At 41.9% G+C, this 70,803-nt stretch overlaps 4 protein-coding genes across 9 annotated transcripts; 2 read left to right on the plus strand and 2 right to left on the minus strand.

The window, feature by feature from the left end:
• Positions 1 to 921: 921 nt before the first annotated feature.
• On the minus strand, positions 922 to 11,944 carry gbp4.S (guanylate binding protein 4 S homeolog). Of its 2 annotated transcripts, XM_041577634.1 has the most exons (14): positions 11,622 to 11,944; positions 10,639 to 10,682; positions 10,325 to 10,523; positions 9,847 to 9,977; positions 9,656 to 9,765; positions 7,793 to 7,977; positions 7,078 to 7,326; positions 6,007 to 6,284; positions 4,634 to 4,846; positions 3,967 to 4,051; positions 3,539 to 3,874; positions 2,953 to 3,070; positions 2,791 to 2,864; positions 922 to 1,762 (listed from the first exon to the last, which is right to left on the minus strand). In XM_041577634.1, the coding sequence occupies exons 3-14, from the start codon at positions 10,515 to 10,517 to the stop codon at positions 1,500 to 1,502; spliced, it is 2,235 nt and encodes a 744-aa protein (XP_041433568.1). In that variant the 5' UTR covers positions 10,518 to 10,523; positions 10,639 to 10,682; positions 11,622 to 11,944; the 3' UTR covers positions 922 to 1,499.
• A 3,848-nt stretch (positions 11,945 to 15,792) lies between these two features.
• LOC108703278 lies at positions 15,793 to 26,629 on the plus strand. The gene is made up of 7 exons (XM_041578531.1): positions 15,793 to 15,944; positions 20,464 to 20,733; positions 21,829 to 22,044; positions 22,826 to 22,848; positions 23,209 to 23,256; positions 24,256 to 24,291; positions 24,849 to 26,629. Exons 2-7 carry the CDS (start codon positions 20,469 to 20,471, stop codon positions 25,446 to 25,448), a joined length of 1,188 nt encoding a protein of 395 aa, XP_041434465.1. The 5' UTR covers positions 15,793 to 15,944; positions 20,464 to 20,468; the 3' UTR covers positions 25,449 to 26,629.
• A 4,222-nt stretch (positions 26,630 to 30,851) lies between these two features.
• Positions 30,852 to 42,535, plus strand: LOC121398976. Of its 2 annotated transcripts, XM_041578687.1 has the most exons (6): positions 30,852 to 30,985; positions 36,138 to 36,419; positions 37,004 to 37,240; positions 39,248 to 39,267; positions 40,476 to 40,565; positions 42,167 to 42,535. In XM_041578687.1, the coding sequence occupies exons 2-6, from the start codon at positions 36,149 to 36,151 to the stop codon at positions 42,281 to 42,283; spliced, it is 735 nt and encodes a 244-aa protein (XP_041434621.1). In that variant the 5' UTR covers positions 30,852 to 30,985; positions 36,138 to 36,148; the 3' UTR covers positions 42,284 to 42,535. The 2 variants fall into 2 exon arrangements, with proteins under 2 accessions (XP_041434621.1, XP_041434622.1); XM_041578688.1 differs by lacking the exon at positions 40,476 to 40,565.
• A 5,034-nt stretch (positions 42,536 to 47,569) lies between these two features.
• LOC121399008 lies at positions 47,570 to 57,803 on the minus strand. 4 transcript variants are annotated; one of them, XM_041578753.1, is made up of 7 exons: positions 57,638 to 57,803; positions 53,157 to 54,330; positions 52,336 to 52,572; positions 50,110 to 50,132; positions 48,825 to 48,917; positions 48,470 to 48,592; positions 47,570 to 47,946 (listed from the first exon to the last, which is right to left on the minus strand). In XM_041578753.1, the coding sequence occupies exons 2-7, from the start codon at positions 53,425 to 53,427 to the stop codon at positions 47,818 to 47,820; spliced, it is 876 nt and encodes a 291-aa protein (XP_041434687.1). In that variant the 5' UTR covers positions 53,428 to 54,330; positions 57,638 to 57,803; the 3' UTR covers positions 47,570 to 47,817. The 4 variants fall into 4 exon arrangements, with proteins under 4 accessions (XP_041434687.1, XP_041434685.1, XP_041434688.1 ...); XM_041578751.1 differs by having other exon boundaries at positions 53,157 to 53,438; positions 57,638 to 57,801; XM_041578754.1 differs by lacking the exon at positions 48,470 to 48,592 and having other exon boundaries at positions 48,882 to 48,917; positions 53,157 to 53,438; positions 57,638 to 57,742.
• Positions 57,804 to 70,803: the final 13,000 nt, after the last annotated feature.

The following is a 70,803-nucleotide window of genomic DNA, read 5'->3' on the forward strand; positions in this document are numbered from 1 at the left end:
CAAGTGCCTTTTGGCCAAAGTCCCCCTGTAAATAAACCCAGTCTTTTGAGTTTATCTAATATTTACATGATTTTCAAGTAGACGTAACATTTTGGAACAATCCATTATCCGGAAATTCCCTGGTCCCTAGCATACTGGATATTAGATCCCATACTTTCCGATTCTGTAGGCTCAGGGGAGTACTCCCAGGCTTTCCTGTGTATTGATGAGTTACTGTCTATATATAGGTTTTCCTGGAATATTTTTGTTTAAAAAAATACTTTATAAGACTGGCCTTCTCCTGAGGACACATTCACTAGGAGACCACTGAGTGACATCTGTGCCCTTGTTAATTAACCTCAGAGATATACCCAAATTCCCTGGCAAGGACTAAGCTGTGAGGTAGGCTCCAAGAAACTTGACAAACTATGGCTAGATTCCTTATTTCTACACCAAGTGCATTTTGGCCAAAGTCCCCCTGTATAACTTTTATCTGCTGGGGGATCTCTGCTAGCTTATCTGAGCATTCTCATATTCCTGCACTACACCATGTGGGTGGCACCAAACCTAAATACAAATGTGACAGTGTATTTGGGCATTAAAGGTGTAGAACACAGACTGAGGATGAATCCAGAATAAGTGGAAACATTACATTTGGGGATTTAGGAGTCCTTTAATTCCAGCAGACCTGCAGCAGGTTTTGCAGCTTTTATAAAATGATTCTCTTGCAAACAAATGCAAAGCAAGAAGCTCTTGTCTTGACTTCAAGGAAATGGAAACTATCACCACATTTGCCACTAACAGCAGATACACAGGAAAAACATGTAAATCAAGAACTGCCGGTGTCAATTTTCACGGTTTTTGTTTTGCAAACGGGAGAAATTCGCCCATCACTGGCCAGCGGCAGTAAAGCTTCATTTAAGAAAAAATCTGACTTTGCTCTTCCATTAAATGGGTAACTCTTGTTTATTAAACCAAATGATCAATTTCTTTATTTATTCATAACCCTATTAACAGTCAAGAGAAGTAAATGAGTAATAGAAGGTGGCTCTGCTGCTGTGTCACTAGAAAACTTGAACAGCCATAGGAGTTTATTTACTGTGGTGCTGCAAAGTGTCAGTGCAAATCACCATGGTTTCTACCCTCAATGGAGTGTGCTCATGTACATGGTGTGTGGTGCCCCTAAACATTTCAAGACAGAGTGTGTGCCCCCAGCATTTAATAACAGAGTGTGTTCCCCCCAGCATTTAATAACAGAGTGTGTGCCCCCAGCATTTAATAACTGAGTGTGTGCCCCCAGCATTTAATAATAGGCAGAATATGTAGTCCCCCGGTACTTCAGAGTGTGTGCCCCCCAATATTTCATGACAGGAAAAATGCATGGCCCCCAGCATTTTGGCACAGATACAGCATGTGGCCCCCAGCATTTTGGCACAGACACAGTATGTGGCCCCAGCATTTCATGACAATTTTTAAATTTTTAAATTCAGTGTCCTGTTAAATGGAAAACATTCATAGTTCTATGTCATATTTTTAATAAGGAACGTCTTCCTCTTAAGTTGTTGCTCTTCAAAATTTACTGAGCGCCTATAAATATAATCAACCCAGTCTAAAACGTCCTTGAGAAAGGTCAGGAATGGCATGTGATTCCCTCGTGTGGCCATCTTATTGGTCAGAATGTAGTTTTCCAGACGGTAGATCTGCTCCATCCCCATCTGCTTGAATGTCTCTGTCTGGTCTTTGCCAGAGTTCTTCTTTGTTAAAATGATGAAGGGCAGTATCTCTAAGAATACAAGAAGGCACAGTCTAGTCCAGGTTTTATTTATGGCAATAATCCCCTTTTATGGTATAGTTGGGTCATCAGGCCTGGACTGGCAATCTGTGAGTTCTGGCAAATGCCAGAGGGGCTGCTGTAAGATGCCACAGACAATATTTAATGGGCTGGTGGGGGGCTGTTTGGGCCTCTGTCTACTAGAAATGCCAGGTCTTATTTGGAATCACAGTCTAGGCCTGTGGGTCATCACTTGAGGTTTAATCTAGTGGACGGAAATCACTACCTGTTTAACTAAAATGGAGGTCAGACTCTACCACCAGCCAACTCAAGCCATTGTCCACTCTACTACCAAGGGGTATAAAGCATTATTCATTACCCTAGGCAGATCAAAGCATTTCCCACTCTACTAGAAGGTGTCTCAATGAAATAATCATTATAACCCACGTTACCCCAGAAAATTGAAGGATAATTAAACCTTTAAAATTAGTAAGTGTAAAATTGATGAGGGTGCTATTCTAAGAACTTTTGTCATTTACATTCATAATTTATTTATTTTTTATTCCAAGATATTAAGGGATACATGTGCTGTTAATATGAAAGAATTTTGTTACAACAGCACCACCTGCTGGTCAGTTTCCCACCAGTCTGACCACCAAGTAGTCAAGGAAGTTGTCAGGAGAACATAGCCATAGCCCCCTCATCAATTTTACATTCACGTATCCTTTAAACACTTTTCCCACTTCACTGTCAGAGGAGGTAAAGGCATTACTTTCAACCAAGACTCTATTGCCCTCTCTACAGCTAGACCAAAAGCATCACTTATTCTGTTATTGTGTATGTACAACATTACCCACTGTACTCAATGAGCACCCAAAACATTTCCCAAAGCATGCGAGCCCCTTGCTCTTTTGACCTAAATTATAGGACTGACTCCACTCTTCCAAAATGTGTACATGTATTTAACTGTATGGGGCATAATCATAGTGGCCTGTGGGTTGTGTAAATTCATAGAAATGACGTTCCTCGGTTCCACCTACCTGTTAAAAATTGAGCGTTTTTTAGGAATGTTTTGATTAGTTCCGAATTTGCCTTATCACAAGAATAACTGGAGCTGAAAAATAAAAAGATTGAGTTGGTATGAGGTCTGAGAATAGATTTATCCAATCCAAATTCCTTCTCTTTCAATCGAAATGATCTACCTGCATACGAACACAGGCACAATAAGGTCAGGTGCAGACACAGCTTGGATTAACTGCTGCATCTTTTCTGTAGAAGATGTATTCCACACTACAATCTGGTTCAGCGGCACAATGTTACCTTAAAATCAAACAAAAATCTGTTATAAGCAGAAAAAATGCACTTCAAGAACTATCTCAATAAAGGTAAATTAGAAGGGCTAGTGGTTAGGAGAAGGCTGGGCTTGAAAAATATACCTCCATTGCGTGTTACAATAAAAATATATCCGTTTTTGGGTTCATCATACAAGGTTACCCAAAATGGAACTAAAAATGGAGACCTGATTTTAAAGAAAGATTAGGTAGTAATGGTGTGTCTGCTAAAGCTAATGAAGTCCTCTATTATATTAAAAAGGCCACTGACTCAAGGGATTTTACCTCTTTAGAGGCCACTCATAAGACCTCGAATATGCAGTGCAGTTTGAATTTGTCTTTTTGCAACCAACGTAAACTATGTAATGTATGATAAAAGCTGAAATGAATATGCACTGCATATTCAAGGTCTTTTACCTTTTTAAAGGTAAAAAGGATCTTCAAGGTAAGAACTCACAAAGCTGAGCATAAATGTGCCACGCCTCCGAGCTGTCCATCTTTCCAAAACCTCGATTGTCCACTATTGTAATGCAGTCTGTTAGTTTGTGTCCAATTCTGTCTGTGGTCTTTGCTCCATAAGAGGAACCTTCACCAGCAACGTCATTAAAATGTCCACCTCCTAACGCAAACATACAGGAGTTTACAAATGAGGACTTTCCATGCCCGGCAAAGCCAAAGAGCTGAATGAGTATACGGTGGTAGGGTTGATACTTCAGTTTGTAACCCTTGATGTAATTGGTGAGTTGTGTAGGATCAGAGGGATCATGAACTTTCAGGGGAGGCTGTATCTTCTCTGAGAACAAATAATAAGAACATATCAGAGAATAAAAAATTCTTATTCAAAAATTCTATTCTTATGCCAAATAAAAATGATGATTTCCTCACCTGATAAGTTATTGTCAGTCTGGCAAATTATTGTCTCCATTGGTTCTAAATTCTTTTTTAAAAAATCTTGTAGAACAGATTCCGCCTTCATATTAGTAACAAGAAAAGAAGGAAAAGTGTTGGGGTTATTCCAAAGATTTGCTAGTACTTAGACTACAAATAAAAGCAGCTGGAAAGGGACAGCCAGGAGGAAAATCTAACCAACAGTGGCAGCAAATATTAACGGGCAGTTGCAAATAACTAACTGCCTGCTGCCTTTAAACAAACTGAAAACTGTTGTCTGAAGAGGAGCCTTCAGTGAGATCATCAACTATGAATTGTCTGAGCAACTTGATGGACATGTCCCTCTTTTCGACCTCAATATTTACATAGCTGAACTCCCACCCATAAGATACTGAGTAATTGTGACTTTGATTCATGTTAATCTATGTTCTATGTCACCTGTAACGGTGGAATAACCAGTTTGGGTGATCTTTTCCCAAGAACTATGAACCTGTTAGGAAAAATGGTTGGCCTATTTATCAACCTAGTTACCAATGACTGTGATGTAATAAAAGTCATATGTGTGGAACCATCAAACGTATGGTCCACTTGCACCAGATTGAATTTTGTGTTGCCCCCCATTTGCAATGCCCCCCAACCCTAGTATGATATCTGATGTTTCAACCTTAACACCTTTGCCAGGTTCCACATGAAATTTCTTCACTATTTCATCTCTGGCCTTAACAAATATGTTATGCCCTCCAGCAACGTGGTATTTGTTTTGCTCCTGAGCTTTAATTATTGGCTCAAAGAGGCGGTCGAGGATTTTTCTGCATTTCTTCTCAGAGGAAACTTCTAATGTTTTCCAAACTTCCTCTTTTTGTTTCTCTATAGTCTCCTGTAATGTAAAAATGACAAAATGTTTATTAAGCGTATCCTCTACACCGTGGGCAAGATTTCCTGTTCTAAATTACGGGACCTTTTTTAAGATAATGACATATTAGTAGAATGTGCTTTCTGATATTATTGTGCATTAGTGACACTATAGCCTAATATTTTTGAGCTGAAATGTACTTATTACAGGGGAATATCTATGCAGGAATAGTTGTATGGTATATCTTTGTATAGCCTAGAAGAAAACTAAGTGTGTTGTTCCAGCAGAGTTGTGCTTAGTACAGGAGAAAGCCTATGCTGGCATAATTTTATGGAATCTTTCTACTGTCTATGACAGTGATCCCCAACCAGTAGCTCGTGAGCAACATGTTGCTCCCCAGCCCCTTGGATGTTGCTCTCAGTGGCCTCAAAGCAGGAGTTTATTTTTGAATTCCAGGCTTGGAGGCAAGTTTTGGTTGTATAAAAATCAGTTGTACTGCCAAACAGAGACTACTGTATACTGTCAGTCCGCATAGGGACTACCAATAGCCAATCACAACCCTTATTTGGCACCACCCAGGAACATTTCTGATGCTTGTTTTGCTCCCCAACTCTTTTTACATCTGAATGTTGCTCACGGGTGGAAAAGGTTAGGGACCCCTGGTCTATGAGAAGACCTAAAATGGAGGAGGATAAACTGCATTTATAAACTGCACTGCTTGGGCCTTTTTGGTTTTATTTGGCGGTTTGTGTCTGATGTGATGCCGATTGGTGATCAGCGCTTGGATGATCGCCATGCCATTCACTTAAATGTCCTGTCCGAATTTCCTAATTTGGAAATCTGGACAGGCACTTTTCACCCGTGCAGCCCTTCCAAAAACCGGGCTGTCTGGGTGAAATCCGGACAGGTGGCAGCCCTACCTCAATCTGTTCCACAACTACACTTTCTGTTTCCCTATCCCTTCTGTATAAGTTCCCTTATCTGCCCAGAACTCTCTTTGGTCCTCTCACTTTAGGAACTTGTCCTTTCGCTTAGGGTTTCTCCCAAAGTGGGTATATGCAGAAGAGTGAGCCATGACCGCGAGCTTGTTGTTAGTTCTGGGTTTGGAATACCATATGTTACATTTGGCCTGCCTCATTTCTATTTACTTATATAATAAACGGTGAAGAAAAACAATGTCCTACCATAAGTTGATGTTCAGACTGATCTTGAACAGTTCTGTACTTAAAATACTTCTCTTTAAAATGCGTGAGAGCTTCATTTAGACAAGATTCGTGGAACGTCTGGAATTCCTGTAATGTGTCAAAGCTCCTGGACATAATTTTCCCTTTATAGAGCTCAGTGGAAGATTTTATTATAGAATTATTCTCATCCAAAAAGATCTTAGTGATGGAATGCTCCAAAGAAGCTATACATTTTGTGGTCACCGCTTTGATGTAAGAGTTGGCCAACTGCCCAAGAACTAAAAGACAACATGTAAAATTTATGTGGAATGACACCAGAACACCAGGCCACCATGTAACATTTGTATTAATAAATACTAAACACAACTACAACCAGCCTGCTTCTGTGGTTATTGGTGACTGTGGCCCGGCCTAGAGAAGTACAGTTTGATGTGCAATGGCCACGTTGCCTTATCTACTAGATTCTGTAGTCCAGCTAAGCTACTACATAATAATCATAATTTATGTGCAAATAAAAAAAGCAGGCTAAATTTACCCTTATTTTGCACAATGCCTGGGAATATTAAATGGCCCATAGTGTCTTTCTTGGGACATTGTAGAATAAACATGGGACCTGCATAGTCTCAACAAACTATTTTCCATGGGTAGCCTCTGTAGTAGTAGTAGTAGTGTAGTAGTAGTGTAGCTTACTGAATTCTTGTGACTTTGGTGTGATGCTCATGACTAGAAGACATCTTCATAACCTGCTCTGTAGTAAAATCTTAATCTTAAAATATGATAACACATACCGAGTAACAGAGGTGTCCCCATGACCCTTGACTCCTTCCTGATTATGCATGTTACACTATTGGCCACTATATCAAAATATGTGTGGCACCTCAGGTGATATCCCTTTTTCCACCCTTTACTATAAGGAGCCCAATGATCATGAAGCAACAAGACATATACACTGTTAAGTATGGTATGTTGTGTTTTCTATGATTTCATGTAGGCATCGTGTAGTTTAAGGTCAAACTTCATTCAAGGTTGACTCATAGTGTTGGTACAGCAATACATTGAAAAATGACTTACTGCATCCAGTGACCACTTGACCTCCTTCTAGCATCTTGGCCTCAGCTTTCTTGTAGATATACTGACAAAACGTTTCCATCATCTCCACAAATTCCGGAGATAACTGCTTCTCAGGGACATTTTCCAGATTACAAATTTTATCATTGTCTGTAGAAGGAACTTCAAAAGTGAAACATTTACGGACAGGGAACCTTGTCCTGAGGGTTGTCCTGAAAAAGTTTCTTCTTTCTGCTACTGGGGTCGTTACAGCTACAACATGAATATAAAGTCCATAAGTTGTGGTTATGATTAGAAAATGCAATATTAGCAACCTAAATGCTTGGCATGGGTTTGAGGCAGAAGTCAAACAGTGTTCTTGGCAGCCAATTAAACCTTTTATGATTCTGGGGGGATTTATACATGTTTTGTGAGCTCATGGATTATGTCAATGCTCATTCTGTGATATCATGGTCTACATTGTCATGTTCCTTCACCACAGCCAACATTCCCTTTATTTATGTGCCCAAAATATATTGTGTGTGCAAAACAATGGGCTGCTCTGAACAAACATTTCATACAAACTTCACTTTGTGTGTGTATGCTGGTGTTGGGCCTTTTTTTTTTGCCTGTGTGCTTAGAGAGAACTTTGGTTAAGACTGCAATGTTAATATGTAGTTTGCCTCCACATTTCCGATATATCTCTCTAATAAATACAGGTTATTTTGGTTGTACTTACAGGAGATCTCTTTAAGGCTGTTTTCCAAGTACTCATCTGCAGTGGCTGCCCGACCTTCCAGCACCATCTTGAGACTGAAATTTCTCACAGCCCAAACAAAAAGGGGTGTAAATGGAGAATCCACCAAGTCCCCCTCTTCAAATGAAGATCTACTCATGATACACTCACTTAGTTCAGATGTGTCACTGTGAATTCATGTAAGGATGAGACTGCACAATGAAATCTTAAGATGGGGCATCATTAAAACATTTACCCCTGGACCCTCATGTGGTTCTTAAAAACTTACATCTGACCATCTGTTGTAGACAGTGTAAAAGGGCATGGATGGAACCGAAGGAATTCCACCATATTGGAATGCATGGAATTTCTTCCCCTTCCTAAATTGTCTAGTGACCAAGGGGCAAATTCACTAAGAATCGAAGTTGCGCCAGGCGCAACTTCGCCGCTCTTCGCCGCACTCGCCAGGCGAATTTTCGCCAGCGCTCCGCAAATTCACTAAAATGCAAAGTTGCGCACAGGGGTAGTGTAAGTTTGCTAAGTTGCGCTAGCGTTGTTTCGCTAAATAAAGCAAAGTTGCGCTAGCGAAGGCTAATTTGCATACGGCGCGAAATTCAAATTTCAATGGAGGAACACGTATCTGCACTACAAATGCCTAGAAAACCTTCAAATCTGCCAATAAAAATTTTATTTTGCCCTACACATGTGCCCACTGTCTATGTAAGTTGCCATGAGTCAGGAAAAGTAGGGGGGAGGAAGGGGAGCCCCAAAAAATTTTCGATCTTTTTCAGCCTACCAGCCATCATGTAGAAAACACGCCAGCGTTTTTTGGGACTTAGAAAAATTTTTGACTTTTATCTACTCTATTGTGCTTCGCCAGGTCTTAGGTGGCGAAGGAAGTCTAGCGTAAAACGTAGCGTTCGCTACACTGCGCAAGTTAGTGAATTTGCGTAGTTTCGTCGCTAGCGAAAATTCGCCTGGCGTAAGGTTGCGAAGTAACACTAGCGAAACTACGCCAGCGTTCGTTAGTGAATTTGCGCAGTAGCGAAAATGGCCAACGCTAGCGAAAAAACGCTAGCGTTCGGCGCTTCGCGCTTTAGTAAATTTGCCCCCATGAGTTTTTCCTGTGTTATGGTAACACTCAAGTCATCCTGGTAAAGAAATGACTTAAAGGAGAAGGAAGGAACACAGGGGAGGGGGGGAGGGTTTTTGCACCCAGGGGGTTTCCTTCTCCTTTAAGACAAAGAGTGCTGGAGAAGGTGAACTAAACTGGAGGGCACCCGCAGTGAAATGCATGTATTGGTATTGTAGTTGTTAAATGTGGGCAGGGTGCTAGCTTACTTACCTTGCAGGTCTAATAGAGTTCATTTATTAAAGTGCATGAAGCTATGTTTTTTTGCCTTCAATGCCCTTTTACCTATCCCTAGTAATGTATGACACTCTTAGGCCCAGAATATAGTGTAAAGAGTTCATCATCATCTGTATGGAGCACTGCCTACACCTGCCAGTTACAGTTTGGGTGGCACTTAGACAGGACGTGGACATTACCTGACATAGTCCTATTTAAGTGCCCATAGTAACTGAGCCCTGATTTCTCTAACAGCCCTGCCTCTCCTTTCAGGTTTTAGCCATTCACTTGATTTCACTTTTGGACAAGACTTCCATATTACTGGATAGACAGCAGGTAGGGGGTTGTGGGTAAGATAGCAAGTCTAAGACAGTAGAACTCAAGGTCTACCATATCATTTGAAATGTGCACAATTATGATGACTGCATTAACATAGTTTATAAAATCAAGTCCACTGCTCATGTATTGGAGGACTGGTAAAGTGAAATAGCAAAGAATCAATTAATAGAAAAGGATACTACAATGTTTTCACAGCATCTTCATCTATGGTTCCTATGCTGTTATACACAAGCGCACTGCTCAGCAGCAATGTGAGTGAGAGGATAGCACTGTCGTTCCTTTTATCACCCTATAAAACCATATATACATATAAATGTCACTAGAGAGGTCTCCATAAACATCTAAACTAATATGTAGAACTTGGAATTACCTTGTGGACATCCCCAAGTCCTTCTGTGTCCAATAAAACCAAGGTGCGTGCTGATTTATCAGGGTGAGGGACACACCACATCCAGATGCCCTTTGTTTTAGCCTGGACCGTGTGTCCCAAAGGGAAACCACCTAACAAGGAAAGACATTCCATATGGTCTCATCAGCTTTGGCCATGTGATCTTGTACATGTTCCCTGAAAACCTCAAATAATTTCACCTTGGCAAAGATGAGATACCTACAGTTTTACACTGATCTTAGTATAGAGGGTACATAGGTCAGTAATTCACAAAAAAATAAATCTATGATAGGTAAAGTCCTGAGCCTAGGTCTTCCAGGTCCTTGGGTCGAAGCTCTCTGAAAAGCATAGAGCTGCAGCTCCATCCAACCAATTATTGACCGTCAACTGCAGCTCCCAACAGATGGAGGAGCACATGTTGCAGACAACTTTCTATTCTGAGGACTTCTCTGATACTTACCTGTTTTCACTCCGGCCAACTTATTCATCAGATAAGACTTCCCTGAGCGATATGGTCCAACAATAGACACCACTACCAATGGCTGAGAGATCTTCTCCAGGATTTGCTTGGCTTCTTGATTCAAACAAATCTTTTTGCCTGGTTCATTCTCAATTAGACAGATGGGTTGGTTCAGCTTTGGGATAGGGGCCATGTTTATCTAGATATCAGACAGATATTAGAAGAGACAGATAATGTGAATTTGTGTGTCTTTGTCTAGTTAAGAATTCAGCAGGCTGCTTGCCCATTATTATGACCAGGAGGTCTAAACTGACCTTGTCAATGATGTCACAGAAGGGGAGGGGTCATAGGGATTGAGCTAAGGGGGGAAAGATTTGCATTGTAAGAAGATTTTTTTAAACATTTATACAGCAGCCAGTAATGATACGTAGGTCAAAAAAAATGCAACACCGTACCCGACCCATAACCCGCTCTGTACTTCTGTTTATAGGCCCTGAAAGGGGATGGGGCAGGCTGCCTATAAATAGGTGCTGCCAGTACAAGACTCCCACAAAAGAAGTAAAAGGGCAGGTAGAGTGGAAGGAAGAGTTCAACCCAAATCCACGACTTGCAGACAGTATGCAGAAGTTGCCACAAACTTGACCCACCTGCGGGTAAACCTGTACACAGGTATCCTGTGCTTGAATGGCTGCCCCCATGGCTACACAGCAGCTTGTTTATATAAACTATAGTAGTACTTATCTGTTATCTACTGTGTATCCTGTGCTTGAATGGCTGCCCCCATGGCTACACAGCAGCTTGTTTATATAAACTTTAGTAGAACTTATCTGTTATCTACTGTGTATCCTGTGCTTGAATGGCTGCCCCCATGGCTACACAGCACCTTGTTTATATAAACTATAGTAGTACTTATCTGTTATCTACTGTGTATCCTGTGCTTGAATGGCTACTCCCATGGCTACACAGCAGCTTGTTTATATAAACTATAGTAAAGTTTCTGAATCAAACACACCAGTTGTACCAGTGCAGGGCAACAGGACATAAGTTTGTTGTTCCTTTCAAAGACTTTCACTTTTTGGTGTTACTGTGCCTTTCATTGCAATCCTTGTATTGAGCCTCGTACTGGTCTTTTTCACAGTAACGCGGACATAACTCTCTATGGCTTTTATAAAGCAAACCTTCATATCCCTTAATCCATATAGATCAGTAAAGGGAACATCTGCTTTTTATGAACAGTGAAATCGCAGCCGGCACAGACTCAGTCCCGTCACATTGTCGAGTTTTGTGGGCCACTTACCTTGACTTGAATGTTTTGTGTTGACTTAAATGTTCTGAATTTACTTTCTCTTCGTTATTCGTTGTGCTGGTGAATGAATCTTTACAGACTCGGCTTGAATTCTTTTACTTCTCTAGTCTTGTTCTATCCGGTTGTCCATCCAGTGGTCTCTCTCTCACCAGGCTCCCCAACTCTCTCTCGTACTTCTCTCTTTAAGTCTTCCACCGACTTCTCCCTCCTGTATAATACTCGTTATCTCCCAGGGCTTGAACTACATTAAACTGAGTCAAATGGAAAGTGAAAGTGACAAGCTCTGACTTGTGCTCAAAGGGGACATTACTCCCTTACGTAAAGTTCTATTTTCTTTTAAAAGATCGTCCCATATCTCACTGGGGGGTCGGCCTCACCCGTCAGATAAAGGAAGAGCCGGCGACTTCCATACACGTCTCAAAAGAGAAAGTAGAGATAAATGGTGCTCATTCACCACGCTGGATATCTTTATTACTAATTCATTTTATTGAAGATAAAATATGGGATCACATTACACAAGTGCAAAAATGTCAGACGTGGTTTTTCAGTGGTTGCTGAGGTATAAACCTATATATAAATATAAATATAAAGTTCACATTCGCATTGCGCTCCAGTAGACAGTCAATTCATGCCAGGGTGCTGTCCCATAGACAAGCATTGCATAAAAGAGACGCACTCCTGGATTTCATAATGCAGTGAAAAAAGTGAAACCTTTATTGTCAACGTTTCGGTCCCTATTTGGAATTTTTTTCATGTTAAGGGATAAGTAAACCTTTAAAATAAGTGAATGTAAAATTAATGAGGGGGCTTTTCTAAGCACTTTTGTCATTTACATTCATTATTTATTTATTTTTTATTCCAAGATATTAAGGGATACATGTGCTGTTAATATGAATGAATTTTGTTACAACAGCGCCACCTGCTGGTCAGTTTCTGATCAGTCTGACCACCAAGTAGTCAAGGAAGTTGTCAGGAGAAAGAAAGAGGCTGCTCTGATGTTCTTCTGCTTAGGAATAAAATTCCAAACCTTTCTCACATCTTTCCTAAGCAGAAGAACATCAGAGCAGCCTCTTTCTTTCTCCTGACAACTTCCTTGACTACTTGCTGGTCAGACTGGTGGGAAACTGACCAGCAGGTGGCGCTGTTGTAACAAAATTCATTCATATTAACAGTACATGTATCCCTTAATATCTTGGAATAAAAACAAAATATATAATGAATGTAAACGACAGAAGGGCTTAGAATAGCCCCCTCATCAATTTTACATTCACTGTTTTTATAGGTTTACTTATCCTTTAACGTGAAAAAAGGGACCAAAACGTTGACAATACATTTTTAATTTTTTTCCACTGCATTATGAAGTCTAGAAGTGCGTCTCTTATTTGCATACATATTTAAATATAGGTTTATACCTCAGCAACCGTTGAAATATATTATCTTCAATATTTTATCTTCAAGGAAATGAATTTGTAATAAAGATATCCAGTGTGGTGAATGAGCACCATTCATCTCTACTTTCTCTTTTGAGACGTGTATGGAAGTCGCCGGCTCTTCTTTAATCTGACGGGTGAGGTCGATCCCCCAGTGAGATATGGGACGATCATTTAAAAGAAAATAGAGTTGAACTTTACATATGGGAGCAATGTCCCCTTTGAGCAAAAGTCAGAGCTCGTCACTTTCACTTTCCATTTGACTCAAGCCGACAGTTTAATGTGCTTCAAGTCTTGAAAAAGGTCCCAATAGGGATAGAAACTTTGATAATACCGTTTTTTTTTTTTTTGCAATGCCTATATATATATATATATATATATATATGTGTGTGTTTGTACAGGGGTACCAAAGAAGGGTCACAAAGGTTAAGCCACTATGTATAGGAGGAGGTGCAGGTGTATTGTGTTATTACAGTTTTGCTAATGAAGGTGAATTGCCCTTTAAAATGTGAGTCTTACTTCTCCCAAGAGACCTGCTTATCTAAAACTTTTTACAAAAGTATCTACGTATCTATTCTCGGCTCTCTGCCAAAAGCCAATTAAGTTAGAAACATTGTGTATTTTTTCTGGCTCTTCAGTGCAGGAGATCAAATAAAAAGGTTGGGACATTTAAGTACAAATGTGGAACTGCTGGTTGAGCTGTCAAAAGCGGGACTGTCCCGCTCAAAACAGGACAGTTGGATGGTATGGCCATTTCCTTCATATAATCCGATCGTCTGGCCCTAGGGCTAAAAGTTCGGATTAACTCGATATTGCCCTGCCGTTGGTGGGCACATTGGAGAAAGATCCTCTCGTTTGGCGACCTTGCCAATTGAACGGATTTTCTAGTGTTTGGCCACCTTTAGAGAAATGTGTGAAATTTTATTCTGTATTTATGAAATAGCCTTACACGTTTCGTATCTCCAAGGACACTTAATCAGAGGCTGCTCAAGTACTGAATAAAATGACATATTTCTCTTACACGTCTGTGTGGAGGACTGGTGCTTGAGTGCCCAACTGCATGTATGGCTGTGTATTGGTGCAATCAACACTGGACTGGGGGATCTGGGGCCCATGGGGCTGTGACCTCAGGGGCCCCCCTCCTCCCCGCCTTAGTCATGATGTTTTCCACTAACACCACAACACCCCCCACTGTACCTATTCTTCATTGTGGCTGTGATCAGTAGGGGAGGTCAGGGGAAGTAGTCATGGTTTCAGGCAGGTCTGGGTCATTGAGGCCCATTGGATTTTTAATGGTTTCCCACCCTGGTTGAAATAACAGCAGCGTTTGTGGATTTCACCCCAAAAATACAGACTTGAGCCTCTTCAGCCTGAAATCTACCCATGCCATATGCATAGGGAGAGCAGGAAGTCCTTAAAAAATTAGAAACCTCTCTGAAATCTTTCCTAAGCAGAAGAACATCAGAGCAGCCTCTTTCTTTCTCCTGACAACTTCCTTGACTACTTGGTGGTCAGACTGGTGGGAAACTGACCAGCAGGTGGCGCTGTTGTAACAGTTCCTCTTGACAGCTCAACCCACAGTCTGAACCTGCACTGAACAGCACTAAACAGCCAGAAAAAGAAACAAAGTTTCTAACTTAATTGGCTTTTGGCAGAGAGCCCAGAACAGCCACAGCAGCAGATAAGATACTTTTGTGACAATTTCGAGATAAGCAAATAAGTAATTGTAACAATATAAGATAACAGGTCTCTACGGAAAAGTTAGACTCACAGCTTAAAGGGCAATTCACCTTCATTAGCAAAACTGTAATAACTGAAAAAAAACACAGACATATGTTCAAACTTTAAAATTTTGTATAATTAACATGGTAATTAGGGGGTGTGGCAACACAAATAGGCGTGGTCACAAAAATTCACCGTGCTACGCGCAGCAACTTTTTTGCCCCTCTTTTTATTTCCAAAATGTTGGGAGGAATGATGCCATGTTGTACCCCTTTAGTCCTGCAAGAACTGGCAGTTGCAAATTAGACCTGCTTTGTCCTAAATCAACTGCCATTCCCAAGGAAATGACTCTAGAGCCCTATTGAAAGTGATCATTATTGTCATCATGAATAGGAATAAAATATTGTGCAATAGTTGGGTGTATACGTGGAGTATAGTGATGTGCGGGTCAGGCTTTTGCCGACCCGCAACCGGCCGCCACCCTCCCTCCCAACACCCGCGCCCACCTGAGTCCAACTTCCGGGTTTCTTTTATAGACCCGCGCCGATCCGCCCCGCTGATGAAGTTACAAAAGGGGCGAGACGAGAGTCTTGCGTCTATAAACGCTCAACCCGGAATTCGGAAGCCAGAAAGGAGCATGCAAGGTCGGCCCGAACCCGCCCGACCCCTGGATTCCGCGGGTATTGGGCCGGCCCAACATCACTACTGGAATACAAAAATACAACTGATTACAACATCTGCCACAAGAGGTAAATAGAGCCATGGTCCCTAGAGCTTACAATCTATTGCTGTACATCCCAGTAAATAAACTTGCACCCCCATTTTGCCTGCGCTGTTTTGCTGTAACACGTTTGTTATGTTTGTGCTCAGAGGAGCCGCTATGGAATATTCTGCCTGGAGATATAGGAAAGTTTGGTTCCAAAGCAGCTGGAATGCCAAATGCAGCCTCTCCCTGCTCCAAACATGAGTCATTAGAGAGTTTCCTAGTGAGGAGGAGGGAGCGGGGCTGGGATATACTTGGGGCTGGGATATACTTGGGGCTGGGATATACTCAGGGCTGGTCCGTTATTTCAAGTTAGAATCCCCTTATTGCTTCAAAGGGCTTCACTCCGATTGGGCAGCACCTTCTCCCTCCAGACAAAGGACCTTCTGCGACTCCCAGGTACCGTATTGGGGGGGAAACTCTATCCAGGCAGTGGGAATTGTCCCTTTAAAGGGTTTCAGAATAAGTTTTAAACTCCTTGTAGCTCTCACCTGAGATCGTGGGAATTGTCGTTTTAAAGTGACAAACTGCACAGAAGTCAGCAATTATAGAGCAAAGTCAATATAGAGAATAATTAGTGTTTGTGATCAGCTTTACTAAACAGCCGTTCGACTACAACTCCCAGCATCCACTTCACTTTCCAGTTCTGACTCTACTATTTAAAAAATACTTATTTTAAGATTGGGTGATAATTATTATTATTATTGTTGTAGCTGCATTTTCCAGGGTGTAGGGGGTGATGGGAGTTGTAGGCTGCAGGGTGACAAGCCTGTTATGGTTATACCTGGTGCAACTGAGATCACTGTGCCAATTGCCTGGGTGTCCAGATGTTGCAGTACTACAAATCCCAGAATGCTTCAATAGATAATCCAATGCCAAAGCATGCTGGGACTTGTAGTCCGACTGCACAATGAAAGCCAGGCATGGGCTGTATGGTGGGCGTAGCACATGTTTTTGGAAGGAGGCTGGAGTGAGTCAGAGGCCAGTTTGTGCCCATGGAAAGTTTGGCTCAGATTTGTTTCTGTAACTAACAACACTTGGGGGTGGGTGGAATGTACAAGAGAGGGGAGAGTGGAAAAGCTCAGTGCTCCCAGATTTAGCCTCAAATCTCACTGGCGGCTGAGCAACTGTCAGTTTCACATGGGAAGGGGGAGTGGAGATTGGGGATGTACAGACACCAGTGCAGTCTGCACCGTCTTGTCCTGCACGGGTAAAACTAGTGTGTTTGCTTCAAGCAGACTACTATAGTTTATATAAACAAGCTGCTGTGTAGCCATGGGGGCAGCCATTCAAGCACAGGATACACAGTAGATAACAGATAAGTACTACTATAGTTTATATAAACAAGCTGCTGTGTAGCCATGGGGGCAGCCATTCAAGCACAGGATACACAGTAGATAACAGATAAGTACTACTATAGTTTATATAAACAAGCTGCTGTGTAGCCATGGGGGCAGCCATTCAAGCACAGGATACACAGTAGATAACAGATAAGTACTACTATAGTTTATATAAACAAGCTGCTGTGTAGCCATGGGGGCAGCCATTCAAGCACAGGATACACAGTAGATAACAGATAAGTACTACTATAGTTTATATAAACAAGTTGCTGTGTAGCCAGGGGGCAGCCATTCAAGCACAGGATACACAGTAGATAACAGATAATTACTACTATAGTTTATATAAACAAGCTGCTGTGAAGCCATGGGGGCAGCCATTCAAGCACAGGATACACAGTAGATAACAGATAAGTACTACTATAGTTTATATAAACAAGCTGCTGTGTAGCCATGGGGGCAGCCATTCAAGCACAGGATACACAGTAGATAACAGATAAGTACTACTATAGTTTATATAAACAAGCTGCTGTGTAGCCAGGGGGCAGCCATTTTACGCACAGGATACACAGTAGATAACAGATAAGTACTACTATAGTTTATATAAACAAGTTGCTGTGTAGCCAGGGGGCAGCCATTCAAGCACAGGATACACAGTAGATAACAGATAATTACTACTATAGTTTATATAAACAAGCTGCTGTGAAGCCATGGGGGCAGCCATTCAAGCACAGGATACACAGTAGATAACAGATAAGTACTACTATAGTTTATATAAACAAGCTGCTGTGTAGCCATGGGGGCAGCCATTCAAGCACAGGATACACAGTAGATAACAGATAAGTACTACTATAGTTTATATAAAACAAACTGTTGTGCAGCCATGGGGGCAGCCATTCAAGCACAGGATTCATAACTGATGACATCACTAGTCACTGTTTATAAGGACATCATTCATAAGATATTCATAGCTTTTGTGTATTATATACAGTGTATATATAGATATATTGGGAAATGGCTTAGAATTGTCCTTCTTTGGGCATAAGGTCAGTTTCTGGGTGGAGATCACATTTAGGCATCAAACAGGGAGTTAAAGGAGAGAGTTTTGTGCAAACAACAAGTAGTGAAGAGCAGGGCAGGGCCGTTGGAATGTGGGCAGAACTCTGCATTGTGGCACCTCTGGAAATACAGGGGGGAGTGCAAATACCTTGGCTCTGTGCCCGTTGTACTGGCTGCTCTTCTCATCTGCATTTATGTACAAGCCTGTGCTTATTTGGTATAGAACCAGCCTGCGCCCACAATCTACACACAATAGGGACACTGTGCCATTGCCAAGCCTTCATTAGTGTAGCCATAGACTTTCTTATATGGTTTTGCAGCCCTCCATCTGCCCTGCGACTACAACTCCCAGCATCCCTCTGACAGCACCAGGCTGAAAACAAGCAGTAACACATAATACAATACAGTTAAATAAAAAATAGGGCCCTTAGTGACCTCTCCCAATAATCACAGGGCTCCTTAAAAAAAAGACAGCAGAACTGCAGTTGCACAAAAATGGAGACATCTTGCATTGATCCCATTCATATCAACAGCGAGACAGAAATGATGCAATTGACAAACGCCCACAAATGCATTCATTTACATACATCAGACAGAGTTCTGGCAAACGCAATACGGCATTCGGCCTAAAGGATGCTGGAATGATGCATTGTGGGTAGGAAAAATGGCAAATAGCTCCCAAAATTGCACTTTGCACATCATGGTCATAAATAAGCCCTCATATGTGCATTAAAAACAAGGAAAAAAACATCAACATCAAAATAAATAATGGAGAGAATATTCCGCAGGGTCCCGCAGATGGGTGTATATTATTCATGCAAATCAATAATGCTTGACAAAGGGGGTTTCTTCCCTGAAAACGTTGCATCTCGCAATAAATCAGCAAGGGCCGCATTACCTTCCTGTGCCAGTGAATTGCTTTGTTCATGCAAATCTCCAAAAATTTTTTTTGTTTTGCTGGAGCCCCATGGCCATGAACGTATACCCCTGAGCCTATGAATATTAATCCTAAATATGAAACCTGGGAACAAAGAGCTGTGGCTATTTTATAATCCCTGGCTTTGTGTCCAGTTGGGAGGCTGGAAGATACTGTATATTTAGGAGCTGATGCCGGGGGAGTGACACATTTAGCACTGTGGTGGGAATTGTTCTGGATATATTAGAAGTACAGTAAATATAGAATGTGCCTCCTTAAAACAAAAAAAAAATGCATATGACTCCTGTTACAGACATAGCACTGCCTTAATACTAGAAATGAGAAGCTTTAAACCTCATAACCCAAGGAATTATGTGGGTGAAGAGCTATGGTATGGTCCACACTTCCACTAGTATGACTTCTGCTTAGAGGACTAACACTCCCATAACCACAGTTTCTTATGAAATATCAACTTGGCAAATTCCTTCCCCATAACTCTTACCAAACCCGCTCCAAAGACATCTCATCTTCTTGTACATCCAAGGAGCAGACCAGGGACCACTTTTACCATGATGTGCAAGCAAAGAGGTAGGCACCAGATATCACAAACTCAGGACCAGGAAATGTGATGCAGTTGGTTGTTCGGAAGCTATATATTGATGTACATTTAACTCAAAACCAAGTCTCTAAAAAGTATCCTCTTGTGAGGAACATCATCCTGGTAATACAATGGTTTGGGCAATGTGTTTTTGTTTCTTGTGTCTTCATTTGCCCATATCCCTAGATAGCATCAAGAAAAAGCCATGTAGGGGAAAAAGTATTGATTTTATCAGTTGAATTAAACCAAAAACTCAGAGCAGTGGGTTTGAGGTCTTTGAAGTCCAACTGTTGGTCAAAGTCTTCCTATCTTATAACAAGTGTTAATAGGTATATCAAAAGACTGTGGAGTATCTTGAAGGAGTTCTCCCTTGAGCTTTCCCTTGAGAGCAATGGGATTGGCTCTGAATCTTTCTTCTTATACATGAAATTCACCTTGGGATGGAGCAATCTTTATTTAGACATCTGGTGCACACTGTGCCACCAAACAATAGAGCAAGGCGCCACATGAACTAGATTAGCATATAAAACTAGGCTCCATCTGTAGCTCAGTCCATATGCTGTATCATGAGTCTTCTATATTATATTGCTATCCTGTTCAAGAGGCCTCTTCACATAGTTGGGGTTGATTTAGAGATTGAGAGACTCTGGAAACTCCACCTCCCATCTGAATATCTGAAATACCTGCCATTGGTGTAAATGAAATGAACGTAATACAGTGTGCAAAACACAAATACAGACATGGGATCTAGTAATTAAAATCAGCAATAGTATTCCACAGGGCAGTAAAGTATGACCCCCAACAACCAGTCAGCATTTAGCGTTGATCAGTTTGCTGTAGGTAGAAAGATCAAATCTCTGATTGGTTCAAAAGGTTAAAGGTCACCACCATACATGGGCATATCTAGTTGCTGCTCTACAAATTATCTTGTAGGCTAATTCATATCACTTTTGAGACCACAAGATTTTTGAAACCTCACAATGTCTAATTGTAGGGTTTTTCCTCCAGAAAACATGGCATCGAAAAGAGGGATTGCAATTGTATCGCGGGAAAATCCAGAATCCTACGACTGGCTGATCCATTTTCTCCTGTCTATTCCTGGACTGGATGTCCGACCCATCTATGTTACCAATTCCAACTCCAGGAACCTTATACAGATGGTCTCCAAGTGCACATTTGCCATCCTGTACCACTCCAAGAAGAGAGGAAGAATTAATGTAACAGATGTACCAGACTCATTATATGACCAGGAACTCAATGAATTGTCTAAGCACTTTGGTAAGAGACGTTAGTTGGTTCAGTGTTATGTTAATGTTAACAAGTTTTGCCAAGGTAATGAAATATATAGTGGGGCACCACTATCCTTTTTTGGTTTAACATCAGACCAAAGCACCTTCTCTGTCAACATTTTTACAGATATATGAAATATCTGTAACCAGGGGGTACACAGGGTACAAATAAGCACTTGCCCCAAATCTCCCCTAACTGGCCTTCAGGCTGGGCCCCCTTAGCTCATAACAAGGTTACAGATATAGAAACATTGGGGTAACAGTCACTCTGCTATAGTTTCAGGGGTACCCAGGATACAAATAAACACTCACCCCAAATCTCCCTCTAAATGGCCTTCAGACTTGGCCCCTTAGCTCATAACAAGGTTACAGATATATAGAAACATTGGGGTAACAGTCACCCTGCTATAGTTCCAGGGGTACCCAGGGCACAAAAAAGCATCACCCCAAATCTCCCCCTAACTGACCTTCAGACTGGGCCCCCTTAGCTCATAACAAGGTTACAGATATATAGAAACATTGGGGTGACACCCTGCTATAGTTCCAGGGGTACCCAGGGCACAAATAAATACTCACCCCAAATCTCCCCCTAACTGGCCTTCATGCTGGGCCCCCTTAACTCATAACAGTCACCCTGCCATAGTTTCAGAGCTGCCCAGGGCAGCAAATGAAGGAGTTCAAGTGAGTTCAGTTAGGAAATAGCCAATAGTCCATGTGAAACCCATGTTTCCACCACTAATGTATCTACAATTATTAACAGAATGAATTAGCAGAGAGCAGAGAAATTAAAGAATAGCAAGTAAAGAAAACTCCTAATAAATAGTACATCCAGCACTAATTATAGATGTGCAAAATTGAAACAGAAATATTTAGAAACTTTGAATCGTTTGGAACTTGAAGAGAAATATTTAGAAACGCTGTGACTACAGTAACCAGTTTATGTGTAGGAAATCAGTCAGACAAAATTAAGGCCAGCATGGCCAATGTGTGTGGTGTCTCTAGAATATAATAGTGGGTACTGAAGTACTGAATAAGGTAAAATGATTATATTAATATTGTTGTGACACGAATTGTGGCTATACAGGGAGAGAGAAAGTCATGGTGGTGATTGATGACCTGACGGACAGCAGCTTGGAGGAGAAGAGACGTCTCCTGGAGAAACAGCCGAGCATTGAGACATTGGCCCAGGAGCTCTTCCTCTTCACCAATCAGGATAAGGCTAATATTGGGCAAAATCCAAATACTGGGTCAGCGGCATCCAAGAAGCTCAGGAGGATGAAAAACATAATTGAGGCAAGAGGTAAGCAAAGAGCTAATGCAATTTAGAGCTTCAAGGTGATATTAACCAGATACTTGTGAGGACCAGGAAGGCTCATGATGATTTATTTTTCACCCTGCAACCAAATGCTCATTGTATGTAATACTTAGACTACCAGCCACATTTAGGTGGAAGGCTTCTCAAGCAACAGCAAGAAGTTCCACTCAGCAGTGCTGACAAATGGGTGGCTTTGTATTATAAATCCAATGCCGTTCCTGCATCAGATCAGCTTGCTCTCTACATGCTCACATATCTACTTGTCCTCTCTTAGCTTCTTTTCTCTCCATGCACATGTCTCTACTTGCTATCTACAGTCCTACAGTCCTCTCCATGCTCACATATATCTACTTGCCATCTCTTTCCCTCTTCTCTCTCCATGCACATATCTCTACTTGCTATCTATTGTCCTACAGGCCTCTCCATGCTCATATATGTACTTGCCATCTCTTTCCCTCTTCTCTCTCCATACACATATCTCTACTTGCTATCTATTGTCCTATAGGTCTCCATGCTCACATATATCTACTTGTCATCTCTTTCCCTCTTCTCTCTCCATGCACATATCTCTACTTGCTATCTATTGTCCTACAGGCCTCTCCATGCTCACATATGTACTTGGCATCTGATGTCCTCTGGACTCTCCATGGACATATGTCTAATCATACTGCCCTTTAGCTGTAACAGAATCACTGGCTGTATGTGGCTCATTCTTCTCATTGTGACCCTCAGTTAATAATACAGTATGTTCTGTTTTCTACAACAGATCGCACTAAGAAGATTGTGCCAGTAAGTACATGTTATATTTTATTCATTTATAAGTAGATGTAATGATATGATAATGATGTGTAGAGAGTTACTTGATGAGGGCAATTGTGCCAGTATTACTCTGCTAGAAAGGTCAATGAATGGAGATAAAAATGGTCATATTTTATGGAAATTCCTGCTCGTTTACAAAGGACATGGGCACTTGCAACCCACTGACTGAATTGCCAGATGGTTTCTGGGTTTCTGCAGAGGCTCAACTGACAATGATTAGTGGTAGCAGAGGCGATGGCTTGTCCTTGTCCTTGAGTCACAACATAGAGAGATCAGTCATCAATCACTTGCAGGTATCTACCTTATTCTGACCTGTGTCATCTTTTTTAGGTACAAAAGGAGTCTCCCCGCAAAGGGAGTGACTTTCAAATGACAATCGTAAGTCACACTTCTTTTAATACAGCCCTCCAATCCCAACACAAGAATATTCATTACAACACCATAGAACCCCCCAAATCAGTAAACCATTTCAGCTAGGCTAGCCTGCATCATTCATCCATCCAACCTCAAGGGGTTTCTAATGCTACACTTGAATGTCCCTTCATGCAGCACTTTCAATGAACCTGTCTCTACAAAGTGTCATATTCTCTGTACTGAGTGAGACTGATGTTATTCTTTGTATGCTAATGATGGACACATTATTTCCTTCATCACATCCTTCCAGCTGGAACTGATCTACAACCCCACTAGCAACCTCTGAGAGTTATATTTTAGCCCCCTTTAAAAGAGGGCCAAAGATATCTGGGGGCAAGAAAATATGAATCATGCAGTTACGCTACTTAGAATATAAGAGACCCCATCCTACCATCCTGTCTCATCCTGTCTCAGACTGACTCTTGAGTCCCTCTCTTTCTGCACCATATTCTATCTTGCTGTCTCTGAAACACTGGAAAATAAACACGGGATCTGTTCTCTATCAACACATACAGCTCATGCCTATTCATTCCCATTTGTATTCATGTAACATTCTTATTACTGTTGTAATTATTGTAAGTGTGTGCCATGGGCCTGAGAAGTAAGTCTTGCCTTATATTTCATCTTGACTCTCCCTACTTCTCCCTACCCTACTTTTATCTATATTGTGCCTCTCACATACCTCCTGCCTCCCACACTCTTGAACATTTATCTCTTGCTGCTCTTTATCTCAGGAATTTCCTTCAAGCCCACAATTGCCGGCCTGGTACCATCTCTATTTATATAGCAAGTAACATTATATCCACTGCTCTAATATCCAATATTTCCACCTTATGAATCTGGCTCTTCCTAGATATACCATATGTTCCTCAAAACATATCATTCCTACTGCAGATGTTGTTTAACTCTTCTATAAATGCAACTTTTTCATTAAATGCAATTTCTCTCCTTTTGTTGAATCAGGATAACCCTGGCTCGGAAAAGGTGAGCTGCTGGAAGGTAAGTGACTCGTTGCTGCCTATATGGCTTCAGTTTGCAGAAACCCTGATTAATATAAACACCATGTCCAAGTGTAAAGATAAACAAACTGTTCTAGAGAGCAGGACCAGATGAAGGGTGGGGGGTAGCTACAGAATGATGGTGTACGCTCACCCTGTATCTGTTTATAATGTTCAGAGTGAAAGCAGTGTTCTAAGTGGGACTGTAAATCTTTAAATGACTTTTTTGTATGTTATAGATGAAGCCATTGTTAGCAAGTTTTCAGATGGTCTTTAGTACTATAAGCCTTTCTTTTCTAAAAAAAAAAAAAAAAAAAAAATTGATTTTCAGGACTACTGACCATGGTAATGAAAATGTAATAGATTCATTGTGAGGCTTCAATTTTATTGTTGTTTCTCATCCTGCTCTTCTGTCTGAATTCCACACCTTTGTGCCCTAAGCCTCATTTTGCTCAACTTACTTCATTGACTTAGATTTGCAATCAACATACAATATATGACATTTATTGTGTGTCTAACCAGTTCCTCATTCAGTAACCAACCTTCTTTCTCTTTCAGAGGTACGCCATATGGATAGTTTTCTTTGCGCTCATCGTTTTGATCCTCGTGATTTGCGTGGCCACACAGTACAGACACAAGCCGGAGGCAATAAGTTCTCCACTGAACGCTACTACTGACGAGTGGACCACCGTTTTTAGCTCGATCAAGCCTACCACATTTCCATCTCCAGAAAACTTTACCTTGAGCCTGGAAAATGCCACCACAATTGCAGAAAATGTTACCCTGTATACAGAAAATGCCACCACCGTTCCAGAAAACTTTACCCTGTATACAGAGAATGCCACCACTGTTGCAGAAAATTTTACTGAAAATGCCACCACAGTTCCACAAAACTTTACGCTTTACACAGTAAATGCCACCACCCTTCCTGAAAACATTACCACTGCTGCCACCACAATACCAGTCAACCTTACCACCATTCCAGTGACGTCCACCACACCTGTAGAAACTTTTACCCCTACTACAGTAATAACCACAACCAGTCCAGGAACTACACCTTCTAGACCAGAACGTGTCACCCTAATCCCACTACCAGACACAGTCAAGGAAAAACTGAAACAGATTCAAGATCTGATAGCTTCACTCCTAAATCCCTAGATTTCTTCCCTCTTGCCTGAGGGTCTTCTTGCTGTTACAGCCTAAGAATATTATATACAGGAGTCTTCTTGTACCATTCACAATGCCTAACTGCCTCCATGTGCAACTGAACGGATACAAGTTTGGAAATGCAGTAAGACTACACCATGTTCTGTTCCAATCATTCTCATTATGAAGACCATTCTACAAAAATGCTTACTGATGCTCCTCCTGCTTCATATATAAAGTAGCACCACGCTGGCCCTCTTCATGGCCAACCCTGCGTCAAGGACCACTGCTTATTAACACAGAATTACATACCACATAAATTACTGACAACTGTTCCAGGCATGTTAGATCTCCAGGGCATGGGAAGAAACAATGGGTTTCAGTTGGTAGGAAGGTTAGGATGAGATGGGTGAAAATATTAGAACACAAGGCATCTCCTCTGAATATAAAGAGATAAGGGATATAGGGGCAGTGAAATGATATAAGAATCTTGGGAATCATTGGAATGGAAAGCAATTGATGCTTGAGTGGGTTGGGTGTCTTTGGGGGACAGGTTGGGTTGTGAGTTGATGGTGAGCAGTAAGTTGCAGTTGAGGAAAGGGCCTATGCCAGCTCCTTCAGTCTGGGTGGGTACTAAAGATCCATTTTACTCTTGACAATTTTACACCAGGGTCTTCCTCCCTTCTCCACTCCATTGGTGGTATTAAATACAGTTGATATCCATGTAGAACTCTGCAGGTTGAAGGCTTTTTACTCAGGTGTGAGTAGTGGTTTTGTGTACAGAGTAAAAAACTACACAATAAACCAAAAACCTCTTACCTGTAATGGGAGAAGAAGAATGGATATCACCAGTGGTTGCAACTGAGTAGTGCTATCTGATTATGAATAAATTCTGAAAGAAGAGCAATATGGGTAATATAAACCGGCAATGTACAAGTGGGAGAGATTGCTTGAATGGTTGCTATGGGATACCAGACCTGCAGAAAACATTGGTCCTGTTATTGCATTGACCCTTTTTCATTATCATTAATAAATGACTACCACGTATCTGCCACCTATAATCTGTGCCTCTCGTTAACTAGCCAATTATATTGTTAATAAAAAAAAAACTTCTTTCTGCCGTCACATTTCCATGATGTTCACCTTCCATAGAAAAGTTAATTAAACACTGGAAAAAAATGTTTACACTGTAATTACAGGTTGTGTGATTTATTGTGGGTCAATGTGCTGCCAGTGAGTGAGAAAATCGACAGTTAGTTGAGAGAATACCTTTCTTAGTTGATTTGTAGGGCTCCATCAACCGGTTAAAGCTCTGGAAGAACATCTAACAAGCTAAGGGCAGAGATACGGGTCTGGCCTGTTATGCAGAATGCTCCGGACCTGGGGTTTTCCTGATAATTGGAACTTATCTCTACCTTAAAGGGATACTGTCATGGGAAAATAGTGCTGCTCCAGCAAAATTCTGCACTAAATCCATTTTACTCTTTACTGCTGTACTGCAAGTTGGAGTGATATCACCCCCTCCCTTCCCCCCCCCAGCAGCCAAACAACAGAACAATGGGAAGGTAACCAGATAGCAGCTCCCTAACACAAGATAACAGCTGCCTGGTAGATCTAAGAACAGCACTCAATAGTAAAATCCCATGTCCCACTGAGACACATTCAGTTACATTGAGTAGGAGAAACAACAGCCTGCCAGAAAGCAGTTCCATCCTAAAGTGCTGGCTCTTTCTGAAATCTCATGACCAGGCAAAATGACCTGAGATGCACCTACACACCAATATTACAACTAAATACACTTGCTGGTTCAGGAATGAAATGTTATATTGTAGAGTGAATTATTTGCAGTGTAAACAGTGTAATAGAAATAAAAACGACATCATAAAAATCATGACAGAATGCCTTTAAGTCTACTACAAAAAAAAACCCATTTAAACATGAATAAAAGTCAACAGACTTGTTTTGCTTCCAATAAAGATTAATTATATCTTAGTTTGGATCAAGTACAAGCGACTGTTTTATTATTATAGAGAAAAAGGAAACCATTTAATTATCTCTCCTTAGTAGAATGGTAGAATTGGTCAGTCAGAGAGCGTGGTTACTTGACACTAAGCAATAACAACCTGATATATATATATATGGGATTAGAAATTAAAGGAGAAGGAAAGCATCCTGCACTTGGGGGTGCCAAATGTTAGGAACCCCCAAGTGATTGTATTTACTTACCTGAAACCCCGGGCTGGTGCTCCTATCAGCAGAAAACTGCACCAGCCAGGGGTTCTTCTAGTGAGCACCACGGAGCCATCCTTTTCCGGCTTCTTCTTTCTTCTCACGGCTGCACATGCACAGTATAGCGAAAAGCCGAACTTTATATAAAAATGTGGCTATTTCGTTCTACTGCGAATGCGTCTGCCCCAGGAAATTTAAAGAAAGAAAAATTCAAAGTCAAAGTAAACTTTATTGTCATCTCAGCAGTATACGAATACACGTGAGATGAGACAACGTGGCTCCAGCTAGTGAATATCACAAAAAGGCACTTAAAAATACACAATAAATATGTAAACATGAAATGTGCAATATATTGGCAGGAATTGGATATATACATGTGTAAACCTTTAAAATTGTGCAAATAAATTAACAGTTGACAAAGTTAAGTTCACAGTTCAGGTGTGTCTGGAATGTAGTGGGAGGACAGGCAGTGAGTTGAGGAGTCTGATCGCTTGTGGAAAAAAGCTTTCGCGCAGCCTGGTTGTTCAGGCTTTAATACTGCGAAGACGGCAGAGGATCGCTCAGTGGTATAACCCCTGTGCAGTTTTCTGCTGATAGGAGCACCAGCCCTGGGTTTCAGGTAAATCCATACAATCACTTGGGGGTGGCTAACATTTGGCACCCCCAAGTGCAAAAAGACTTTCCTTCTCCTTTAAGGACTTTTCAGTGATAATTCCTTCTCCAATTCCAATATTTCATTTTTATGAACCCCAACTCTTGCTTAGTTCTGAAAATGTAAAACAAAGCAAAAAAAAAAATGTATGTAAAGAAAAATGTAAAAGGAAGCAAATGGCAAGGAGGATTCCTAACACAAGGTACTATCAGGTGTTACTGCTCTTATGACATGAATGATTCTCTTTATCATTCTAAGAGAGAGCAATGCATTCCGTTTCTCCTCACTCTATTTGTTTGGGGCAAAGTGAAAACCTTGTATAACAGAAATACCGGTACAGGTACCTGTAACCTACTGGGTGCAGCCTCCATGTTTGCTGTAACAACTGGGCAAGGTCAACAATTTTCCATACACAGAGCATTAAAGATGAGTAACTTGCAAATAACAAATTCAAGCATTCTCTCCAGTGCAGTGCTACACATGCATGTGGAACGTAGAGGGGAAGGGGAGGAGACGTATAAGGGGAGGAGAAGAAGACAGGAAAGGGGAGGAGAAGGCGACAGGGAAGGAGAGGAGAAGACAGGGAAGGCGAGGAGAAGACAGGGAAGGGGAGGAGAAGGAGACAGGGAAGGGGAGGAGAAGACAGGGAAAGGGAGGAGAAGGAGACAGGGAAGGGGAAGAGAAGACAGGGAAGGGGAGGAGAAGGAGACAGGGAAGGGGAGGAGAAGACAGGGAAGGGGAGGAGAAGACAGGGAAGGGGAGGAGAAGGAGACAGGGAAGGGGAGGGGAAGGAGACAGGGAAGGGGAGGAGAAGACAGGGAAAGGGAGGAGAAGGAGATGGGGAGGAGAAAACAGGGAAGGGGAGGAGAAGACAGGGAAGGGGAGGAGAAGACAGGGAAGGGGAGGGGAGAAGGAGACAGTGAAGGGGAGGAGAGGGAGACAGGGAAGGGGAGGAGAAGACAGTGAAGGGTAGGAGAAAAAGACAGGGGAGGTGATGGAGAGGAGAAGGAGACAGGGAAGGGGAGGGGAAGGAGACAGGTAAGGGGAGGAGAAGACAGGGAAAGGGAGGAGAAGGAGATGGGGAGGAGAAAACAGGGAAGGGGAGGAGAAGACAGGGAAGGGGAGGAGAAGACAGGGAAGGGGAGGAGAAGGAGACAGGGAAGGGGAGGAGAGGGATACAGGGAAGGGGAGGAGAAGACAGTGAAGGGGAGGAGAAGGAGACAGGGAATGGGACGGGGAGGAGAAGAAGACGGGGAGGAGAAGGAGACAGGGAAGGGGAGGAGAAGACAGGGAAGGGGAGGAGACAGGGAAGGGGAGGAGAAGACAGGAAAGGGGAAGAGAAGGAGACAGGGAAGGGGAGGGGAAGGAGACAGGTAAGGGGAGGAGAGGGAGACAGGGAAGGGGAGGAGAAGACAGTGAAGGGGAGGAGAAGGAGACAGGGAATGGGACGGGGAGGAGAAGAAGACGGGGAGGAGAAGGAGACAGGGATGGGGAGGAGAAAACAGGGAAGGGGAGGAGAAGACAGGGAAGGGGAGGAGAAGACAGGGAAGGGGAGGAGAAGGAGACAGGGAAGGGGAGGAGAGGGAGACAGGGAAGGGGAGGAGAGGGAGACAGGGAATGGGATGGGGAGGAGAAGAAGATGGGGGAGGGGAGGAGACAGGGAAGGGAATGGGGAGAAGAAGGAGACGGGAAGGGGAGGTGACAGAGAGAAGAAGGAGATGGGGAAGAGGAGGGTTCGGGAGGAGAAGGAGATGGAGGAGTGGAGGAAAAGGAGATGGGAAAGGGGAGAGGATGGGGAAGAGAAGGAGACATGGGGGTGAGAGGAGCTGGCTAGTAAATCTGGCCCAATTAGGGCCCACTGACACCTGTGCCCACCTGGAATTTTCCTGGTATCTGGTGGGTGTAGGGTTGCCACCTGGCCAGTATTTTACTGGCCTGGCCGGTAAAAATGATGGTTGATATGATCCCAATGTTTTTAATAGGGAATAAAGATAAATATATAGGAAGGTCAGTCATCCCAATGTTATTAATAGGGAATAAAGATAAATATATAGGAAGGCCAGTGATCCCAATGTTATTAATAGGGAATAAAGATAAATATATAGGAAGGTCAGTGATCCCAATGTTATTAATAGGGAAAAAAGCTAAATATATAGTAAAGTCGGTATTTTTTTCCAGAAAAGGTGGCAACCCTAGGTGGGTGTCCGGTGGGTCAGTCTGACACTGGCCCAGTACATCTTAACTTATACACTCATATAATACATTTTTTATGGCATTATCCTTCAGATGGGGGGACTGCTGTCACCTCTGCCAATTGCTAAAACTATTTATCCCAACTGCAGCAGGAAAGCACATCTAACAGCAGTAATAGCCTGATATAACATCTGCAGCTCACATGTGAATAGGAAAAGACAAGTGCACATATACATGACAACAACAACCCAACCTCTTATGTTTTCATAGGCTTAGCAGCAATATTTTTAGCAGTGTAATCAAATAGAATGTCGGGTTGATCTCTATTGGAGAGTTAATTACTGGAAGGGCGGTTACATTACAAAGCTGATTTGCTTTAAGTTTCATTTTGAGTTAGCTGTTGTTGCAGAGGTAAGAGACCACACGGATCTCCTCTAAAGGAGGCACAGAATCTTTCTCCAAAGACACAGATAAGGTAAGTTGGGGAGAAATATTTGTATTTAGGGGGTAATGTTGTTGTGTTATCCCACAAGCTGTACTTATAAAAGCCCCATGCTGCAGAGCTGCTGAGCAATTCTTTCCCCACCATCTGTCCTCTTTAGCCTGCAAGAAGCACATTTCATGGTGACAACGAGTCTAAGCTTTTTTGGGAGGCAACTAAAACAACCATTTCTCCAAACAAAAGGGTGTGCATGTCTTTTAGGGACATTAACATCATACATTGCAGAGTTTTCCAGATGAAAAGAGTTTCCCTATTGCAGTGGTGTAAGCATCATCTCTATAGGCTTCTCAGTGAGAATCATAGGCATTTAAAAAAATGACTGGGGGCAGCAGGGAAACTGACAATATGTCTAGCCCCATGTCAGATTTCAAAATTGAATATAAAAAAATCTGTTTGCTCTTTTGAGAAGCTGATTTCAGTGCAGAATTCTACTGGAGCAGCACTATTAACTGATGTGTTTTGAAAAAAACATGTTTTCCTATGACAGTATCCCTTTAATGGGAAGAAGTGACCCACCCTGGGATCCCCTCCATGATGCTGTCACTCCACCTTCTATTCAAACAAGCCCCACTTATTCTCCCCAAGTCATTCCTTTTCAAGGCTCATAATTTGCACTTTTATGTCTCTTGGAGGGTGATGTATGGGTTGTGCTAGTGGGGCAGTTGCAGGTTGCAGCCCCATGTATGTGCAACAGTTTTAGCCATTGAAGAAGTGCCTGAAGAGAACTGTGCAGAATGTCATTTGCATGCACCAGACCATTACTGTAGCCCAGTGATCTCCAAACAGTACCTTCTGAGTAACATGTTGCTCTCCAACCCTTTGGATGTTGCTCTCAGTGGCCTCAAAGCAGGTGCTTATTTTTGAATGCCAGGCTTGGAAGCAAGTTTTGGTTGTATAAAAACTAAGTATAGTGGCAATTAGAGCCTCCTGTAGGCTGCCAGTTCATTTAGAGGCTAATCACAGCCCTTATTTGGCACCCCAAGGGACCTTTTCATGCTTGCGTTGCTCCCCAACTCTTTTTTTGAACGTGGCTCACAGGGTAAAAAAAAGGTTGGGGACCCCTGCTATAGCCCCATGGGTAATAATTATTCCGTCCTCATAACGGCAGCCCTCCTTGACTAAGGCTGCTAAGATGGTGCAGTGGTATCCCTGGCAGGCTTTGGGGGGGACAACATCTGGGTGCAGTCATACCCCCAACCCCCTCTGGACTTAATCTTTACTGGGATATGGAGCATATTTATTGAGATATATATATGTAGCACACCCTTGAGTGTACTTTTGCTGTGTATTAAGGCGATGTGTGACCAGGCTAAAACTGCTTGTAGTGTGCCCAGACCTCCAGTGTACCCGTGCAACTCCCTGCAACTCCCGGTACCTGTAGATTAATGCAGCAGGATATTCAGCCGGACAGTTTCTTACCACGGGATCCTAACCCCACTATATCTGCTCACTAGCTACCCTGTGCTGACTCTCACTTCTAGAGTGACTATTACTGTATTCACTATCACAAACTCACACTTAACTAACTTCACCGGCAGACCTGGACCTGTAGTACCTCTCAGTGAGGTGCTAAACCCCTTTATATTGACAAACAGTGCCATCTAGTGGACAATCTCGGTGAACTAATTTGAACACAGCAAGGGACATAGCTGCCTGAGTTAACTAAAGGACCTTCTGGTGTCCAAATACTAAAGGGGAACTGCCTGAGTAATTTAACCCAAATCTCAGGGTCCCTACATACTGTATATATAACATAGATACCCATTGTATTTGTCATGATACACTCCAGGTGTACAATTTGCCTGTGACTTCTTATTGTCCCTTCTTATTTTCCCATTCATTCAGCCCATAGCTAGGGTTGCCACCTGGTCGGTAAAAATGATGGCTGATCCCAATGTTATTAATAAGGAAAAAAGATAAAAATATAGGAAGGCTGGTATTTTTTTCCAATCGCCTGCTTTTTCTCTCACCCATCTTCAAAGGCTGCAGTCACATCTCCGTCCTGGGTCCTCCTTCCTCAGCCTTCAGCCATCAGCCCTCCCTCCTCAGCCCTCCCTACTCAGCCGTTAGTTGTCAGACCTCCCTCCTCAGCTGTCAGCCCTCCCTCCTCAGCCATCAGCTCTTCCTCCTCAGCCTTCCCTCCTCAACTGTCAGTCGTGAGCCCTCCCTACTCAGCAGTCAGCTGTCAGCCTTCTCTCTTCAGCTCTCTGTCCTCCCTACTCTCCCATCATACCTCCCTCCTCAGCGATCAGCTGTCAGACCTCCCTCCTCAGCCATCACCCCTCCCTCCTCAACTCTCCGCCCTCCCTCCTCAGCCGCCAGCTGTCAGCCCTCCCTCCTCAACTCTCCGCCCTCCCTCCTCAGCCCCCAGCTGTCAGTCCTTCCTCCTCAGCTCTCAGCCCTCCCTCCTCAGCCCCCAGCTGTCAGTCCTTCCTCCTCAGCTCTCAGCCCTCCCTTCTCAACCATCTGCTGTTAGCCCTCCCTCCTCAGCTCTCAGCTCTCAGCCCTAGTAACTTGTTCTTGGCGCGTGTTTTTTTTACTTTCTGTTTTTGTTCATGTGGTGTCATTTCTCGCTGAGGAGGGAGGACCCAGGACGGAGGTGTGACTGCAGCCTTTGAGGATGGGTTAGAGAAAAAACATGCGATTCTGCATTCCTCTGCCTCAAGCTGGATGTAATATACATGGGGTAACAGGGTTGCTGCTCATACTCACAGGGCATGGTCCATTTCCCATAAAAAAGCACAGGAGCTGGGGTTTTGTTATGTATTATAGGCTGACTTACATTAGCTTACATGTCAGAGCCCCCCTTCAAACTAAATATTAAAAGTGGGACATTATAGATCTAGCTATAGTCACCCAGACACACCCTTTCTTATACACATTATCCCTTTACTGAAAATTCAGGATGGCCTCACCTAAATCAGGATCATTGGGAGATATGCACAAACCCGCACATGCCTTATGCAAACACAGACATGCCCTACACAGGCCATTACATGACTCATACAAGCCTATACATGACTCCCTAAATACCATTCATGACTCACACAAGCCTATATATGGCTTACACTAGCCTATAGGTAATCCACCCTAGCTAATACTGTACATGCCTTATTCTAGCTTAGACATGCACTAGACTGTACATGACACTCATCCATAAATTAAACACATGACTTCCACTGGCCTATACATGACCTACCCTAGTCCATACACGCCTTTACTAAATGCCTCAAGCAAATTCATACCCACAATAAATGGCACTGCCTGTATTAATCCAGTTAGGTTGCTGTAAGCAGGGTTGCCATTAGAAATCACAGGGCCCCATACAACAACATTTTCGGGGGCCCCTGGGCCCACCCCAGCCCCCAAGCCCTGCCCATGCCACATCTAAAATACCACACAGACATCAGCGCTAAAAACAGTAAACCCCCTCACACAAGTTATAAAAAGCCATTGATGGTCAGGGGTACCAGGGCCCCCCATAAAAGTTTAAGAAACAAGTTAAAAAAAACATTGGAGCCCCAGAGAATATTTAAAAAAAAAAACATTGGTGGCAAAGGTTTTTTGAGTAGAAAAATGGTACATTGGTGGCTAGGGCTTTAAAAAAAAATAAAAAAACAAACATTGGTGTTCAGTAAAACTGACCTCGTGGCTTCAGGACTTCAATTTCGGTTCCTTTGTGACTTTGGGTCTTTTTTGCGGCTTCGGGACGCTTTTCGCCGATTCAGGACTTCCGAAGAGGTGGAGAAGCTTCGGCACTGCCAAGGGGCAGCTGTGCTGCACTTTTCAAAATAGCCGGGCCCCCCTTTAGGCCCAGGCCTGGTACAGGACTACCCCATGTGCCCCCCTGATGGCGGCCCTGGCTGTAAGTATTGTGGTCTGTAACAAAATATAATTGTCTATCCTAACACAGGCTCCCAAAATGGCAGCCCCCTCTCGTATGACTATTGACGCACAGTAAGTGTTGGCTTTATCTATTACTGCCTTCTTAAGGAGATATACAAAAGATGAGCCATATTCTTCCATCTAATTATTATGAGAAACTGGTCCTTAATAAATGTTTTTATTGTTTTTTAAGCTATTGATGTTGCCATGGTTCAGAGTGAAACCCCAATCCCAACATTGTCCACTGGAGTTTTTCTACTGCTGCTCTTCTAAACTATTTAATAGACAGAATGTAAGGATTGGCCAACAGGAGCCAATGTGCTGTATAACGTTAATTTTTAATACAGAAAAAAGTGCACAAATCTCTGCAGAGAGATATAATGGCAGCAAAGTCCAGGTTCGGGCCAAAAGTCAAGGGCAGGCGGCAGACAGAGAGTATCAGGAACAGGCCAAAGGTCAAGACGGGCAGAGTACATGCAAAGTCGAAAAACCATCTGAGGTCAATACCGGGAGATCAATATCAAAGGAACAAGGACCAGACAGGAACAGGACAGGAACAAGACAAGATTACCAGATTCAGGAGCAGGAACAAGAACAGGAACCAAATTGCCACAACATGTGGCTTGGAATTAGCAGGAAGACCAATAATCCAGCAATGGGGTGTCTGGGAATAGTCTTAAATAACCCTCAAAGGAGCATTTGCCCTCAGTTGGATAGAGGGCGTGGACTAGGAACAACTGACACAAATTCAGCAAAACAAAAGGCATCCGGCCAGAGTCAGGCTGCCACAATACTGCCTCCTGTGGCTCAAGCAGAAGGGGCAGTGTCTGGAACATAACAGGTCCCTGGTTTGAAACCAGGGAGTTTCTGACACTGGCCCTGTACTGCAGTGAGTGTTGGAAGTTAGCACATGAGGTGGTCTGCAGTGAGAATGGGTAAAAATAGCATGGCAATGGGTTACATATGTAAATTGTATAGGGTAAAGGATCTAGTGGCTGGTTGGCATAAGAAAACCTTTACAGCAAGACAATGCTGCAGTCACAATCTTGCTTATACATGTGGGGGTTGGGTTTATATGATGCATAAAACTCAACAAAACAGGTATACAGCTGTATAAGCATGCTACGTAATGGATTTGGTTAAAAATTGTATATTCATGCATTCTACATTTCAAGTATTAACGAATTTTCTGAACATTTGATGTTCTGACTGACACCTTGCAATGTTTGGTCTGATTCAGTAGGCAGAATAATGATGGCATACAAGCATGTGGTCGGCATCTTTTCACGAGATACTCGGGATAAGTTTGATTGGCTAATCCGTTTCCTCCTGACCATACCTGGAGTGAATGACGTTCGAACTATACATATCGCTAACACCAACTATATAGAGGTTATGGACGAGGCCTTTAAGTGCACCTTTGCCATCCTGTACCATTCCAAGAACAGAGGAAGGATAAATGTAGCCGACGTGACAGACGCTCTCTATGACAAAGAACTGGACGATTTGTCTCGTTGTCTAGGTATTTGACATCATCTTCTTGATCATTGTGACTTTTGGCAAACATTAGAATGGAATGCCACCTTTTTAAATATCTGCATGTTCCTGAGAAAACACAGTAAAGTTCATATCTATGGAGATTTCTTATTCATCCAGGTCATGATATATAGTATCTAGTAGGGTTAAGTCTAAGGCAACTGGACTTTTTCAGTTTTCTTGAAAACTCAAAAAAAGTTCAGTTGCCTTAGACATGACCCAGTAAAGTTCAGCCTTGTAGATTTTCTGATACATCACTGGACTTGTACTGTTTACAGGACCGCATCTCCCATTGGTTGAATTGGCCTAACAGCCTTGTGCTAGTGTTCCATCAGAAACTTGCAAACTAAGGCCCCTTAAGACCTTCTCAACAGTTCTAAATATGACCTTTTTAGTACACAAGAAGGCTTAACCAACTTTCCAAAAACCTATGGCAACTTAGAGATTATTATTACTCACTTTGCTACGTTAGGACCACATTGTGCCTTCTGTTCCTTACTAGACAATACATTGTGTTTATTGTCAATTAAAAACTATACTAATTATAATAAATTGTTCTCTATTATGTAGGAAGAGATAGGGTCATTGTAGTGATAGATGATGTGGAGGACAGCTGTTTGGAGGCCAAGAACAATATCCTGCAGAAGCAGCCGAGCATTGGGAGACTGACCATAGAACTCTACCTCTTCGGTGACCAGGACAAGAATTATCAAGGAGAAGCATCAAATTTCACTGGAAACAAATTGGTTCATATGAAGAGGTTAATAAGTGGGAAAATCAACAAGGACCATCGTCCTGAAACCTCAGGTAGTAATTATACCACCTCTGCTTAGATACATTTGCTGTAAGCATTATAACACTGATGACATTGGTCAGAGCAAATAACAGACTGCCGTCTCTCTGGCCCCCTTCTGTACCCATTACCTATAGTCTTGGCTTCATCAACAGGGCTGTCTTGTCACTAATCAATTACTAATCAAGGAGATATTCCACAGATACATGGCTTTTATTTTTAGTCGCACATCTAAGACTTTTTTTAAAGAGGGTTTGAAGGAGTCAGTGTCAACTCTTTGCAAATGGACATTTTTAAAATATCCACCCTGCATGGCAAGTTAAAAATCATTTCCATTGTTGTAGCTGTGCATTTCTATACTATAGATGCTGCATGGCTAGTACTGATTGAGTACTGATTTCCTTTGGTAAAACTGGGCATTTATAAAAGATACATGCTTCATCTCCATCTTAGAAGCTGGGCAATTCTAAACAATACGTGCTGCATGGCTAGTTAGTACTGATTTCCATCTTTAAAACTGGGCATTTATAAAAGATACATGCTGCATGGCTACTCAGGAATCATCTCCATTTTAGAAGCTGGGCATTTCTAAGCTGTACATGCTGCATGGCTAATTAGTACTGACTTCCATCTTTAAAACTGGGCATTTATAAAAGATACATGCTGCATGGGTACGCAGTAATCATCTCCATCTTAAAAGCTGGACATTTCTAAACTGTAAGTCCTGCATGGCTAGTTAGTACTGATTTCCATCTTTAAAACTGGGCATTTATAAAAGATACATGCTGCATGACTAGGCAGTAATCATCTTTATCTTAGATCAGGGTGTCCAAACTTTTGACTCACCGGGCCACATGGGAAAAAGAAAAATTGTCTGGGGCCACATATGAAATACACAAACACGTTTGATTTGTAAAAGTAAAGGAAATACACAGAAAAGAACTACAATGCCAGTTGGATAACCAGATGGAGCTATACACTGGAATATGGGACAACTGGATATTAAATAGACTTATTGTTATATTATTATTACTAACTGGGCAATGGGCAGAGTCCCTCCTCCTCCTATATCCTTTGCGACATGAAGTTTCCCCTGCAACCAAGCAGGGCCGCATTCATATGCATCCTGGGCCGCATGTGGCCCTCGGGCCGTAGTTTGGACACCCCTGTCTTAGATGCTGGGCATTTCTATATTATACCATACCTCCCAACTGTCCCTTTTTGGGAGGGACAGTCCCTCTTTTGACAGCTCAACCCGCAGTCCCTGATTTGTACTGGAAAGTCCCTCTTTTCTTCGCACTGAACAGCCAGAAACAGAAACAAAGTTTCTCACTTAATTGGCGTTTATCAGAGAGCCCAGAACAGCTAACAGATGCAAATAAGATACTTTGTAACAATTTTGAGACACAAAAACACAGTTTAGATAAGGAGAAATATTTTCAAACTTTCATAACCTGCCAAATTTTGTAAAACAAACATGGTAATTAGGGGGTGTGGCCACAGAAAGGGTGTGGTCAAAAAATTGCTGCGCTACATGCGGGAAAAAAATTTTTGTTCCTCTTTTTACTTCCATAATGTTGGGAGGTATGTTATACATGGTGCATGGCTGGTTAGTAATGGCTTCCAACTTTGAAACTGGACAATCATGAAATAACCATGCTGCATAGCTAGTTGGTCATGATTTCAATCTTTGAAGCTGGACATTTGTAAACTATACATGCTGCATGGCTTGTTAGTAATGATTTTCCATCTTTAAAACTGGACGTTTATAAAAGATACATGCTGCATGGCTCAGCAGATAACATTTCCATTTTTGAAGCAGGTCATTTTATAAACCACGCAAACACCAAATTGGTTGGGGACGATTCTTCTCTTTGATCTGAATTGTAATCAAGCACATGATTATTTATTTCATTATACATTACATTTGGCAGATCCCATCCTACTTGCCGTATCAATAAGGACCTGATTAGTAAAGTCTTGTTTCTCAGTAACCTTTTTTTGCTTTCTTTTCTTTGTAGTAAACTATGTCCAGTATCCGGTAAGTATTACTTTTCATTGGTGGAATTTGCTTTAGCTCCTCTGGCCTGTATGGGGTGTTAAGGTTGTGAATCCATTACTAAAGTTTCCTTTTGAATCTGCCATGAAAGGTTTTTGGTAGTTGTCTGTTCAGCCATATTGTCAGAGTGGGTGGTAGAAGCCTTAGATACAGGAACCAGGATTTCCTGAATTTCTCTGCTCCATTCTGTCATGTTCTGTATTTTGATTCCATACTTTATTCTCCTTTTTTATATTAGTCTTCATTCCCCCTTTCTTATTCTTATGTCTTGTTCTTCCTTATCCTGCCTCTTCTGATCTGATCTTCTCTCCATCTACCCCTCTCTTCAGAACTCTTTTCATTTCTCTACGTTTCTCCTCTGCACTTTGTTATTTCCCCACTCCAACACATTTCATGTCACATTAATTTTAAATTTATACCTACATGCATTCTTCAGGGGTCCCCAACAGCAATATTTAGCTGACTATGTCATGGGGTGATGTCTAACATATCTGAGCATGCCCAGGTGCATTATAGGGCCTTTTTATGAAAGGGCCGGTTCACTAATGGTTCCAAAATTTGGGGCACAGCTTTTTATCTGTATTTAGCACTTTGGCCTCTTTATTGAATGATATTTTTGTCAGCTTTATAATACCCAACAATTCATAGGGTTCTCAGAGTAGTGTGTAGGATTTGGTTCGGGATTTGACCAAGATTTGGACCTTTTCCAGCAGGATTTGGATTTGGTTGAATCCTTGTGCCTGGCTGAACCGAATCCTTATTTGCATATGCAAATTATATTCAGGAAGGAAAGTCAACAAACTTCTCATCAAAAAACAGAGAAGTAAAAAAAAATGTTCCACTTTTTCCTTTCCAGCCCCTAATATGCATATTAGGATTTGGTTCAGTATTCGGTCAAATCTTTCACAAAGGATTCGGGTATTCGGCCAAATCCCATATAGTGGATTTGGTGCATCCCTAGTAGTGTGGTATGAAATCCTATCCAGTGATAAAATGATTGCACCCCCTGCATACTATGGTGCACCAAGCCTACACATGATGATGCCCTTCTGATGACCCAGACTCCACACTAGGCCAAGAGAAAACAATGCAATTTACAGAGTAGAAGAGATTTCAGGTTATAGTGTTATCTGGGAATTTCAGAATAAAATAATTCTTTTCATTTTGCTTTTTTATTTTTTCTTTGAAAGGCTGACAGAAGTTTCCTCCAGAGAATCAATAATGTACGAAAGCATGTGCTTAGAGCAAGACTTTTCTATCAGATCACTAACTTGTCCAAGGTCAGACCATCTACCAATAGCTATGACCGTTTAGCCTGTGTGTAAAGTGTATGAACGGGATCCTGGGTAATTTGTCCTGCACATAGACCTTCTGATGTGGTGTGGTTCCTTCCATGCCCTCTCCCCCAACACATAAACACCCACTGTAATATTGGCAAGACCAACATAAAATTTAGGAGATTAAGGGGCAAATTCACTAAGCGCAGAACGCTAGCGTTACTTCGATAGCGTTTGGCATTTTCGTTACTGCGCAAATTCACTAACGAACTCTGGCGTAGTTTCGCTAGTGTTACTTCGCACCCTTACATCTGGCGAAGTTTCACTAGCGACGTAACTACGCAAATTCACTAACGCGCGCAGTGTACTGAACGCAACCTTTCATGCTAGACTTCCTTCTCCACCTCAGACCAGGCGAAGCGCAATAGAGTAGATAGGGATTGCTTAAAAAAAAGTCAAAATTTTTTCTAAGTCCCAAAAAACGCTGGCGTGTTTTCTACATTATGGGTGATAGGCTGAAAAAGATTGAAAATTTTTTTGGGGCTCCCCTCCTTCCCCCCTACATCTCCTGACTCATGGCAACTTACCTAGACAGTGGGCACATGTGTAGGGCAAAATAAAATTTTTATTTGATGTTTTGAAGCTTTTCTAGCCATTTGTAGTGCTGATACGTATTCCTCCATTGAAATTTGAATTTGGCGCCGTATGCAAATTAGCCTTCGCTAGCATAACTTTGCTTTACTTAGCGAATCAACGCTAGCGCAACTTCGCAACCTTACGCTACCCCTGAGCGCAACTTTCAGATTTTAGTGAATTTGCGAAGCGCTGGCGAAACTACGACTGGCGAAGTGTGGCGAAGTTACGCCTGGCACAACTACGAATCTTAGTGAATTTGCCCCTAAGCCGGAAGAGAGTGAAGTAGGGCATATAAAAAATCTCTGTGGTTTCAGAGAGGGGATCAATACCATCAGCACAAGAGCCTGGTGGACCCTAGACTATCCAATCTAAGCAATGGCCTTGTGAAACCTTTAGAATACTATAAAATCTCACCAGCAGAAGATCATGGCACTCTGGTAGGTCACGCACAGCTCAGACTCATGGATGAGTAAAAATTTTATTTATATAAACATCTCACGCCTCGTGTCACTATGACACTTAATCATAGAGCAGGAGCACCTGGGCCACCTATTCAATTTGGTGAGTCGTTTCTATTGATGACGTTTTATGCTTAAATATTTGGTTTGAAATATAATTCAGAAGAACATGTTTTTACATACTGAACTCTGTTAAGAGAGGCTTTACACATGTTCCCTGTGGTGTGTGTTAACCCTTACTCACCCTCACTCAGCTGGCTGGAATGCCACAGCACAGGGGCACTTGGGGGATTAATGATGCCACGTAGAAGTCCAGGTTTTCCAATTTATGACAAATTCCTTCAAGAAGATGTAAAAATTCCATAAAACTGTCGCCACCAAGCTCTGTACAGTAGGCGGCACATTTTATTATAGATGCACCAATGCTGTGTCACTCAACTTGCTGTTATGTAACATATGGAGGAGGTATTTTCATGTCTTTTATATAAATATATCTTATCTGTCTTTCAGAAACACGCTTGTATCGTTCTCTTTGGAATTTGCATAACTGTTATAATCAGTCTGGTTGTTACTCTGAGTAGACTAGTCTGTGGAGAGAAGAACGTTACTCTCACCTGTAAGCATTAAGACCTTCTCTCCATGAACCCAGAGAAGGTCCTTTCCAGCGCTTGGAACAGAACCCTCCTTCCTGAATGTGATATATATATATCTCTAAACCTCACGCACTTCATCCTGTAGACTAAACATTGAACCTTGGAAACACAATTCTCTATTGTAACCAAACCAACTGCTTATTAGAAATCCCATGTTCCCATATTGCTTGGCAAGTAGGTTTGTTTTTTTTGATGCATGGCGCAATAAACTTTTTGTTTGGGTGAACGGAGTGTTGTCTGCTTCTTCTATTCGAACATATTCTCTACCACAATCATTCAACATTTCTCCTGTTATTTCCTTAAGGAGATTCTGCATAGTATTGTGCTAATTAGCACTTAGTATCAACCTTGTTTCCCCAACACTATATGCACAAGAGACAAGAGATCCCTGTATTTTACACCTGCGCCTGTAACTCCATTAACATTAGAATTCTTCACCCAACTGAAAAGCATCATCAAAAGCATTTAAGCATAAAGCCCTATGATACTTGCCATCCAACAGCCAGATCTGCATCCTGCATTGTTCTGTATATTTTAGCTTATGATCTCTCTGTTAATTTATTGCCAGTTTATTAACAGTCGCTTCTATCTGAAATTTATATATTAACATATAACTTTACAGTCACGTAATGGTGGCTGATTATAAATACTAACATGTAGCTTTCGGTTGGAAGCACTAAGTGGCGTGAGAGTATATTTGTAATGAGGATGTTGATGTGGGAGTTGGGCTGATACATCATGCTACTTTCATTTGAGTAAACTCACAGAACATTCTGCACAGAAGCCGCGTTTGTCTCAGCAAGGAACCAAAATCTTCTCCAGAGACCCCAGTTACAGTAAGTGGGGAGGGTTGGTCACACATACAGTAGATGGGCACCACATGCCTTCACTTCTGAGAAGAAACCAGAAAGTAGAGAATTAGGAGAGGTAGCAGCCCAGGGACAGGGAACCTGGGGAGAAGAAGAAACACTTTTGCTGCAGTTGGAGGCAGGAAAAATGGGCAGACGTAAGTGTGACAGAGTTATGTCACTTAAATAAATGTTTCTTTTTTTTGTTGTTGAAAGCTTTAGGAGCACGCTTTCTCAACATACTTCAGCATTAATCTCTGTTCATGCTTAGTTTCAGGCAATGAAATGGCATCCCACTTCTGACACCAAGTGTGGTGTGGGCCCTTTAACAGAGGTTGCTGAAGCTTGCTTGGCAATGAAAAAGGTAGCTTTATTTCTTTAAAAGCAGCAGGAAAAGTATTACCACAGTTCAATTTCAGCAGGGCATCAGAACAGCAGAGCAGTTTCTCTAGGTCTTTCCTTGAAGAGAGCCAACATCAGACAGAGAGTCTTGCTGACTGGGAGCGGCCTTTTATACCCAAGGCTCCCAGAATGCTTTGTGGTTCTGTGACATCATACATCTCACATTAAACAAAATGTTAAATCTTAACAATAATTGCAAATTCCACATATACATTTACATATTAGCCTTCATAGATTACAACATAAAAAAGGTATAAAGAAACTCACCATTTAAACAAAGTTTGAATTCCAAGCTGTGAAATGTCTGTGCACAGCTGACAACAATCAGGCTACACCCGTGGTGTTTCACCAAAACCCTGTGCAGACTCATCAACTTGGGAAACTCAGGTAAGTATTTTAAACTTTAAATGTTAAAGTTGAACTCATACATAAAGGGTATATTTTTAGTGGCAAGTTGCTTTTCTAAGGGAAAAACTAATGTTTAAGTGTTGTAACTTTATAGAGCTGCAAAACAGACTGCTTTCACATGGCTTTTAACCCTGTTGTTTTGCCATGTGGAAACAGGAGAAAAAATATGTTTCAGGCTGAGAATGGTGTAGGGACAGACACAAGAAGTAATGAAAGAGAGTTGCGCTGGCCAGCAGAGGTAGAAAAAGACAGAAAGAAAAGAAAGTAAGAAAGTACTGTCCTCCACACATATTCAACAACAAAAAAAGAAAAAATGTATTTAAGTGACATAGCTCTGTCACATATCCCCCTCCTTAAGAGAAAGGACACTTTCTCAAGCAAGGAAAAAAATTTACATTACTGTTTGTCTATGACTGCCCATATCTAGACAAATAATCAGCATTTTTATGTTCCTTGCCTGCTTTGTGAGAAATGAAAACGAAAGGGCTGCAGTGCCAAATACCACCTTGTCACTCTAGCATTTTTGTCTCTTCATGGAATTTAGCCACATGAGAGGACGGTGGTCAGTTATCAGCTGGAATTCGACCCAACAAATAACACCTTAAGGATTCTAGTGCCCATTTTTATGGCTAGGCATTCCTTTTCTAAGGCTGCATATCGGGGGTTTCTCTTGAAACATTACGGCTAATATCGCACAGGATGCTCTTCTCCATCATGCTTTTGGCTTAGAACCGCTCCAAGACCATTTTCAGATGCATCTGTTTGAACAATAAATGATTTTGGAGAAGTCTGGACTTTTTAAGCACAGGACCATCACAAGAATTTCTTTAATTTTCGGAAGAAAGCTTCGTCGCACTTACTGTTTCCATTTTGTAACTATGCCATTTGGCCTACATGGAGCCCCAGCAACTTTTCAGCGCCTCATGAATTCTCTCTTAGAGGGTCATAGTGAATACTCAGCAGCATATCTTGATGATGTGGTGGTGTTCAGTTCTACATGGGAAAAACATTTAGAGCACCTAAGTAAAATCTTGTCTGTTATAAAGTCAGCTGGTCTCACCATTAATCCATCAAAATGTGCCTTTGGCTTTGGAGAGACACGGTATTTAGGCTACATTTTGGGTAATGGTGAAATTAAGCCAGAAATTGTGAAAACCAAAGCTATCAAAGATGCAAAGGAACCTACAACTAAAAAAGAAGTTCGTTCTTTTTTAGGACTAGCTGGCTACTATAGGAGATTTATTCCTCAATTTTCCTCTATTGCAGCACCTCTTACAGAGCTAACCAAAAAGGCTAAAAACAATAAAGTTGAATGGAACAGTAAGTGCGACGAAGCTTTCTCCAAAATTAAAGAAATTCTTTGTGATGGTCCTGTGCTTAAAAGTCCAGACTTCTCCAAATCATTTATTGTTCAAACAGATGCATCTGAAAATGGTCTTGTTGCGGTTCTAAGCCAAAAGCATGATGGAGAAGAGCATCCTGTGCTGTATATTAGCCGTAAATTGTTTCCAAGAGAAACCCGAAATGCAGCCTTAGAAAAGGAATGCCTAGCCATAAAATGGGCACTAGAATCCTTAAGGTGTTATTTGTTGGGTCAGGAATTCCAGCTGATAACTGACCACCGTCCTCTCATGTGGCTAAATTCCATGAGAGACAAAAATGCTAGAGTGACAAGGTGGTATTTGGCACTGCAGCCCTTTCGTTTTTCAATTTCTCACAAAGCAGGCAAGGAACATAAAAATGCTGATTATTTGTCTAGATATGGAGCAGTCATAGACAAAACAGTAATGTAATTTTTTTCCTTGCTTGAGAAAGTGTCCTTTCTCTTAAGGAGGGGGATATGTGACAGAGTTATGTCACTTAAATACATTTTTCTTTTTTTTGTTGTTGAGATATGTGTGGAGGACAGTACTTTCTTACTTTCTTTCTTCTCTGTCTTTTCTACCTCTGCTGGCCAGCGCAAACTCTCTTTCATTACTTCTTGTGTCTGTCCTACACCATTCTCAGCCTTGAAACATATTTTTTCTCCTGTGTTCAACATGGCAACAACAGGGTTAAAAGCCATGTGAAAGCACTCTGTTTTGCAGCTCTATAAAGTTACAACACTTAAACATTAGTTTTTCCTCTTAGAAAAGCAACTTGCCACTAAAATATACCCTTTATGTATGAGTTCAAACTTTAACATTTAAAGTTTAAAATACTTACCTGAGTTTCCCAAGTTGATGAGTCTGCACAGGGTTTGGTGAAACACATGGGTGTAGCCTGATTGTTGTCAGCTGTGCACATACATTTCACAGCTTGGAATTCAAACTTTGTTTAAATGTGAGTTTCTTTATACCTTTTTTATGTTGTAATCTATGAAGGCTAATATGTAAATGTATATGTGGAATTTGCAATTATTGTTAAAATGTAACATTTTGTTTAATGTGAGATGTATGATGTCACAGAACCACAAAGCATTCTGGGAGCCTTGGGTATAAAAGGCCGCTCCCAGTCAGCAAGACTCTCTGTCTGATGTTGGCTCTCTTCAAGGAAAGACCTAGAGAAACTGCTCTGCTGTTCTGATGCCATGCTGAAATTGAGCTGTGTAATACTTTTCCTTCTGCTTTAAAGAAATAAAGCTACCTTTTTCATTGCCAAGCAAGCTTCAGCAACCTCTGTTAAAGGGCCCACACCACACTTGGTGTCAGAAGTGGGATGCCATTTCATTGCTGAAACTAAGCATGAACAGAGATTAATGCTGAAGTATGTTGAGAAAGCGTGCTCCTAAAGCTTTCAACAACAAAAAAAAGAAACATTTATTTAAGTGACATAACTCTGTCACACTTACGTCTGCCCATTTTTCCTGCCTCCAACTGCAGCAAAAGTGTTTCTTCTTCTCCCCAGGTTCCCTGTCCCTGGGCTGCCACCTCTCCTAATTCTCTACTTTCTGGTTTCTTCTCAGAAGTGAAGGCATGTGGTGCCCATCTATCTGTGACCAACCCTCCCCACTTACTGTAACTAGGTCTCTGGAGAAGATTTGGTTCCTTACTGAGACAAACGCGGCTTCTGTGCAGAATGTTCTGTGAGTTCACTCAAAATGAAAGTAGCATGATGTATCAGCCCAACTCCCACATCAACATCCTCATTACAAATATACTCTCACGCCACTTAGTGCTTCCAAACGAAAGCTACATGTTAGTATTTATAATCAGCCACCATTACGTGACTGTAAAGTTATATGTTAATATATCAATTTCAGATAGAAGCGACTGTTAATAAACTGGCAATAAATTAACAGAGAGATCATAAGCTAAAATACACAGAACAATGCAGGATGCAGATCTGGCTGTTGGATGGCAAGTATCATAGGGCTTTATTAAATGCTTTTGATGATGCTTTTTCAGTTGGGTGAAGAATTCTAATGTTAATGGAGTTACAGGCGCAGGTGTAAAATACAGGGATCTCTTGTCTCTTGTGCATATAGTGTTGGGGAAACAAGGTTGATACTAAGTGCTAATTAGCACAATACTATGCAGAATCTCCTTAAGGAAATAACAGGAGAAATGTTGAATGATTGTGGTAGAGAATATGTTCGAATAGAAGAAGCAGACAACACTCCGTTCACCCAAACAAACATTTTATTGAGCCATGCATCAAAAAAAACAAACCTACTTGCCAAGCAATATGGGAACATGGGATTTCTAATAAGCAGTTGGTTTGGTTACAATAGAGAATTGTGTTTCCAAGGTTCAATGTTTAGTCTACAGGATGAAGTGCGTGAGGTTTAGAGATATATATCACATTCAGGAAGGAGGGTTCTGTTCCAAGCGCTGGAAAGGACCTTCTCTGGGTTCATGGAGAGAAGGTCTTAATGCTTACGGGTGAGAGTATTAGAGTAACGTTCTCCTCTCCTCTCTACTCCTCTCCTCTCTAGAGTAACACCCAGAATGATTATAACAATTATGCAAATTCCAAAGAGAACGATACAAGCGTGTTTCTGAAAGACAGATAAGATATATTTATATATAAGACATGAAAATACCTCCTCCATATGTTACATAACAGCAAGTTGAGTGACACAGCATTGGTGCATCTATAATAAAATGTGCCGCCTACTGTACAGAGCGATTGTTTTATGGAATTTTTACATCTTCTTGAAGGAATTTGTCATAAATTGGAAAACCTGGACCTCTACGTGGCATCATTAATCCCCCAAGTGCCCCTGTGCCGTGGCATTCCAGCCAGCTGAGTGAGGGTGAGTAAGGGTTAACACACACCACAGGGAACATGTGTAAAGCCTCTCTTAACAGAGTTCAATATGTAAAAACATGTTCTTATGCATTATACTTCAAACCAAATATTTAAGCATAAAACTTAATCAATAGAAACGACTCACCAAATTGAATAGGTGGCCCAGGTGCTCCTGCTCTATGATTAAGTGTCCTAGTGACACGAGGCGTGAGATGTTTATATAAATAAAATTTTTACTCATCCATGAGTCTGAGCTGTGCGTGACCTACCAGAGTGCCATGATCTTCTGCTGGTGAGATGTTATAGTATTCTAATGGTTTCACAAGGCCATTGCTTAGATTGGATAGTCTAGGGTCCACCAGGCTCTTGTGCTGATGATATTGATCCCCTCTCTGAAACCACAGAGATTTTTTATATGCCCTACTTCACTCTCTTATGGCTTAATCTCCTAAATTTTATGTTGGTCTTGCCAATATTACAGTGGGTGTTTATGTGTTGGGGGAGAGGGCATGGAAGGAACCACACCACATCAGAAGGTCTTTGTGCAGGACAAATTACCCAGGATCTCGTTCATACACTCTACACACAGGCTAAACGGTCATAGCTATTGGTAGATGGTCTGACCTTGGACAAGTTAGTGATCTGATAGAAAAGTCTTGCTCTAAGCACATGCTTTCGTACCTCATTGATTCTCTGGAGGGAAATTCTTCTGTCAGCCTTTCAAAGAAAAAAGCAAAATGAAAAGAATTATTTTATTCTGAAATTCCCAGATAACACTATAACCTGAAATCTCTTCTCCTCTGTAAATTGCATTGTTTTCTCTTGGCCTAGTGTGGAGTCTGGGTCATCAGAAGGGCATCATCATGTGTAGGCTTGGTGCACCATAGTATGCAGGGGGTGCAATCATTTTATCACTGGATAGGATTTCATACCACACTACTAGGGATGCACCAAATCCACTATATGGGATTCGGCCGAATCCCTGAATCTTTTGTGAAAGATTTGACCGAATACTGAACCAAATCCTAATATGCATATTAGGGGCTGGAAAGGAAAAAGTGGAACATTTTTTTTTACTTCTCTGTTTTTTGATGAAAAGTTTGTTGACTTTCCTTCCTGAAAATAATTTGCATATGCAAATAAGGATTCCGTTCAGCCAGGCACAAGGATTCAACCAAATCCAAATCCTGCTGGAAAAGGTCAAAATCTTGGTCAAATCGTGAACCAAATCCTATACACTACTCTGAGAACCCTATGAATCGTTGGGTATTATAAAGCTGACAAAAATATCATTCAATAAAGAGGCCAAAGTGCTAAATACAGATAAAAAGCTGTGCCCCAAATTTTGGAACCATTAGTGAACCGGCCCTTTCATAAAAAGGCCCTATAATGCACCTGGGCATGCTCAGATATCTTAGACATCACCCCATGACATAGTCAGCTAAATATTGCTGTTGGGGACCCCTGAGGAATGCATGTAGGTATAAATTTTAAAAATTAATGTGACATGAAATGTGTTGGAGTGGGGAAATAACAAAGTGCAGAGGAGAAACGTAGAGAAATGAAAAGAGTTCTGAAGAGAGGGGTAGATGGAGAGAAGATCAGATCAGAAGAGGCAGGATAAGGAAGAACAAGACATAAGAATAGGAAAGGGGGGATGAAGACTAATATAAAAAAGGAGAATAAAGTATAGAATCAAAATACAGAACATGACAGAATGGAGCAGAGAAATTCAGGAAATCCTGGTTCCTGTATCTAAGGCTTCTACCACCCAGTCTGACAATATGGCTGAACAGACAACCACCAAAAAGGATTCAAAAGGAAACTTTAGTAATGGATTCACAACCTTAACCCCCCATACAGGCCAGAGGAGCTAAAGCAAATTCCACCAATGAAAAGTAATACTTACCGGATACTGGACATAGTTGTTTACTACAAAGAAAAGAAAGCAAAAAAAGGTTACTGAGAAACAAGACTTTACTAATCAGGTCCTTACGGCAAGTAGGATGGGATCTGCCAAATGTAATGTATAATGAAATAACTAATCATGTGCTTGATTACAATTCAGATCAAAGAGAAGAATCATCCCCAACCAATTTGGTGTTTGCATGGTTTATAAAATGACCTGCTTCAAAAATGGAAATGTTATCTGCTGAGCCATGCAGCATGTATCTTTTATAAACGTCCAGTTTTAAAGATGGAAAATCAATACTAACAAGCCATGCAGCATGTATAGTTTACAAATGTCCAGCTTCAAAGATTGAAATCATGACCAACTAGCTATGCAGCATGGTTATTTCATGATTGTCCAGTTTCAAAGTTGGAAGCCATTACTAACCAGCCATGCACCATGTATAACATACCTCCCAACATTATGGAAGTAAAAAGAGGAACAAAAATTTTTTTCCCGCATGTAGTGCAGCAATTTTTTGACCACACCCTTTCTGTGGCCACACCCCCTAATTACCATGTTTGTTTTACAAAATTTGGCAGGTTATGAAAGTTTGAAAATATTTCTCCTTATCTAAACTGTGTTTTTGTGTCTCAAAATTGTTACAAAGTATCTTATTTGCACCTGTTAGCTGTTCTGGGCTCTCTGCTAAAAGCCAATTAAGTGAGAAACTTTGTTTCTGTTTCTGGCTGTTCAGTGCGAAGAAAAGAGGGACTTTCCAGTACAAATCAGGGACTGCGGGTTGAGCTGTCAAAAGAGGGACTGTCCCTCCCAAAAAGGGACAGTTGGGAGGTATGGTATAATATAGAAATGCCCAGCATCTAAGACAGGGATGTCCAAACTACGGCCCGAGGGCCACATGCGGCCCAGGATGCATATGAATGCGGCCCTGCTTGGTTGCAGGGGAAACGTCATGTCGCAAAGGATATAGGAGGAGGAGGGACTCTGCCCATTGCCCAGTTAGTAATAATAATATAACAATAAGTCTATTTAATATCCAGTTGTCCCATATTCCAGTGTATAGCTCCATCTGGTTATCCAACTGGCATTGTAGTTCTTTTCTGTGTATTTCCTTTACTTTTACAAATCAAACGTGTTTGTGTATTTCATATGTGGCCCCAGACAATTTTTCTTTTTCCCATGTGGCCCGGTGAGTCAAAAGTTTGGACACCCTGATCTAAGATAAAGATGATTACTGCCTAGTCATGCAGCATGTATCTTTTATAAATGCCCAGTTTTAAAGATGGAAATCAGTACTAACTAGCCATGCAGCACGTAAAGTTTAGAAATGCCCAGCTTCTAAGATGGTGATTATTACTGAGTAGTCATGCAGCATGTATCTTTTAATAAATGCCAAGTTTTAAAGATGGGAATCAGTACTAACTAGCCATGCAGGACTTACAGTTTAGAAATGCCCAGCTTTTAAGATGGAGATGATTACTGCGTACCCATGCAGCATGTATCTTTTATAAATGCCCAGTTTTAAAGATGGAAGTCAGTACTAACTAGCCATGCAGCATGTACAGCTTAGAAATGCCCAGCTTCTAAAATGGAGATGATTCCTGAGTAGCCATGCAGCATGTATCTTTTATAAATGCCCAGTTTTAAAGATGGAAATCAGTACTAACTAGCCATGCAGCACGTATTGTTTAGAATTGCCCAGCTTCTAAGATGGAGATGATTACTGAGTAGTCATGCAGCATGTATCTTTTATAAATGCCCAGTTTTACCAAAGGAAATCAGTACTCAATCAGTACTAGCCATGCAGCATCTATAGTATAGAAATGCACAGCTACAACAATGGAAATGATTTTTAACTTGCCATGCAGGGTGGATATTTTAAAAATGTCTACCTTCAAAGATGGAAATGATTACTAACTAGCCATGCAGCATGTATATTTTATAAATGTCCATTTGCAAAGAGTTGACACTGACTCCTTCAAACCCTCTTTAAAAAAAAGTCTTAGATGTGCAACTCAAAATAAAAGCCATGTATCTGTGGAATATCTCCTTGATTAGTAATTGATTAGTGACAAGACAGCCCTGTTGATGAAGCCAAGACTATAGGTAATGGGTACAGAAGGGGGCCAGAGAGACGGCAGTCTGTTATTTGCTCTGACCAATGTGATCAGTGTTATAATGCTTACAGCAAATGTATCTAAGCAGAGGTGGTATAATTACTACCTGAGGTTTCAGGACGATGGTCCTTGTTGATTTTCCCACTTATTAACCTCTTCATATGAACCAATTTGTTTCCAGTGAAATTTGATGCTTCTCCTTGATAATTCTTGTCCTGGTCACCGAAGAGGTAGAGTTCTATGGTCAGTCTCCCAATGCTCGGCTGCTTCTGCAGGATATTGTTCTTGGCCTCCAAACAGCTGTCCTCCACATCATCTATCACTACAATGACCCCATCTCTTCCTACATAATAGAGAACAATTTATTATAATTAGTATAGTTTTTAATTGACAACAAACACAATGTATTGTCTAGTAAGGAACAGAAGGCACAATGTGGTCCTAACGTAGCAAAGTGAGTAATAATAATCTCTAAGTTGCCATAGGTTTTTGGAAAGTTGGTTAAGCCTTCTTGTGTACTAAAAAGTTCATATTTAGAACTGTTGAGAAGGTCTTAAGGGGCCTTAGTTTGCAAGTTTCTGATGGAACACTAGCACAAGGCTGTTGGGCCAATTCAACCAATGGGAGATGCGGTCCTGTAAACAGTACAAGTCCAGTGATGTATCAGAAAATCTACAAGGCTGAACTTTACTGGGTCATGTCTAAGGCAACTGAACTTTTTTTGAGTTTTCAAGAAAACTCAAAAAGTCCAGTTGCCTTAGACTTAACCCTACTAGATACTATATATCATGACCTGGATGAATAAGAAATCTCCATAGACATGAACTTTACTGTGTTTTCTCAGGAACATGCAGATATTTAAAAAGGTGGCATTCCATTCTAATATTTGCCAAAAGTCACAATGATCAAGAAGATGATGTCAAATACCTAGACAACGAGACAAATCGTCCAGTTCTTTGTCATAGAGAGCGTCTGTCACGTCGGCTACATTTATCCTTCCTCTTTTCATGGAATGGTACAGGATGGCAAAGGTGCACTTATAGGCCTCGTCCATAACCTCCATATAGTTGGTGTTGGTGATATGTATAGTTCGAACGTCATTCACTCCAGGTATGGTCAGGAGGAAAGGGATTAGCCAATCAAACTCATCCCGAGTATCTTGTGAAAAGATGCCGACCACATGCTTGTATGCCATCATTATTCTGCCTACTGAATCAGACCAAACATTGCAAGGTGTCAGTCACAACATCAAATGTTCAGAAAATTCCTTAATACTTGAAATGTAGAATGCATGAATATACAATTTTTAACCAAATCCATTACGTTGCATGCTTATACAGCTGTATACCTGTTTTGTTGAGTTTTATGCATCATATAAACCCAACCCCGACATGTATAAGCAAGATTGTGACTGCAGCATTGTCTTGGTGTAAAGGTTTTCTTATGCCAACCAGCCACTAGATCCTTTACCCTATACAATTTACATATGTAACCCATTGCCATGCCATTTTTACCCATTCTCACTGCAGACCACCTCATCTGCTAACACTCACTGCAGTACAGGGTGTGGCCAGTGTCAGAAACTCCCTGGTTTCAAACCAGGGACCTGTTATGTTCCAGACACTGCCCCTTCTGCTTGAGCCACAGGAGGCAGTATTGTGACAGCCTGACTCTGACCGGATGCCTTTTGTTTTGCTGAATATTGTGTCAGTTGTTCCTAGTCCACGCCCTCTCTCCAACTGAGGGCAAATGCTCCTTTGAGGGTTATTTAAGACTATTCCCAGACACCCCATTGCTGGATTATTGGTCTTCCTGCTAATTCCAAGCCTCATGTTGTGGCAATTTGGTTCCTGTTCTTGTTCCTGCTCCTGAATCTGGTAATCTTGTCTTGTTCATGTCCTGTTCCTGTCTGGTCCTTGTTCCTTTGATATTGATCTCCCGTTGTTGACCTCAGATGGTTTTTCGACTTTGCATGTACTCTGCCTGTCTTGACCTTTGGCCTGTTCCTGATACACTCTGTCTGCCGCCTGCCCTTGACTTTTGGCCCGAACCTGGACTTTGCTGCCATTATATCTCTCTGCAGAGATTTGTGCACTTTTTTCTGTAATAAAAAATAACGTTATACAGCACATTGGCTCCTGTTGGCCAATCCTTACATTCTGTCTATTAAATAGTTTAGAAGAGCAGCAGTAGAAAAACTCCAGTGGACAATGTTGGGATTGGGGTTTCACTCCGAACCATGGCAACATCAATAGCTTAAAAAACAATAAAAACATTTATTAAGGACCAGTTTCTCATAATAATTAGATGGAAGAATATGGCTCATCTTTTGTATATCTCCTTAAGAAGGCAGTAATAGATAAAGCCAACACTTACTGTGCGTCAATAGTCATACGAGAGGGGGCTGCCATTTTGGGAGCCTGTGTTAGGATAGACAATTATATTTTGTTATAGACCACAAAACTTACAGCCAGGGCCGCCATCAGGGGGGCACATGGGGTAGTCCTGTACCAGGCCTGGGCCTAAAGGGGGGCCTGGCTATTTTGAAAAGTGCAGTACAGCTGCCCCTTGGCAGTGCCGAAGCTTCTCCACCTCTTCGGAAGTCCTGAATCGGCGAAAAGCTTCCCGAAGCCGCAAAAAAGACCCAAAGTCACCAAAGGAACCGAAATTGAAGTCCTGAAGCCACGAGGTCAGTTTTACTGAACACCAATGTTAGAGAGAATGAAACCAGCTCCTGTCTACATAAAATATATTACAAAGACGTAGGTCTGGTTAAAGGGCAACTTCACCCAAAACCTGGTGTTATTTAACAAACATGCATTATTTAAAAGGGAATGCTACAATCTGCCATTTTAAACTAATATTTGATCGATTTAAATATAAAAAAGGTATTACATTGAATTTGGCCACCCATGCAAAGAGCCAAATCTGATCAATAAGCCCCAGGATGTGGTCAGTTCATAGTGCTACCAACGGAAACCCGTCAGACTTTCTAACAAGCTGCACAGGAAGGAACATGACTCTTCCTCTCTCTACCAACCACAACTGGTACATACCGTAGAGTGAGTCTGACCTAAATGAACCTCTACTTCTATATATTTATTTCTTAACTAGAAGAAAAAAACATTGTAAAAGATGTATCTGCCACCTATACTGCCCATTATGTTTCTACCGAACTGCTTAAAGAAATATCTGACTTCAGACACCCTGGTCAGACACCCTGAACAGAACATTAAATAACTTAGAGCCAGTGGTTCTTTAAAGGGAAACTGTCATGGGAAAATTTTTATATTCAAAATGAATCAGTTAATAGTGCTGCTCCAGCAGAATTCTGCACTGAAATCCATTTCTCAAAAGAGCAAACAGATTTTTTTATATTCAATTTTGAAATCTGACATGGGGCTAGACATTTTGTCAATTTCCCAGCTGCCCCTGGTCATGTGACTTGTGCCTGCACTTTAGGAGAGAAATGCTTTTCCTTCTCAATGTAACTGAATGTGTCTCAGTGGGACATGGGGGGGACATGGGTTTTTACTATTGAGTGTTGTTCTTAGATCTACCAGGGAGCTGTTATCTTGTGTTAGGGAGCTGCTATCTGGTTACCTTCCCATTGTTCTGTTGTTTGGCTGCTGGGGGGAAATGGATTTCAGTGCAGAATTCTGCTGGAGCAGCACTATTAACGGATTCATTTTGAAAAAGATTTTTTTCCCATGACAGTATCCCTTTAAAACAACACTTACCTGTTTATCTGCTGGAACTCAACAACAGTGTCTGAGATTTCATTTCCAGGTGCTACAATACAGTCACATCACAATGTTTTAGTAGTTACTTCCCCTGATGTTATGGGAACAGGCAGGGGAATTAATAACCATCAGCAGTAGTCCTCACAATCAAGTGTCCCCAGTCCTCAGAGTACAAGGCCCTCAAGGTGGCACTACTCTTGAAATCTCTCTATTCATGAGTCTATTCACTTGATTGAGTCCCAACACTGGGAGAGTACTGACCCTTTTGGTTTCCTCCTTGGAGCCCTTGGCTGCTTTGCTAACTACCTTCAGCCTTCCTCTTCCTCCCAACATGAAATGTTATAGGATCTAACATCACACTGGCTCTCCAGTATCCTCCAGCCCCTCCAGCAGGTGGGGTCCAACCTTATAGCAACTCCCCTCTTAAAGACTTCAGGCATGTGAAACCCTTGCCCTATAAACAACTACAATGGAACAACTACAAAGAAAACGTTTAACCTTGAATGGAAAACAGCTCTCCCCTCCCAACTCTGAAAAGAAACATTTTAGACTGACGTCACCTCTTAAGTGAACGTCTTTAAGCAAAGGTGAGCCAACCCGTACCCCCTACAGATTCAAACAATATTTGCAGTTTCTTTGAATGGGGAAATGGCAAAGAGGACACAGAGTACAAGGTGTGGGTAGAAGGGAAGAGTAGATGGATATATGGAGAGGAAGGTAAGATAGTGAAGACCATAAGTGTTAGTGAGAAAGAAAACAGTGGATAGAGATGTTGGGAGAAGGCAGAGAGCACAGAAATAAAAGAAGTTACAGAGGAGGTGGAAAGAGCACAGATATGTTGGGAGGAATAGATGAGGGCATGGAGAGAAGTGCTGGAGCAATAATACTGTACAGGTGGGCAAGAAAGGATTAGGGAAGGGAGAGGTAAGAATAAGAATTAGGTTAGAATGTCTGTACTCATTTAATAACTACGCCAGTAGCAACCAATCAGCAATTCATTGAGATCATTGAAGCCTTGAAAGTGAAAGCAAAGATCTAACCGATTACTATGGGCAAATGCTCTGGCACAATAAACACCAAATAAGGTATAACCAGCATTTCTTACTGAAATCCCTCATTGTTGCTTAATAACATGTAACCTTGTATGATATGAAGGGACACAGGGACCTTCTGCCCTATTTAGCTCCTATTCTCCACTTTCTCTGTGCAAGCCAATCATCAGGCTTCAGGGCCATGACATAACACAGGCATTGTGGACCATTGACTCTTTCGGGTGAGACTGACCTCGTATTACATGACTGTAAGAAAACAGACAGGCCCACCAGGATACATCCAAGAAGAAAATGGCCATAACCTTTCCATAATTCATGTCACTTTCCCCAAGAGAGATCTCATTAACCCAACAAACACATTGTACTGTTAATTATAATGCCCTAGTATCTAAATAAATATAAGAACCCTTGGTTTTGTATGAAGGCAGCAAAATATCTTAGATACTTACTTCTGCCCATTTTTCCTGCCTCCGACTGCAGCAAAAGTGTTTCTTCTTCTCCCCATGTTCCCTGCCCTGGGCTGCTACCTCTCCTAATTCTCTACTTTCTGGTTTCTTCTCAGAAGTGAAGGCATGTGGTGCCCATCTATGTGTGACCAACCCTCCCCACTTACTGTAACTGGGTCTCTGGAGAAGACTTGGTTCCTTGCTGAGACAAACGCGGCTTCTGTGCAGAATGTTCTGTGAGTTTACTCAAAATGAAAGTAGCATGATGTATCAGCCCAACTCCCACATCAACATCCTCATTACAAATATACTCTCACGCCACTTAGTGCTTCCAAACGAAAGCTACATGTTAGTATTTATAATCAGCCACCATTACGTGACTGTAAAGTTATATGTTAATATATAAATTTCAGATAGAAGCGACTGTTAATAAACTGGCAATAAATTAACAGAGAGATCATAAGCTAAAATATACAGAACAATGCAGGATACAGATCTGGCTGTTGGATGGCAAGTATCATAGGGCTTTATTAAATGCTTTTGATGATGCTTTTTCAGTTGGGTGAAGAATTCTAATGTTAATGGAGTTACAGGCGCAGGTGTAAAATACAGGGATCTCTTGTCTCTTGTGCATATAGTGTTGGGGAAACAAGGTTGATACTAAGTGCTAATTAGCACAATACTATGCAGAATCTCCTTAAGGAAATAACAGGAGAAAGGTTGAATGATTGTGGTAGAGAATATGTTCGAATAGAAGAAGCAGACAATGGGGGGCGGGGCGGCATGTAGAGCAGGAAAGACGTGCTACTAGGAGCTCCGTGCCGGAACCCGCTGTCAGCCCATTAAATGTGCATCCTGAGGGCTGGGTAACATACCTGCAACCTCCCCTGCTGCTCCGCTGTCTACCCCGCACTGATCGGTGCAGTTGGAATGGGCAGAAACCGCAATCACACGCCAAAAACGAGGCGCGCACGAGCTGAGGCAAAAATCCAAGATGGCGACCGCAGGCACACTGTAGACGCCGTACAGCAGCAGCAGCAAGGTGAGCAGCGCACTCGAGACATAGGCGCTCAGGCTGCGCATAAATTGGAGCGCTTTGTCCGTGAGCCTGGTGTTGGGGGCAGCAGGGCCACAGTCAATCCCCCTGTCCTGGAGGTGGCTGACGCAGTCATGCAGGAACCCCATGTTTCACTGGAGGTGGGGGAGGGAGTAAGCACGCAGCAGGCTGACTTGCTAGGGCCTGGGGACATTGCACACAGCTCTGCCTCTACCCTGCTGGAGAGTAACACCCTGGCTGAGATAGTGTCCCTGCTGCACAGCAACCATGCCACCACTATTGGCAAAATGGATGAACTCCGCTCTGACTTTACCATACTTCGGCATGACATACAGAACATTAGAGAGCGCACCCAAGAGGTTGAGAGACGTGTGGGTGAGCTTGAGGATACAGTTAACCCTTTCCAGGAACGGATGCAGTCCATGGAATCAAGGCTGGCCACTACGGAGGCAAAAGCAGATGACCTTGAAAACAGGCTGAGACGCAATAATATTCGACTGCTCGGTCTGCCTGAGAGAGCTGAGGGGGGTCGTCCTGAGGTCATTCTAGAACAGTGGCTCCAGAGAACCTTCCCCTCGATCTCTTCCAAGGGGCCCAAGAAATTGCAGAAGCTATTAATTCCTTTCCGAGAGGTAAAACGCCTGGTGTAGACGGTCTCCCTATGGAATGGTATAAAACTTTTCAAAAAGAGTTGACCCCCAGCCTGTTACAACTATTTAATGACGTCAGAGAGGGCACCCCCCTGCCAGACTCGATGAACAAAGCCCTAATTATAGTCCTCCCTAAGCCAAATAAAGATCCTAAACAATGTGCCTCCTATAGACCGATTTCTTTGATGAACTGCGATGCCAAAATACTAGCAAAATTTCTTGCCAGACGACTTAATACGGTTACTACCCAACTCATTGATATAGACCAGTCAGGATTTATTCCCGCCAGAACCACTGAGGCTGTACACAAATCTCACATTGACCCATGACAACTCCACCACTAGAGTCGTTGCTGCCCTAGATAATGAGAAGGCGTTTGACTCAGTGGAATGGTCCTATCTTTGGGCGGTGATGGAATGTATGGGTTTTCCTGCCGGGTTCCTGAAATGGGTACAAATGCTGTATAGGGCTCCTGAGGCCACTATCCGCACGAATCACAACTCCTCCTGCCCATTCCGACTACACCGGGGAACTAGGCAGGGGTGCCCGCTGTCTCCATTGCTCTTTGCAGTGGCCATGGAACCTTTAGCTTACATGATACGACAATCACCCAGAATAGCTGGCCTCAAATTGGGCAGGGTCACTGAAAAGATATCCCTGTTTGCAGACGACACGCTCCTGTATCTAGCTAATGCAGAAAGTGACCTGGGGGCGGCACTTGATATCATTAATGTACACACTTCCTACTCTGGTCTGAAGGTAAACTGGGGCAAATCTGCATTATTCCCAATAGACCCCCTGCCAACCCCCCCGCCTGTTCTACCTCATGGCTTGAACTGGACAGACCGCTTCAAATACCTGGGCATTAACATCCATTTGGACCCGAGTAAATTTGTGGAGCTAAATTTATTGCCCCTCATTCAGGGGTTGGATCAAAAAATCAAAGCATGGACACGCTTGCCACTCTCCCTGCTTGGGCGCATAAATTTGTTCAAGATGGTCATGCTGCCCAAGTTTACGTATGTCTTTAGACAATCCCCAGTGAAGATCCCAAACAGTTTTTTCAGAACTCTAAGGAGTTCCATTACACAATTGTATTGGCACCCGTCTACGCCAAAGATTGCCATGGTCAAACTTCAGCTCCCAACACAGGCGGGGGGACTGGCGGCCCTGAACCTTTTTCTATACTACTTGGCTGCAAGGCTGGTCATGGCAAAGTGGTGGATGACCCCATCTTTAGATAATCCTTCTACTCGCCTAGAGGCCCAGGCTATTGGGTCATATGAGGAACTTAAAAATCTCCTTTATAGAGGATGCCAATATACAGCAAAAGCGACGCCACTTATGAGAGAAATAGTATGGGCTTGGAATACAGCTCACGGTCTCCTTCCAAAACCGGTAGATTACTGCTCGAAACTCACACCCTTATGGGGCAATCCTAAACTACCGCACATGCGAACCATTCCAGACCCCCAAGCTTGGGCATCAAGTACATGGGAGATATCATGGTTGTAACTGTCCTCGGATCCTTGAAAGACTTTAAGAACATACCACTGGTACAAAAATAACTTTCTTTATTGGTAACATCATCAGGATAGGGAATCAGGAACAAAGATGATGAGTTTTTGCAATATTGGTGCGATATAAGTGCAGTAAGTAAACGTAGAATGCGTAGAATGTGAGAATGTGAGGTAGAACTATTTTCGCCTCATAGGATCTTAAGGGCAGTTTCTCTACTCTGGCATGCTCTCTGAATATTCTGTCTTTTTGATGGCTGCTGGCATGTCTGGCTAGATTCTAGAAGATCTCAGAGTGAGGCTGGGTTCTGATTGGACTAGACTGTCAGGTGGCTGGAGTACTCAAATCAACCCTGTAATGTCTTGTGCTTAGCTGGCTATATTATAGCTGCTGGCTGTTACTCTACCCACAAATGAACTTTAACAGCAGGAATAACTTTTCTTCTTGCCATACAACAGAGCGTATTAAGGTATATATTGTTCTGTACGGAAAACTAGCGCTAAGTTGCTATAAACTTCTCTTATATTAACAGTCACAATGAATTATGCAGTTCAAATGTTAGATTGGCTTGGGCGGGCAGCTACACTCCCACCAAATTACCTTTAATTTATGCATTCATGGTTAAGTTGGGTTGCATAAATTAAGGGGATTTTACTTCTTCCTTCTTGTTATGCATTTGAGAATGTTCTTTATTATTCTCGATAAGAACAACCAATTTTTGGATAGGACGTTCTAGAATGAGTGGAGTGGTGAGACGTTCTCCTTTCTTACTTAATTTGGAATCTCCCATCTGTAATTTCACTCTTCTCACCAATCCATCATTGTCTTTCTGGACTTCAAGAACTTTAGCGATTCTCCATCGATTTCTGGGTATATCCTCTTCTTTGACGATCACTATGTCGTTTATTTGAACATTTCTTCTAGGAGTATGCCATTTTTGTCTGAGAGTGAGATTAGCTAGGTACTCCTTCCTCCATCTGTTCCAAAACTGTTCGGTCAAATATTGCACACGTCGCCATCTCTTTCTGGCATACAAATCTTCCTCAAGGAACTTGCCGGGTGGTGGCTGTATGGGTGTGGACTTTAGGTGCAGCAGATGATTTGGAGTCAGGGGATCTAAACTTGTTGGGTCATTGATATTATCAACTGTCAGTGGACGACTGTTCACAATGGACATAGCTTCATAAAATACAGTTCTCAGAGAAGCATCGTCTATTCTTCCAGCACTCTGCTTCAGTACTGAACTCAGAACATTCCTTACAGTTCTTATCTGACGCTCCCAAACGCCTCCTGTATGGCTTGCATCTGGAACATTCATACAAAAGTCACATTGTCTCTCTGCCAGAAACATAGCTATCCTTTCTTTATCTACTTCTTCTAAAGCTTTTCTCAACTCATTCTTAGCTCCAACGAAGTTAGAACCTTGGTCAGATCTGATTTTTCTTACGGTGCCTCTAATGGCTATGAAGCATCGAAGGGCATTGATGAACACATCAGTTGACATATTCTCCAACATCTCTATGTGGATTGCTCTGGAGCTTAGACACGTGAAAAGTAGACCATATCTTTTGTGCTCCTTACGATCTTGCTTGGTGTAGAATGGACCAAAACAATCCATGCCACAATAAGAGAAGGGAGGCGATGGTTCTACACGATCAATGGGTAAATTTGCCATTCTTTGGTCTTCTGTCGGTCTTCGAGTCTTCCGACACAGTACACACTGTTTTATGTGTTTAGCTACAGTTTTACTGCCATTCACAATCCAGTAACCACCATCTCTCAAGTAGCTCAAGGTTAGACCTCTGCCTTGATGTGAGGACCTTGTGTGATGATGATCAATTATCAGGCTTGTAAGGGTAGAATCCTTAGGAAGAATCGCTGGATGCTTCACTCTGAAAGGTAAAGGTGCATTTTCCAATCTTCCTCCTACTCTTATTATACCATCCTGTAGGATAAGATTAAGTTGATGCAAAGGGTGGTTGTTGGGAAGCCTTCCAGGTTCTTGACTGAGCATCTTTAATTCCTCTTTGTAAAATCTCTGATGAATGAGTTTTATAACTGTGTCCTCAGCTTTCATTCTTTCTTCAACGTTCAAGGGTTCAATCTTCCTAGTTCGTCTTGCCAGACGCTGAATTCGAGCAACTACATTTACTACTGTAGTCCACTTGGAGAATCGTGATAGTCTTTCGAGCATATCGTCCTGGCACTTGGTTATTGTGTTTAAGGCTTGAATGACCTTCACTTCAGGATCGCACATTGATAGTTCTAGGCAGTCTTTGTTGGGTACTATTTCCCTTTCCCATAGGAACTTTGGGCCTGTAAACCAATTTGAGTCCTTCATTTCTGAAACTTTAAGACCTCTTGAAGCATGATCAGCTGGATTCCTTTCTGACTCAATGTAGTACCACCGGTCTGGATCAGTAATTTCTCTAATTCTTTGAACTCTGTTCGCCACAAAGACATGAAATCTTCGAGCTTCATTATTTATGTAGCCTAGAACCACCTGTGAGTCTGTCCAAAAGTACTCTTCATCTACCTTGAACTCTAATTCGTCTCTCAGGAACTTGCTCACTGAAGCAGAAACTACAGCAGCTGCTAGTTCCAGTCTTGGTATTGTGAGAACATTGGTAGGTGCAACTCTGGTCTTGGCCATGACAAGGGAGCAATGTACCTTTTCATCTCTTATCACCCTGATGTATGAACATTGGCCATAACCGTAACTGCTAGCGTCTGAGAAGTGATGCAGTTCGATTCTCTCATACTTTCCAAAGTCATAGGGTGCAAAGCACCTTAGTATTCTGACTCCTTGCAGATCTTGTAAATCCTTAATCCAACTCTCCCACCTTGGCCTCAGTTCTTCTGGTATAGAGTCATCCCAACCTAGCTTCTGTCTGCACAGCTCTTGGAGTATTCCCTTTCCTCTGAGGATCACTGGGGCTAAGAATCCCAATGGATCATAAATAGAAGCTACCGTGGAGAGAATATTGCGTCTTGTTGCTGGTTTCTCTTCAATAGAGACCTTAAAGAAGAACTCATCATTTTCCACATCCCATCTCAGGCCAAGTGCATTCTGGACTGGAAGATCATCGTAGTTGAGGTCTACATTTTCCATTGCTGATGCACGTTCAGATTCACAAATAGATTCCAACACTTCTCTTTTGTTTGAGATGAACTTGTGAAGGCGCAGATTTCCCTTTGCGCACAACTCTTGAGTTTCTTTCACTAATTTGATTGCTGAGTCAGCAGATTGCAGGCTTACAAGTCCATCGTCAACATAAAAGTTTTTTTTTTAATGAAGTTTGCTGCAGATGGATAATTTCTTTCGTATTGTTTGGCAAGGTGTTTCATACCGTAATTGGCACAACCTGGGGATGATGCTGCTCCAAACAGATGAACTTTCATGCGATATTCCACAGGCTCTGCATTAGTGTTTCCATTCTCCCACCATAGGAACCTCAGGAAATCTCTATCTTCCTCTTTCACATGAAACCTGTGGAACATCTTTTCAATGTCACACATGACAGCAATGGGGTATTTCCGAAATCTACAGAGAACTCCAGATAGCATATTCGTGAGGTCTGGTCCCGTTAACAGATAATCGTTCAATGCAACACCATCATACCTTGCTGAGCAATCAAACACCACTCTTATCTTGTCTGGTTTCTTCGAGTGATAGACACCTTGATGTGGAATGTACCAAACCTTCCCCAGGTCTGGTTGATGGTCAGCTCTTTCTGCATCTCCGTCTTGTATGATGCCTTCCATAAACTTGAAATAGTCGCTTTTGAACTTTGGCTCTCTTCCCAGCTTCCTCTCTAAACGTCTTAGTCGTACTAAGGCAAGATTCTTATTGTATGGAAGGTCAGGGCGTTTTTTGAAAGGTAAGGGCATCTCTAGATGGCCTTGTTGGTTTAGCTGAATGCCTCCTTCCAAGATGTGTAGGAATGTTATATCTTCTTGAGATATGCTCTTTTCTTTTGAGCTGGTGTCTGCAAAGTCGGACTCAAGAATCTTGATCACTGTAGCAGGACTTGGGGTTAGTGACATCTTGACAGATATGCGATTACATAACCCGGTTACTTGTCTTGAGCTTGCAGCCTGTTGTGGTCCTCCAACAATGCTCCATCCTAAATCAGTTTTGATGGCATATGGTTCATCATCACCTCCTGTTATTATTTGACGTGGCATCAGTGCTTTAGAACAGTCATAACCTATCAGAAGCCCCACACGGTACTCCTTCAGAGGGGGTATTTTATGAGAGATGACTGATAGGTGCTGCCACTTTTGGGCTGTTTCACAGGTAGGTATGTGTTCACGATCAAGGGGTATGAAGTCTCTTGTATAGACCGGAGGTAGATCTATGGTGACATCTGAGCAAAGTCCCTTGACTTTTAATCCTGTGACTCTTTGACTATCTTCCAATGAGTCTTTTCCCATAATCGTTGAGAGCTTAAGCTTCACTGGCTCCATTGCCACTTGCAACTTCTCACAGACTTCTTGATCGATAAATGTGTTACTGCTTTGTGTGTCTAGTAATGCATAAGCAAGTACCTCCTTGCTTTCTGTTCCTGGAGATGAGATACACACTGGGATGATCATTGACGTATTCTTACTCTCACTTTTAACCATACAGCAAGATAGTGTGGATATTACTTCTCCCTCAATGAGAGTACTGAGTGTTGAAGCTTTATCCCTTTTTGGGCGATCTTCATGTAATGGGGTTGGGTGACGTCCTTTACAAATGCCACAGGTGGCTCTTCCTTTACAGTCCTTGGCACTGTGTCCCTTTCTTAGGCAACCAAAACAGAGTTGGTTATCCAGTATGAATCTTTTCTTCTCCTCTACAGACCTTTCCTTCATTTGTTGACATTTGTAGATGTAGTGATTCTCTCCACAGAACATGCATTGAAGAGGTGTGTGTCTCTCTGTCTGTACTTTCTCTCTATTCGGTACATCAATGACATTAGGCTTACTCTCATTGTTATCATGGTCTTTAGTCATTGTATCGACTGCAAATGAAGTTGCCTTTGCACGTTTTATCTCTCTCGTTGGCTTTCCTTCCAAAGGTTTCAGAACGTGAAGGGATGACACTGGATTGCATGCTATACGTGCTTCTGAATTGACAAATGAAGAGAACTCTTCAAAACTGGGATACTCCTTGCCTTGGTCTAACTGTTTAGTTACATGACGATTCCATCTTGAGGTCACCCAATCAGGCAGCTTAAGTAACATTTTCTGGTTTTCTTCACAGTCATTCAGTACTTGCAAACCCTTTATGTGAGGAATGGCGTTGCTACATGCTTGCAGGAAGTCACCATACTCTCTAAGCCTAACATACTCTTTAGAGCTTATCTTTGGCCAACTGTTAAGTCTTTCTCTAAAGGCTCGCTGTACTACAAAGGGATGACCATACCGTGCATTTAGCTTCTCCCATGCTTGTTTGTAGGCTTCTTCATCCTTCCTGTAGAAGCTACCTTCAAGCGCCCTCTTTGCTTCTCCACTAACATACTTCTGTAGGTAGAACAACTTGTCTGCTGGATTGGAGCAGCGACGTGCAATAAGTGCTTCAAAGCTTGTACTCCACTCTATGAACTTCAATGGGTCTCCTGAGAATACAGTTGGTTCAGGAGTTGGAAGTCTTGTAAGAACCATTGTCTCATGTATTGCTTGGGCAATAGCTGCAACACTTCCTTGGTCACTATGATGACTAGTGGGGATAGAAGGACAGGGATCTGTTCTCTCACTACACACTGACTTAGATTTCCCTTTGTTTTCCTCAGTAAGGATAGAAGGACAGGGATCTGTTCTCTCGGGAAGTACTGTTCTGGATCTATCACCATTTTCTTTTATTTCCTCTTCAGTATATACTCTAAGTTTAGCTTCCATGACCTCGATGTCTCTTTGGTTTTTTAACTTTTTTAATTGTTGACGTTGTGCTTCGATAACAGCTTCCATCTCAATCTCAGCTCTTTTAGCGGCAAGTTGTGCAGATGCTTCTACTCTTTTGGCTGAGGTACTTGTGCACTTAGATGAGTGGCTAGAATGTTTGCTAGAAGATGCTACTCTTGAAACTGTAGATCCATATACAGACTTTGCATAATCCCTTTTATAAAGCTCTAGTAGCCTTGTCCTCTCTGTCTCTACATCAAAGTCGGTTTCAATTGATCGTATTCTCATAAGCCCTAATAAATCTGCTGTTATTGCAGTGCATGTGTCGATCTTCCTCTTAATGTCCTGGGAGGGTGCTGTGTATGACCTTAGCTCATCATATATTGTCTTCATATCTAACTCATGCTTCTCTACAGCATCCATCATATTGGATAATTCATCCTCTGCACACTCTTGTTTTAGCTTCATGCGAACCTCATTGGTATGCGTTTTCCATTTTATGTACATTTGGTTGAATTTCCTTTCTCTTTGTGCAGCCTCTTGTTGCATATATTCTAGCATTTTTGGGGTAGGTCTCCTCTCACGAGATGACTGTCTCAACTTGCTTATCTGTTCTGAGACTGCTTGAGACTCCCTAAGCTCAGCTTCTAAATTCTCTATCTTAGACAGGTACTTTTTTATGTCACAATGTATCCTTTCTATCTCTTCAGGATCTGTCTCTGACGTTAAGGTTTCCCTCAACTCTAATACCTTCTGTTGTAGGGAATATCTCTCACTATTGAACGCTTCACCCTCTAACAATGGCATTGAATCACTATAAACAGACATTTTGACTTGAAAGAGTTAAATATCAGTTAAACACAAAGGAATAAATAACTTTATTCAAATTCACATAAAGTCCTTATAATGCAAATATCTCTGGATTCTCTCAAAGTTCTTATTACCTTTTATTCAGTGTCTCTTAATGTGCCAAGGTCAGCACATAACCATCAATAAGGAATAAACAGGAAACTCTGACCTTAATGTGAAGAGCAGGATACAGTGACTTGGCTTGCTGGTTCAAAATAAGTGTCTCTCTATAGAAGTTAGGAATCACTCAGGATCAGTCTTTGCAGAAGTAGATGCAAGGTGAGGGACTTTGGCTTGCTTGCAGTTGCTTACAGGATGCTGATGGTCTGTGTCTTTACTTGCAGAGATGCAGCTGTCAGAATTGTTGCACTGCTTGTGTGCGATGTCTCTGGGTGAATTGCAGCACGTGGTTGTTTCACTCTGGGCGGTAACACGCTTGTCGATATGTGCACTCTCACTGTGGCAATGCTCTGACTCTGAAGGCCGCAGGAAAGGCATACATCTACTTGGGTGCAATACTGGGCTCTATTTGTGCTTCTTCTGTGGTATTTTGTCAACTCTATTGCCACAGAAAAGGCAGGTTAGCTTTACAGGGCTGTTTAATCTTTCTTTTTTTTTTTTTTTGCGCACTGTCTCTTTAAGGGCTTGCAATTACACTCTGAGGCACACTTGATATGGCTTTTGCTCTAGCTCTGATGAGGTGCGTCTTCTCGCCTCCTCAGAGGGAAATAGTTCTACTGTAACTGTCCTCGGATCCTTGAAAGACTTTAAGAACATACCACTGGTACAAAAATAACTTTCTTTATTGGTAACATCATCAGGATAGGGAATCAGGAACAAAGATGATGAGTTTTTGCAATATTGGTGCGATATAAGTGCAGTAAGTAAACGTAGAATGCGTAGAATGTGAGAATGTGAGGTAGAACTATTTTCGCCTCATAGGATCTTAAGGGCAGTTTCTCTACTCTGGCATGCTCTCTGAATATTCTGTCTTTTTGATGGCTGCTGGCATGTCTGGCTAGATTCTAGAAGATCTCAGAGTGAGGCTGGGTTCTGATTGGACTAGACTGTCAGGTGGCTGGAGTACTCAAATTAACCCTGTAATGTCTTGTGCTTAGCTGGCTATATTATAGCTGCTGGCTGTTACTCTACCCACAAATGAACTTTAACAGCAGGAATAACTTTTCTTCTTGCCATACAACAGAGCGTATTAAGGTATATATTGTTCTGTACGGAAAACTAGCGCTAAGTTGCTATAAACTTCTCTTATATTAACAGTCACAATGAATTATGCAGTTCAAATGTTAGATTGGCTTGGGCGGGCAGCTACAATGGTTGAGGGTAAAATGTTGGATTTTGCAGAGCTTAAAGCTAAATACGACCTGCCCAATAAAATGTTTTTCCGTTTCCTTCAGCTTAGGCATGCCACGCAATCACAATTTAGGGGGATGCGGGTAACGACTGAGCCCACTCAGTTAGAAGCAAGAGCCCTCACTAATACACATGTGAAAAGTTTGTCTGGTTTTTATGCCACTCTAATAACGGCAGGGAAATCCCCTTTGGGCAAATTACTGGGGAAATGGCATAGGGATATTCCTGAATTGGACACTGAGACATGGAAGGAGATTCTGGATTCCATTTTTGACCACTTAGTAGCGTCCAGAGATAAAATGGTACAATATAAATTCTTACACAGGGCATATCTTACTCCGAATGTATTAGCTAAAATGTCATCATCCCAGGTTGATGTGTGTCCCCGTTGCCACCTTTCCCCGGCAGACTTTATTCATATGGTGTGGTCCTGTACTAAGATACAGAGGTTTTGGAGTGATGTAGCTCAGCTTCACCTCATGACTAAATGACCCAAGTTTGGTGAGTGTAACTTCAAAGCTGTACAAGTGGCAAAAGTTTCAAGTTTTCCAATGAAAGTCTATGGGGGAAAAATGGGGTCGTCGGGGGGTCGCCACAGGGGCACGGAGGGTGGGATCGCTTAACAAAGCACAAGCAACCTATTCGGGTATGAGCCGAACAAGTGTGCAAAGTATCATAATTGTACTCCTAAACCTCTGGGAGGAGTAGCGTATAGAAAATTGCTAAATTTTCATTGGGCGTTGGTAGCTCCGCCCACTTTGGGGTGCCCCCCCAAAATACTTATTTTTATTCAGGGTGACATCAACAATATGTGGTCCGAGTTTGGGGACTGTATCTTCAAAACTGTACGAGTGGCGGCGATTTGAAATTTTTCCCTGTCAAAGTCAATGGGAAAAAAGGGGTCGTCGGGGGGTCGCCACAGGGGCGGGGTGGGTGGGATCGCTTATTAAAGCACAAGCAACGTACTTTGCTATAAGAGGAATAAGTGTGGAAAGTTTGGCGCTTGCACCCCTAAAACTGTAGGAGGAGTAGCGTTTAGAAAATGGGGTTCGCCAATAATAATAAGAAGAAGAACGAGCTGAACTCGAAGAACAGTATGTTGGCTATTTCATAGCCAACATAATAATAATAATAAGAAGAAGAAGAACGAGCTGAACTCGAAGAACAGTATGTTGGCTATTTCATAGCCAACATAATAACTAGAGGGTGTCGTTTCTGAAGAAACCACGGGATGTTGGCTATGAAACGCTATAGGTGTCTTGCCCAGTCGCCCCCGGTGCCTAGAGAGTACACAAAGTCGGTAGAATCCGGATTAAAACGGTGAAATTTAAAGCCAATCCAATTTTACCATTGAAATCCATTCAAACAAACTGGCTATTTTTGGCTCCGCCCACTTTTAAAAATTTGCATCCCAGTCACCCCTTCACCAAATGGACCAAGTTTGAGCACTCTTACATTAACAGTGTAAGATTGACAGGAATTTAAATATTCCCATTGAATAGCGTTTGGTAAAATGTGATTGGCTGTCTTAAGCTCCGCCCAGTTTTCTGAATTTTAACCCCAGTTACCTAGTCATGGTCAGTGCCAAGTTTGGGGCCTCCCGTTTTAAAACTGTGAGAACTGCGGTAATACAAAATTTTACATTAAAGTCAAGAGGTGAAAACTGATTGGCTGTTTTTGGCTCCACCCACTTTTCCTAAATTTTGACCGCAGTCACCCAGTGAGTAATTGAGTCAAGTTTGGTACACCTAGCATTTAAACTGTGATAATAGCAGCAGTTTATCATTTTTCTTTAAGGTCAATGGCTGAAATCTGATTGGTTGTTGTTGCCCCACCCCTTTTTTTCCTAATTATGAACCACAGTCACTCAGTGACTAACATTTCAAAGTTTGTGAATGCTGTGATTTAATGTGTAAAAATGGCAGCATTTTTATTTTTTTCTAGTGAAAATCAATGAATGAAATTCGATTGGTTGTTGGTGGCTCCGCCCACTTTTTCT

Source organism: Xenopus laevis, chromosome 9_10S, assembly GCF_017654675.1.
Source record: "Xenopus laevis strain J_2021 chromosome 9_10S, Xenopus_laevis_v10.1, whole genome shotgun sequence".
NCBI classification, from domain to species: Eukaryota; Metazoa; Chordata; class Amphibia; order Anura; family Pipidae; genus Xenopus; species Xenopus laevis.

What these genes read in the sequence shown, in the direction of transcription:
- gbp4.S (XM_041577634.1), bottom strand. Translation starts at nt 10,517, where the DNA reads ATGGCCCCTATCCCAAAGCTGAACCAACCCATCTGTCTAATTGAGAAT. An exon ending in GACTTGGGGATGTCCACAAG is followed by an intron (nt 9,766 to 9,846) that starts GTAATTCCAAGT and finishes ATGGTTTTATAG; the next exon opens with GGTGATAAAAGGAACGACAG. An exon ending in AGTCTGAACATCAACTTATG is followed by an intron (nt 4,847 to 6,006) that starts GTAGGACATTGT and finishes TTTACATTACAG; the next exon opens with GAGACTATAGAGAAACAAAA.
- LOC108703278 (XM_041578531.1), top strand. Translation starts at nt 20,469, where the DNA reads ATGGCATCGAAAAGAGGGATTGCAATTGTATCGCGGGAAAATCCAGAA. An exon ending in GCACTAAGAAGATTGTGCCA is followed by an intron (nt 22,849 to 23,208) that starts GTAAGTACATGT and finishes CATCTTTTTTAG; the next exon opens with GTACAAAAGGAGTCTCCCCG. An exon ending in AAAAGGTGAGCTGCTGGAAG is followed by an intron (nt 24,292 to 24,848) that starts GTAAGTGACTCG and finishes TTTCTCTTTCAG; the next exon opens with AGGTACGCCATATGGATAGT.
- LOC121398976 (XM_041578687.1), top strand. Translation starts at nt 36,149, where the DNA reads ATGATGGCATACAAGCATGTGGTCGGCATCTTTTCACGAGATACTCGG. An exon ending in CGATTTGTCTCGTTGTCTAG is followed by an intron (nt 36,420 to 37,003) that starts GTATTTGACATC and finishes TCTATTATGTAG; the next exon opens with GAAGAGATAGGGTCATTGTA. An exon ending in CCATCGTCCTGAAACCTCAG is followed by an intron (nt 37,241 to 39,247) that starts GTAGTAATTATA and finishes TTTTCTTTGTAG; the next exon opens with TAAACTATGTCCAGTATCCG.
- LOC121399008 (XM_041578753.1), bottom strand. Translation starts at nt 53,427, where the DNA reads ATGATGGCATACAAGCATGTGGTCGGCATCTTTTCACAAGATACTCGG. An exon ending in AGATCACTAACTTGTCCAAG is followed by an intron (nt 48,593 to 48,824) that starts GTCAGACCATCT and finishes CTGTGGTTTCAG; the next exon opens with AGAGGGGATCAATATCATCA. An exon ending in CAGAAGATCATGGCACTCTG is followed by an intron (nt 47,947 to 48,469) that starts GTAGGTCACGCA and finishes TCTGTCTTTCAG; the next exon opens with AAACACGCTTGTATCGTTCT.